General features: G+C 48.7%; 2 protein-coding genes across 8 annotated transcripts; one reads left to right on the top strand and one right to left on the bottom strand.

Annotated features, from left to right (window-relative positions):
• Window positions 1-1,791: 1,791 nt before the first annotated feature.
• Window positions 1,792-41,042, top strand: Mfsd4a (major facilitator superfamily domain containing 4A). Of its 2 annotated transcripts, none has more exons than XM_032915721.1 (10): window positions 1,792-2,193; window positions 10,040-10,238; window positions 11,155-11,406; window positions 15,162-15,327; window positions 15,721-15,836; window positions 16,739-16,912; window positions 21,808-21,955; window positions 26,038-26,108; window positions 27,660-27,780; window positions 39,820-41,042. In XM_032915721.1, exons 1-10 carry the CDS (start codon window positions 1,964-1,966, stop codon window positions 39,879-39,881), a joined length of 1,539 nt encoding a protein of 512 aa, XP_032771612.1. In that variant the 5' UTR covers window positions 1,792-1,963; the 3' UTR covers window positions 39,882-41,042. The 2 variants fall into 2 exon arrangements, with proteins under 2 accessions (XP_032771612.1, XP_032771613.1); XM_032915722.1 differs by lacking the exon at window positions 39,820-41,042 and adding an exon at window positions 29,392-31,518 and having other exon boundaries at window positions 1,913-2,193.
• Elk4 (ETS transcription factor ELK4) lies at window positions 35,968-60,676 on the bottom strand. Of its 6 annotated transcripts, XR_004389336.1 has the most exons (6): window positions 60,479-60,676; window positions 52,756-52,971; window positions 48,805-49,674; window positions 47,871-47,987; window positions 41,382-44,629; window positions 35,968-38,135 (listed from the first exon to the last, which is right to left on the bottom strand). XR_004389336.1 is itself a non-coding variant. In XM_032915723.1 (5 exons), exons 1-5 carry the CDS (start codon window positions 60,488-60,490, stop codon window positions 44,531-44,533), a joined length of 1,314 nt encoding a protein of 437 aa, XP_032771614.1. In that variant the 5' UTR covers window positions 60,491-60,676; the 3' UTR covers window positions 35,968-44,530. The 6 variants fall into 6 exon arrangements, 5 of the variants coding, with proteins under 5 accessions (XP_032771614.1, XP_032771615.1, XP_032771616.1 ...); XM_032915723.1 differs by having other exon boundaries at window positions 35,968-44,629; XM_032915724.1 differs by lacking the exon at window positions 60,479-60,676 and adding an exon at window positions 59,280-59,656 and having other exon boundaries at window positions 35,968-44,629.
• Window positions 60,677-60,948: the final 272 nt, after the last annotated feature.

The raw sequence follows: 60,948 nt of genomic DNA on the forward strand, positions 1-60,948 counted from the left end.
CGCCATTGTAGCTGATAAGCCAGCCAGTAGGGGGCACTGTGGCTGGGATGCATCCTCTAGAAAAACGTGGAAGGTTCCAGGTACTCTACCTGGAGACATAAAATCCCTGTGTCCAGATCCTATGTGTGAAGTCCGTGCACGCAGACCACGTGTCGGGGGGAGGGACTGACAGGTGCAGAACGGGAGGGTTGTTCTGTGAGGCTCTGGGGAACAGTGACCAGGAGGAACATTTCAGTTTAGTGCAAGACTCATCCTACCCACAGCTGATGCACAATGGGAGCGGGCCACTGGGAACTGACAAACAGGAGCTGCAGAGATGGCTCAGCGGTTAAGAGCACTGGTTGCTCTTGTAGAGGACACAGGTTCAATTCCCAGCACCCACATGGTGGCTCACAAATATTTGTAAGTCCAGTTCCAGGCAATCTGACACCCCCTCCTGACCCTCCACAGGTTCCAGGCATGCACAAGGTACACAGACATCCAGGCGGGCAAAGCATTCACAAAATAAATCTAAAAAAAATGTTTTAAAAAAATGAAAACAAATGGCAAAGTCTCCATCAATAAAAGTGTCAGTTAAGAAGAAACACGCTATCACATCACAGGGATAATGGGGAGGGGATAGGGGTCTGAGCCCCAGGTCACCCCTCCCATCTCTGAGCTGCCATTCCTCTAGAATTTCACAGCAGTGCCTAATGATCACAGATTTTTCAGGTCATAACTTTGTACTTTATCCTACGTACTATAAGTCCTGCCCGTACTGCCATTAAATTAGTCCATGCCATCCCCCACAGAGTAAATGAGCCAGAGGGATGCTAACTAGAGCCTTCTTCTAATGCATATTTCAGGACAGGCTGGAACAGGTACGGGGTAGCACTTTGAGGTGGTGTGCCTGCTATCTCCACTTCACGACAAGTTGCCATGGTGGTTACACAGCCACAGGGCTGTGAATTCTCAGCACTGGTACCCCTGGATACAAGTGTGATGATGTCACAGCCTCCACCCCTATTAAGACACTTGGCAAAGGAGACACTGAACGGCCTTAATTGCCCTGCTTCTAGGTTCTGGTGTGGACACCACATCCTAACTCCCTCAGGAGCAGGACCACACACCACTGTCCCAGGCCACTGGGGTCAGCATCAGGGTCTTGGAGTGTGAACAACCCCTCCACCCTACCAAGGCCTTTTCATGTGGGAAGAGAACTCTGCCTGGAGAATTATCTCAGCATTCCTCTGGGAGTCCCGGGGTTCCTGTCCTCCCTCACTGCATTGGGAAGGAGAAAAGGAGTCCTAATCGGAGCCAGGCCTTACTGCCTTGCACACCTGTGGTGGGACAGGTGTGGGAGTGATGCCCTCCCATCCCCAAGCATAGATTGGAGAAGACCTAAGTTTCTAGGACTGGGGATAGTTGCCTAGCATGCTACAGGCCTTGGGGGACAATCCCAGAACCTAAAAGCAGTAAAACGAATGTCCAAGTTTCTGGGGGGTGTTTGTTTTTCCAAATGACAATGTACTGGACCCTTTGAGGTTCCAAACGAAAGCCACAAGAAAACCATGAACAGGTAGGACTGCTCTTACTCCCGTGATGGGTAGGATGCTCGAGGTAGAGGGCGGCGGTGGCAGACCCTCAAAGTCCACCCGCAGCACCCCCAGGACCAAGTAAAGAGGATTCAGATCGCCAGGCGGAAAGGCTGCTTGGTGTAGGGCGCGCGGAGCCTGTGGCACTAGCTGGCGGGTCGCGCTCCTGGATGGGTTCCAGTCGGGGGCCCCAGGGAACGCGAAGCGAGGTGGGGCGGTCCCCGCGGCGGGACACGTGCGTCCGCGACGCCCCGGACCTCCAGGCGTCCCCGCGCTGGCCGAGGGCGGGGCAGCCGCGCGGCACTCCCCTCCTCTCTTCTCCTCCCCGCCCGGCCTCCGGTTGGCCGCCGCACTCGGCCCAGGGCTCGCTGTGAGCTGCCGGCCGAGCCATGGGCTGCGACGGTCGGGTGTCAGGGCTGCTCCGCCGCAACCTACAGCCCACGCTCACCTACTGGAGCGTCTTCTTCAGCTTCGGCCTGTGCATCGCCTTCCTGGGGCCCACGCTGCTGGACCTGCGCTGCCAGACGCACAGCTCTCTGCCCCAGATCTCCTGGGTCTTCTTCTCGCAGCAGCTCTGCCTCCTGCTGGGTAGCGCCCTCGGGGGTGTCTTCAAGAGGACGTGAGTGTCGCTCCCCGTGCGCCCCTCCACATCCCTGCAGCTGTGACCACCTGCCCAGCTGGGCTGGATCTTAGCCTAGGGGCTGCCTCCCTCCCCCACCACAAGCTCTCCCGGAAAACTCTCTCGGGACTGAAGGTGACATCTGGGCTATGTATTTGTCTCACTCACCCCCGAGAGAGCTCAGAACCCTTGCGCCCTCGCTCACCGAGCCCACCAGCCAAGGAGTGATGGGATGTACAGAGATGCGTAAGACCCTTATTGCTCTGTTCCTCTGAGATTTTGTAGCCCCAGCGCCGGAGGTGGAATTGGCACTGAGGAAAAGACAGTTGGCGGCGCCAGCTCAGGGGGCAGTTCTCAGTGACAGGGAACCCATTGGTGGCTCCACTAACAGTGGCTCCACATCAATTGACACAGCTGATCCCTTTACCTAGATAATGAGGCTCTCAGGGTGTCCTAAGGGAGACAGGACACGGCTGCGGAGTGCTGAGAGCCCTTGGGCCCCTAAAATTCACATAGCTAGGGACAGGTAGAGAAGTGTAGAGCCTCTCATTCTCATCTCTGGTACTCAGGATTCCCCCCCTGTACCCTCCACCTTGTTACTCCTCCCTGGCCTCTGCCAGGACAGAACTCTGGTCTCTCCCTGGCACTCAGAATGTCACCCTTCTGGGTGACATGCAGAGCTCCATTTTCTTGATGTAGGAACCCCTCAGGATATTTCTAGAAAGGCAGCAGCCTTCAGTCTCTGTACAACCAGCCAGGAATAGACCTAGAACTGAGACCTAGAACTGAGGAATGAACGTCTTGCACACTAGAGGCTGCTGTGTGGTCTTCCTCATTCCGCTTCCTAAAGGAACAATTATCTGGACTGCAAAACCACTATGGGGAGGTCTGTTGCAAAAACGGATGGATGGATAGTTGGATGGATGGATAGATAGATAGATAGATAGATAGATAGATAGATAGATAGATAGATAGATAAAGACCTTGCGTAGTGGCCTTTCTGGGCCAAAGGCCTCTAGGGCTCAGTTGTCCAGGTGTGCAGCTGTGGAAAGATGCAATACAGGTGTCAATATAAGATAGACCCCAGACTTAGCAATCCAGAGCCTGCTGCACCCCAGCACCTGGACAGTGACTATTTTTATTTTCCCCCACATCCTCTTGCAAATGCACAAATTCTCAGAAGCAAGTCTCCTCCTGCTTATCGGCACTTTGTGGGTTTGGGATAGAATTGAATGTACAGGAATTCTGATGATCTGATGTTCAGCTAGAAAATTCATGAAAAGGAAGAGGGGGTGTCTCTGAATGTCAGAGGGGGGCCTCTGTTGTTGTTTGGGGGTGCTGGGAATGGAACCCAGGTAAGCCTAATTGCCGGGCAAACTCCCCAAGGCTGGGCCACACTCACAGATGGTCTGTGTTGTACTCACCATCCTAGATGTTTTAGGAACATATGTAGCTCAAACAGGAACGAGAATGAGGACCATCGTTAGGGACAGGTGGGCAAGCCCACTCTTCTGAAGTGGGCAGAGATATACCCCCTAAGCTTTGTTCCTCCCTCTAGATCTCGGATCCACCAAGGCTCTGAATAGGCAACAGAGAGAGAGAGAGAGAGAGAGAGAGAGAGAGAGAGAGAGAGAGAGAGAGAGAATCCTGCAGCAGGAAACCACAACAGTGTCAACAATAGCACCACTGTGCACAAGGTCTTATATCAACCCATTTGGTTTTTACCACAGCCTGCAAAGTAATGTTGTTGTCTCCATTTTACACAGGAGGAAGTGGAGACACGGAAGGGTTAAGAGACTTAGCTAGGGTTGCTGATCCCAGCTCGCTGGAGGCTGAGTCAAAAGAATCTTGAGTTGGAGGCCAGCCTGGGCTACATAGCAAGATTCTGTCTCAAGCACCACCACCACCACCACCTCCCCCCCAAAAAGAAAAAGAAAGGCAGGAAGGAGGAGGGGGAGTCACTTTGTCTGATACTACATCGTTCCAGGGTTTGAACGTGGGCATTTGACTATAGTCCCAGATGCCTCGACAGTGGCTCGTGCCTTTTGTGTATCAGCGGCAGCTCCATAGCTAAGCTTCATCCAAGAGATGGGTATCCTGTGGATCTTCATGGGCTGAGCATTCCTGAGCTCTGGCAGTGCCTAGGAAGGCAGTGGGAGCCTCCTGGCCTCCTGTTGGGACCTTCCTGAGCTGGGTAGAACTCCTGGTGGTTCAAATTTAAATTCTGAGCTTTAGCACTCACAGCTCCAAGACAAAATGTCACCAAGAACCATTTTGTTTGATAAAGAGCAAAGCAGGGTTCTGGTGGGAACGAAGGGAAGAAGACCCCGAGTGTTAGCAAGGATATCACCCATCTGGTCAACTCTAGGACGTCTCCCCATCCCCACTCCCCAAAGTGAACAGAAGCTCTACCAGCCCTGACACCCTCTCTCTCTCGCTAGTGTAGCACAGCCTCGCCTGTCTCTGTTGAAATGCTAATGTCTTTGCAAGGAAGTGCTTTTCAGCTTAAGTGATTACCAGTCAGTGTGCCAGGCTGGCACTGGTAAAAGGGGATTGCCTTAACAAATCTCAAGGACCAGCTGTATGGAGAGGGTGTGGGAGTGACACACCGAAGTGCCTTTCTTTGCAGTTCTGCTTAAGCACTATCTACTGCTTACCCTAATTTGAGAGCTCTTGGGCCACAGGGTCCTTCTAGACACCACTGTGGGGCAGGTATTGGAGTAGGTCCTCAGGGCAACACCAGTCTTTCTTCCTGCACCTAGCAGAGACAAAGACCTTGACCTTTAAAAGCAGGCCATCTGCAGGCCCAGCAGGAGGAAGAGCAGCTACAAGAACCCAATAGAGCCTCCCTTGAAAAAATCTTGTTGAGCACAAAGAGGAAATCTAGAGAAGAGACTTGGTCGGCAGAGTGGTTAGGCTTGTGGTTTACGAAAGAGGTGATGGGTATTTAGACAAAAGGTTAGGGGTTTTGTTGTTGTTGTTGCTGCTGCTGTTGTTGTTGTTTCCTGGTTTTGTGGGACCTGTCTAACCACCCAGGGCAGTTGGGAAACCCCCTTATCGCAGGGACATCAGTAGATACATGTTTTGAGATCTTCTCCAAAGACCCCCATCCTCCCCATAGCTTCTCCCCCTAAGTGGTTGTACTAAGACATTTGGTTGTATCTATTCTTTTAAGTTGAACTCCTTCAGACCCCATGCTGAGGACTCAGCTAAGAACACCACACACATTTTTGTCCCCAGCTCAAAAAAAAAAAAAAAAAAAAAAAAAAAAGAACACCCCCACACACACACACACACACACACTGCAAATCCTTTTGTAGCAAACTGAGACTTACCCTTCCTCAAGCTCCGTGGTCCAGTTGCATCTGTCACACCTCCTGTATCTATTCTTTTGTCTGAACTTGTCCATCTTTCAGCTACAAACCCCACTCCTCAAGGAATTGAGTACTAGACAGGTTCTTATTTGCCTTGGACTCCGGAGATAAGAACACCACACGGGGGTTGGGGCCAGCCTGGACTTTGAGAATTTGTCCCCCAGCAAGTGCACTCCACAAAACATGCCTAGGGAAGTAAAAACATCTGTCCACACAAAAAGGTGTCCACGAATGTTCATGGCAGCATTGCTCATAATAAGTAAGGTATACTTTTCATAAGCAGGTGGCCAGGTAAATAAAATGGGCGTAAATAAGGATCAGACAGCCTACAGAGCCACCCATACAGTGTGTCTCATTCCCCAGCAGTAATCACAGGAAAAAAAAGAACAGGATCTGGAGTGGAAAAAAAAAAAAAAAAAAAAAAAAAAAAAAAAAAAAGAAAGATGGAAGGGTTTCTCTCTGAGGTGACAGAAATACTTTAAATTTAAGCTGGACACACACTTAAATAGTTGGATGTGATCGACAAGTATATAATGAAACCATGTATCCAGGTTTTAATTAGAACTCGTCCCATGAAAAAGATGAGGGGTTAATTGATTCAACAAAAGCCCTGGGTTCTTCGCCAAAAAAAAAAAGAAAAAAAAAAAAAAAAAAAAAAAAAGAAAGATGAATTGCACACTTAAATAGTTGGATGTGATAGTAAAGAAACCATGTATCCAGGTTTTAATTAGAACTCGTCCCATGAATCAGTTAATTGATTCAACAAAAGCTTCTTCAGTCATACGCTGATTCAGGGTTGAGGGTTCCGGACAAGCCCCCTGCTCTTGCCAAATGTCCATTCTGGAGGGCAGTGTGTGGTGGTGACATAGGATGGGGACAGAGAGGGACAGAGCTGAGTTATGGCTGCTTTAACTAGGTGTTCTGGGCAGGCCACTTTGGGGAGGTGACGTTAGGAACTGCAGAACAGGTCAGGCATGTCAGGAAGTGGGGGAGAGGTGCTCTAGGCAGACAGGCCTAACGTTGGGTGGACGGCACTTCTCACATGCCAAGCACCCAGTGAGCCGCTGAGGAAGGTGCGGCCACAGCCCGAGTCAAACAGGCAGTCCTGCCTCCCCAGCATGGGACCCTGAACAAGCCGAAACATCAGCACAGAGGCCTGAGGTGACTGGGTTAGAGGGAACATTCCTTGCCCCCATCGGCTGAGAGAAAATTGCTCACTGACCCTAGTTCCTGGAGGCATGGACTCTCTGTCCCCTTGAGGTTGATAGGGGGCCCACTGTGACTTCCTCCAATCTGCCCTCCAGCCCTTTCCATGAGAAAGGCGAGATCCTGTCATCCCTGCCATGGAGAGAGGGAGTTCCTGAGGAGAATGTGTTATCCCAGACCCAGGCAGCATGGAGTTGGGGTTCAGCAGTATTCTTCCCCATCAGGGGGCAGAGGGCAGGCATAGGCTCTCTCTGCCTGTATGGAGCCACCGCCTCTTTTCACAGTACCAGAAAGTCACAAACAGGTGCCCGAGGCAGGGACACCCCAAGGTGGTCACATGTGTACCTGGCAACCCTTGCTGAGAGGGGGTTAGCTGCCTTCTCAAGGTCACATAGGCAAAGTGGCCTAGCAGGGAGAGGACTGAGGGAGAGGACGCTGGTCCCTCCTCTCCACTCACATTTACAACTCTGAGTGGAGTCATTAATCAGTAACTTGACCATTTATCAGGCTTGCTGGCAAGTTTCTTAAGCCTTGGAGGAAAGAGATGCCTTTAACTGACCCAAATTCACATCCGAGTTCCAGTGGAGGACAGGCCAATGGCACCCTATGGTCTCTGCCCTCCTTGGCATCAGGACGCTGGTCTCAGTTGTATCCCACTCTCTTCTCACCTAGACTTCAGTTTCCTGATCTTTAAAGTGAGAAGATCTCGCTGCTGCTGCTCTAGCTGTGCCACTGTGGGACCAGGAAGGAGGTGGGCTCCTGGTCCACTCCTGGATCACTCCAGGGATCACTCTCTGAGTATGGCATCAGGAACGGAGATGGGTGGGAAGAAGCCTGGAGTTGGCACAGATCTGTGCCCTCTTCTTGCTGGCACATATCCTGGGCCCTGCATTGACTTTGACGAAGCCCAGGGCTGCAAGGAAGGAAGAGTATCGGAGAGGAGCTGCCTGGGGCTTTGAGAAGAAAGACGTGCTATCCCCAATTAGAAGCTCACAGGGTCTAGGTGGAAGTGACTTGCCACAGGTCTCACCATCAGGCAGTAGCAGAGTCGAGCATTGAGCCCAGCATGTTGACCACACACTCCACCGCATCCTTGATGTCAAACCGTATCAACACGATTCCTCTATAATGCTTAGTGACCCATTTAAAATAGGCAATGAATATGCTTTAGTACCAAAGGACTTCTAGAATGTAAATGCACAGCCCTAAAGCACCTTGAAGAGTGAACAAATGTGGGGTCAGCCTTCCAGACTCTAGCTGCAAGCCTAGACTCCAATCATACCCCAAGTCCTGGCAGGAGACACAGGGAAGGGCTTTTCCATGTCTGCTTCCTCCTAGCAGGGTTCACTTATAGGTCAAATGGCCACAAGCTTCAAGTCCACCTTACAGGATTCTCAGACGTACTAAGTCTATGGTGCCGAAGAAACACTAGTGGCTTTCACACACCCGTCCTCACCTTCCCCTACCTCCCTGTGGTTTCTTCCTGATTGACCGGTCTTAGGTCCCACCCCTCAGGATTTTGCTGCAAGCCTGAGTGCTATATTGAACCACTTCCACACAAGCCCCAGCCCCAGGGTGCACGCCAGACACACGCAAGACACACGGTCTCCCATCGAGCTCTCCCACCTCTTGCCCAATTGCTTGGTTTCTTTTGTATGTGTGATAAATGTTCTTGCTATGTAGCCCAGCCTGGTGCTGATCTCTCCATCGTCCTCCGTCTGCCTCCTAAGCGCTGGGAGAACGGGTGTGTGTGATGTGTTAGTTCCTCAGACAGCCTTTGTACTTGACTTGGTGAGGGAGGTGGTGATAGTGGGTTGGTGAAGGTACACTTAGAAGTGCCTTGTGCCATCCCTGAAGTCGGTCCTCAAGAGGTTGCCTATCTGTCTTATACTAGGAAAGGAGCTGGGGGAAGAGAGAGTGGAAAAGAGGTCTACCATTTTCACCTGGATAGGTATCCCTTGTGTACCGGGTCCAGAGGAAGAAGCAAATGAAATGTGGTACCACAAAGCAGGAAACAGAAATACAAGCAAGCACCCAAGTAGGATAGCAGGGTAGTCAGGCTGGGGACTGTCAGAGCAGGACCCAAGGGAGAGCTGCAAGCCTCCTTTGCAAGTCTGTTCCGGTGAACAGACCACCCAAATTGTAGCCACTTTCCCTCCATCCTATTGTGCCAGGCCTAAGTCTACCCCCAGGTTCCAAGAGGGAATAGACAGGGGTCATGAACAGTAATCTCCCCCAACAGATCAGCCTAGAAATGAGAAAAAATAACAAAATAACGAACTACTGCTATCAACAGAACTCTTCAGATAAAGGCTTTTAATCAGATACAAGGAGATGGGGTGGCAGTGTGCCGAGGTGATCAGAGTCAAATGCTGACAAAAGGGCAGCCTGCTACATCTCTGGGGACTGCCCCCCTTCCCTCTCAGTGTTCTGGAACCTCAGAGATCAGCTTGCCTTACCTCCCCCTTTTCATAATCTGAGGATGTTCTTCCACAACCTCCAGAACCTTCTTGCTGCCCAACTCTGCCCCCCAACACAGTACGTTAGCCTGTAGACTGGTCCTAAAACCCACAAGTCTGAGATCTTTATGGGCATTTGGTATCAGGTGGAATTCCCTGCCAACAAGACCTTGGCATCGACCTCTCATGGGGACAGCCCTCACTCAGCATGCCTGGGGAGGGCTGCTCTGATGTCTGTCTGAACTGGGAACTGCTCAGACTGGTCTTAGTAGGAATAACCCCTGACCTCTGTCCTTAAAGAGGAGTCACTAAATTAACCAAATTCTGTGCTGTGGCTTTGGTCCTGAGAGCCTGGTCTTGCCTGGCCCGTGTCAATTCCTGTGTGAAGGGCACACGTGGCTTACCTGACCCCTACTCTTACCCAGCTGAGGACTTCCAGGCTCAGGCTCATCCTGGGTCCCCAACCTTTAATTGTAGATGTATGGCACCGTTCCCTTGAGATGCTCAAAATAGCCTCGCCAAGAGGGACAGGAATATTATTGCATACAATTGCCTGGAGAGAATAAGGTTTTAAACTACCTAATGTGCCAGTTGGCCTTTGCGAGCACCAGTATGGCATTTGGTGTGCTCACGGCAGTCATGAGAAGCCATTGCTGTACTTAGGACCAGAGCCTACTCATCCACCTGCTTACAACCCACAGCTTATGAGCCGTTCCCTTTCTGCTGGTAGCAAAACAACGGCAAGGAGGATAGGCCTTCCAGGAAGGCTCTGGGCTCCTCTGCTAACTCCAGCTCTCCTCTGCCCAGCCTGGCCCAGTCATTATGGGCTCTCTTCACCTCTACCCTGGTCATCTCCCTGGTGTTTGCTGTCATCCCCCTCTGCCATGATGTGACGGTATTGGCCTCGGTCATAGCGCTGGCGGGCCTAGCCATGGGCTGCATCGACACCGTGGCCAACATGCAGTTGGTGAGGATATACCAGAAGGACTCGGCCTTCTTCCTTCAGGTGAGCTGCACAGCGGGAGGCTGGGTAGTGGGCCAAGTGCAGGGAGCTCCCCGGGCTCTCCCCAGCCTGTCCTGATCACTTACTAGCGGGGTCGTACACCATCAATAACCCAATGCCTGGCTTTAGCTTTCCTCATCTCTCCAGGGGTGACCTCTGCCTGCCTCGTCATCTCTCCCAGGAACCCCAGTGTTAACAAAAGTCCTCTAACCAGGAAAGGCAGTGGGGCTGCGGCCTTGCAGTCTGTTCTCCCATCGCTCCCCTCTTCTCCTCCTTCTTTCTAGTCACGTAATGTATGTTACCAGGTACCTCACAAAGCAAGTTAATGGAGGAGAGTTTGTTTTGGCCTGAAGTTCAGGGAAATACAGTTCATAATGATAGAGAAGGGATGGTGTCAGGAGTGGCTCAATCCTGGCCACCAACCAGGAAGTAGAGAGAGGAACGCCAGGGTTTGCCTGGCTGTTTTCTTTTCCTTTTATACTCAGTCTCAGGCCTTAGCTGAAGGGATGGTACGACCCATATTCTGGCTGGGTGTTCCCTCATTAGTTGAGTTTCTGTAGAAATGCCCTTACGGACACACCCAAAAGGGGGCTTTCTTGGTGCCCTAGGGGTTTCTTAATCCAGTCAAGATGACAAAATTGACCACCATGACAGGAGACAGCACCAGTGGGAATTGAGGTTGGGGAAATAAAAGCGGAGGGGAGGAGGATTGGCCCACGATCACTCCAGGCATCAGGGGTAGCATCAGGGGTAGGGAAAGAGGACTTTCCTTCTTCTCCTGCTTCCCGAGCCTTCCTCCTAACTCTAGGCCCAGGCAGGGGACCCCTGGATGGGACACAAGGTAAAGATGAGGAGAGGTGGTAGCCTCTGGATGCGAGTCCTGAGCCAGGCTGAGTGGTGCCCATCCCCCCCCACCCAGGTCCTTCATTTCTTCGTGGGCCTTGGTGCTCTGCTGAGCCCCCTGATCGCTGATCCCTTCCTGTCAGAGGCCAACTGCTTTCCTGCTAATAACACAGCCAATGCCACCTCCAGAAGCCATGTATCCCGGGTCCTAAGCCAACATCATGCAGCAGCCCAGCCTTGGATGAACCAGACGATCCCCAGGCCGCCCCCAAAGGATGTGACCGAGAACCACGTATCCTATGCGTTCTGGATCATGGCTCTCATCAATGTGAGTGTCACTGGGGCAGGTGGGATAGGGAGCTGGGGGAGCGGGTGGTGCGTGCCGCCCAGTCCATCTCCATAGCATGGAATCTTCAGAGCCAAGGATCATGCCGAGGTCCCCTGTGCAGGCAGCAGGGAGAAATGGCCCGTAGGAATCATCTCAAATGGGACTCTGTGTTTGCAGTTCTCAAGAAACAAAGCAGTGGCCATATTCACACAGTGAAAATCAGGGTCAGCTTCCAAGTTCTCTGAGGCCTTGTGGAAAAACAGACCTTTTGCTCCACGGCCAAGAGGCCAAGGCAGATAGCAGCTTCTTCTCTAGGATCCTTCACCACTGATGGGGGTGAGTGGGCTCAGGAGTGAACCCTGCTCCTTGGGTCCCTGCTTCCTTGGGAGGATAAGCCTAGGAGATGTGGTAGAAATGGTAGAGAGACACACCGTCCCAGTGGGGATCTGTCACACTATAAAGCACTTGCCCAAAACAACTTGGAGGAGAAAAGGTTTATTTCAGCCTACACTCTAGAATCCATCACTAACAGAAGCCAGGGCAGGAACTGAGGCCAGGGAGGAACACTGCTAACTGACTTTGTGGCTTATCCAGTTTGCTTTCTTAAACAGCCCTGGACTACCTGTTCTACCTGTGGTCTACACCCACTACCTGTGAGACTCAGGGCAGTCTCCTGGGGGCATTGTCTCAGTTAAGGTTCTCTGTCCCCAGGTGACACTGGTGTGTCAAGTTAGTAAGAAAGTAAACATGCTGGGGAGATGGCTCAGCAGTTAAGAGCACTGACTGCTCTTCCAGAGGTCCTGAGTTCAATTCCCAGCAACCACATGGTGGCTCACAACCATCTGTAATAGAGTCTGATTCTCTCTTCTGGTGCCTCTGAAGACAGCTACAGTGTGTGTGTGTGTGTGTGTGTGTGTGTGTGTGTGTGTGTGTGTGTGTGTGTGTGTGTGTCTATAAATCTTTAAAAAAGAAAAGAAACTAAATAGCACATAGACCACTGGCTCTGATCATCTTTGACCGGCTTAGATCCTCAGGCCCCCTTTGTGTACCTGGCCAAGTCAGCATTGACTCTAGGCTTCTACCTAGAAACCCCCAGGGCTCTGTAACTCAAGAGAATCCTATGTTAACCTGGGTGAAGCAGAAGGGAGTCTGGGCACCCCTTACCCACCAGGCTTGGGAGTAACAGCTCACACTATCTAATTGCCTCCTCCTGGGTCTGACCCATCATGGGCTGGAAGTGAGGCTATTGCAGGTGACCAATGGCCTGGCTGTGGGCAGAGGGTCTGTGTAGAGCTTGTTAGTTTGGCCTTGGGCCTCTCTGCAGTAGGCCTACCTGGTCCTCTAGATAGAGGCAGTTGGCTACTGCGGTGCCTCAAAGGAATACATAGAGCACTGAAAGAACCCTAAGCCCCCTTCCTAGTTGTATGCTGAAGGGTGCACACCTCCCTGAGGTCCTGATAGGGAGCGAGAGAGAGGCCAGGTCTCATCAGAGGCCCACCGCCTCCAGCCTCACAGCCCTGTTCCTAAATAGCCTTCCTTTCCCTGGGTTGGGAAGACAGTGAGGCCCTCTGCAAGATTTCACTTGCCCTTTCTTCTGACCTTTTCATGATCACGACCACCGTTTTGGATCGAGGCAGCTTTGAACCTGTGTCCTCTAAGGGGTCCTTGCCAAGGGAAGGATCCCAGCTAAACAGCCTCCATGCTAGGGTTCTGCGTACAGGAAGCTCTGCACAGGCCCAGGGTCTGTTCTCCCCACCAAGGTACAGACTGGTGAGGCTGCTTGCTACAAGATTTCTGGGACCTGCCCTATTTGTTTGTGTCTGAACACAGGCAGCCCACCACTGAAGGAATACAGCGGTGAGCGCACTCACTTCTTAGGCTCAGACACATACACACCTACCTGACATTGGCTGGCTTCCGGGGTGGCACTGGTGTCCCTGAACGGGATTCCTATAAAAGTTGGGTGTTCCTTCCAGCATGCCAACCAATCTGCGCTGAAGCCTCTCCCATCCCTGGAAAGGCCTCGTAAGTGTCCTGCTTCCAGTCCGGCTGCTTCCCTCTGGCCTTCCCTCAGGCTTTCTGCCATTGAAGCCTCTATGTGTGCTTCCTGTTACCCCAGTTACTGGAGGAAGGGCTGAGTCTTCCCCGTTAAAGCTTAGACTCCCCGAGTACAGAGACACAGCTCTCTTGCCGTACGGGGCTCCGTGTGTGGCATTATAGCTACCAAGGTCTGTTTGAACTTGACTCCGTGGTTGTAAACCGTGAGATGGGCTTACACTGCGTCCCCAGGCGGATCTTACGCTCTTGTCTTTTGAGTAGCCGAGACTCCAGGTATGTGGCACGGCGCCAGACTGTGGCCTTGACTGGCTTTGAGTGTGGGAAGGGGCTCTCTCACGGTCACCAAAAGGAGATGTCAGTGTGGGGATGGGCGGCTTTCTTAGGGGTTCCCAGGGGCCCCCTAAGAGCGGGCTGGTGTGAGCAGCTTTCTTAGGGGTCCCCAGGGGCCCCCTAAGAGCGGTGCACTGCCAGGTTGGGTATCTCCTGCCTGGCCCATTTATGGCTACCCTCGAGTACTTCCGGAACGTTCTGGTAGCTCACTGGTCTTCTGCTCTTTCCTAAGCAAAGGCGGCAGCTTACAGCCCAAGCAGGAAGGACAGCAGTTAGACTTGATACAGAGCTTCCTGGCAGTGAAGGTGGTTAGACTTGGGCAGGGATACCTGAGGGAGGCAGTGGCTGCCTCTCCAGGCAACCTCTGAAGTGGGAGGAGCCTCCTATTGGTCTAGGGAGCACTGTTGGGACTGACTGGCTCAGTGTGGAGAGCAGAGAGCTGGGCAGGGGGAGGGGGAAGAGGCACTAACCTGTGGCTGCGTTTTCTAGCTTAGTCTTTAAGCTCCTAGCAGAGCCCGGTACCCTCCAAGGATATACCATCACTTCAGCAGCTCCGAGGTAGGAACGTGCAGGCCAGAGTGAATATTCCTACCAGTGAATGTTCAGTGCCAGCTGTGGGGGGGGACCCTGCACTCTCAGGGTGTCCAGTTCACCTCCCAGGTCTCTTCCAGTTCTAACAGTGTGTTGCTGTCTAATAACGTGGAGCCCCATTTGCCCTGTCTGGAAAACACGATTAAAATCTTTTCAGTCCCTTTTTTCCCCCACCCCTTGGTAGTACTGGAGACATAATCTGGCAGGCAGTACCCACTGAGCAGCATCCCCTGCCTCCTGATTGCATTTTCAAAAATCCTATGAGGTGTATGAGTGTTGTGTCTGCATGTAAGTGTGCCGTGTGTTTGTGTGGTGACCATGTAGGCCAGAAAAGGGTGCTGGACCCCCTGGAACTAGAATTACAGACAGCTGTGAAGCACCATGTGGGTACGGGGAGCTAAGTCCAGGTCCTCTGCTAGAGTAGCAGGTACTCTTAGCTGAGCCGTCTTTCCAGACTCCCGCCCCCAATCACATTTTATAGAGCTGTGAGGGACAAAAAGAGGAGACACTGTGACAGCAGTGCTGGGCATAAGAAAGTTAGCAGCCAGTCACCCAGCACCTAGCCCCAGCAGCAGAAGACCCTTGTGAGTGCAGGCTTTGAAAGGCTTCTCTATCTCCTGTGGGGAATGGGTGTGGCCAGAGCCAGCAGTGTTCTTACCAAGCCTGACTCATAGGCTGGCACAGGCTCTACGGTGAGGTGGGCACCTTGGACTGTGAGCCTGCAGCATGGGACACATGTAGCAGGCTAGACTCTCCTGACCCTCTATTGCCCTCAGCTCCCAGTGCCCCTGGCTGTTCTATTCCTGCTGTCGAAGGAGCGGCTGCTGACCTGCTCCCAGAGGAAGCCCCTGCTCCTGTCTGCAGACGAGCTTGCACTAGAGACCCGGCCTGTTGAAAAGGAAGACACTTCCTCACTTGCCTACAAGTTTCAGCCACACCCAGGTGCGTGCTCTTGTCATCCATTCTGGCTGCCTTAGAGACCCCACACCCAGAAGGTGAACCTAGACCCCCAGGGCTAGTGCTCAGAAACAATCTTTGGCCCTGGCAGCCTCTGAGGTAAGTGATGGAGCCGGCTGGCCCAAAGAATGAAAAAGGCAGACAGCCTCCATCCTACCCACTCTTTCCTAGGTTACCTTTAGGGAGGTGGGTGTCACTTGATCTCTATGATCTTTAGTTCCGCTCAGAGTGAGCAAAGAACATGGCTGCTCCTCAAGGGTGCCTGAAACTAGAGGAGGTGAGGGCAGCCGGCAGCCCCTGCCAGGACTGTCCTGACTGGGTGAGCAGAGGGTAGGGAGCAGAGGTTGATGCTGCCCTGCCCTTCTGTGCCTCCTTCAGGGCAGGAGGACCTGTTCAGCTGCTGCCAGAGGAAGAACTTCCGGGGAGCCCCGTGCTCTTTCTTCGCCATCCACATCACAGCCGCTCTGGTCCTGTTCATGACAGACGGGATGATGGTGAGCCTTCCTCCGAAAGCAGACATGCTCTACTGAGAGGCCTCTGCCCTATGACCCAAGTCTGAGATGGCAACGAGAGAGAAGCACATGGAGGACCTCAGGACTTCCTGCAGTGCAATGAACCAATGTCCTGCCCATCTCCCACAGGGCTCACAGCCCTAGACAAAGGACTCCTCTGTCCTTGCCATCGATTTTATTTTTGTTAATTCTAGAAAGGGGTCTTCTGGCTGGTGTCTTGTTCCCAATTCTGCATGGCCCAAGCTTTTTCAGTTTTGGCTGCTCTGCTTTGTTTGGGTCAGGATGAATGTCGCCTAGGCTGGCTTTGAACTCTTCATCTTTCTCCCAAACGCACCATACCCAGCTGTGACCCACATTGTTGAAAGCTCTCGGCCCTGTGAGAGGCCACACTATGTGAACTCTGGGGCGTCTTGGCCTGTGGTACAAATGGGGCTTCCCAAGCTAATGTGATGATAAACACACTCCGTCAGGTGTCCATTCAATGGATGACCTCTATGACTGGCCGCTGAAAGAGGGACACTACTAAGAGAAGGCCCTATCACAGCAGACCTGGTTCACTTGCTCCCCTCAAGGGTGAACATGAGCCTGCCTCCTCTCTCTCCTTCATCTGTGAAATAAGAGGCTAAGCCCCTTTCCTTCCAGCCATGCCTGTCTGCTCAGGCCCTGTGGGGATCCCCATGGGGCCCGTGAACATCCCAGGTGCTACTGTGGCATCCATTCTGTACTCAGCTTGGAAGTGAGTGCACCAAGTGATCTTAGCTCCTGGGACACCTTGGGCTGAGCCACCAGTGACAGGACCAGTCGGCCTCTGCAGCCCTCCCAACTCCTGCCCCAGCTGAGGCATTGGTGTTTTGAGTGAGGCTTGCTCTCTCCCCTCTCCACAGGGCGCTTATTCAGCCTTTGTGTACAGCTATGCTGTGGAGAAGCCGCTCTCTATTGGACACAAGTCAGCTGGTTACCTCCCCAGCCTCTTCTGGGGTTTCATCACTCTGGGCCGGTTCATCTCCATCCCAGTCTCCTCAAGAATGAGGCCAGCCTCCATGGTGTTCATCAATGTGGTAAGTGGACAAGTGGCCTCCTTTCCCTTCTTAGAAACACAGAATCTGTCTATTTGAGCCTTACCACTGCCCAAGACTTTTGTTTGGTTGGGATCGTATTCTGCCAGAAAAGTAAAGAAGCAGAAATAGAGCCGTGAGATGCTGGCAAAGGAAAGATGGAGATCAAGGACGAGAAGCCTGCTGGTGTAGCCTTGGAAAGGTTCCTTCCCTGTCTGGGTCTTTGATTTTACATCCTTCAGAGCATGACCAGAAAGGACCATGGGTGATTGCTATGGAATGGAAAGTAGACCCCAGCTGACATCTGCAAGGATTAGGAGGGAGGGAGGGAGGTCTCAGCCTTGGTCCTCCTGTGTTTCTCAGAGCACCCAGCTGTTTGGAGCCTTGCGGCAGCAGAGCAGGGTGCCAGAGTCAGTGCACCTGGCCTGACTGGAGATTGCCTTTGGCGGCTCTCCAGGAGATTCTTAGACGGCCAGACTAGCGTGTAGTCAGGCGAAGGAACTGGCTTGGCTGGGAGGAGGGTCTGGGTCAAACACGGATTAAGATCTGTGTCCTGATGTTTGTCTATGCCACTGTGACAAAGGACTCCAGATACCAGAATCCCTTGGGTACATCTAATTTGACCTTCCACCAAGGTCACTTGGCTTGGATCACTTCTGTGACATAACTGTCAGTGTGTGTTTCAATACCTCGAGGGATTGAGAACTCACTTCTTTTCTGGGAGAGGCATGGTAAGAAAGCACTTCCCAAGCTGAAGAGATGGCCCGGTGGTTAGGATGACTGGCCGCCCTTCCAGAGGACCTGGGTTCGATTGCTAGCACCCATATGGTGGCTAACATCTGTCCGTAAATCCAATTCCAGCGTACCTGACAGCCTCTTTTATCCTCCTCAAGCACCATATGCATGTGGTGCTCATATATGCAGGCAAAGCACCCATTCACATGAAAGGAGGGAAAGAAAGAAAGGAAGGAAGGAAGGAAGGAAGGAAGGAAGGAAGGAAGGAAGGAAGAAAGGAAAGAAAGAAAGAAAGAGAGAGAGAGAGAGAGAGGGAGGGAGGGAGGGAGGGAGGGAGGGAGGTGGAGGGAGGGAGACTTCTTGGCTAGATGTAATGGTGGTGCACCCCTACAGTCCTAGCACTTGGGGGGTGGTGGGACACAGGATGATTGAGTTCACCGTCAGCCTGGGCTACATAGAGAGAATTTGTCCCTAAATAAATAAATAGTAAATAAGTAAATAAGATGTTCCTGGTTTTAGTCAGGGAGACGGTGCAGAATAGTGGAGAGGGAGAGGGGTTTGGGTGAGGGCGGAGCTAAGCAGAAAGACTTCCCTGGTGTTTCATGGGTAGTGTGGACAGGACAGGATTCAAGGACCATATCCATCAGTACGGAAGCTTGCTTCAGGTAATTATAAAGAGGAAAGGGTTATTCTGCCTCTCACTGTGGGGTGCTCTAGTCTCTGATCTAGTTATGGAAGGCTGGAAAGCAAAGACTGGAGTAGGGCTGGGCCTGTCATTAATGTCATAAGCCAGGAAAGAAGACACAGGGGAAGCAGCATAGTCCCTTCAACAAGTGCCCCCAGTGACCTAAGTAAGGATTCCTCACAGAGTCCTCCCACCAATGACTTAAAGCAGCTGTGACAATACCCTAAAGACCAAGCCTTTATCTGCAGGTCTTCAGAAATCCCAATGACAACAGAGAAGCACCCCCCCCCCCGCAGAGCTGAGTGTTTCATTTGCTCACGTGCAAGCACACAGGGAGGCACTTGGTGCTAGTCAAAGGCTTTCACAGCTTCACAAGTTCTGAGTGCCATTGGGCCCACCATTGGGTCAGGGTGGTTTTCAGCATCTCTTGCTAAGCGGCATCAGTGTCCAGCAGACTCCAGCAACAATACCTCCTTCACCTGTAAGCTGAGTCCTTGGGGTGGGGGGTGGGGTTTGGTGCTGCCAAGGATGTGCTATGCCACTGAGCTGTGTACCGAACCCTGGAGCCAGGCTCTGAGCACAGCCAGTGGGCAGCAGAGAAGGAAGGAACGGGATGTACAGTTAGTTGCTGGGCAGAGAAAGACAGAGAAAATTCCACGTTCAGAGCATACTGTCAGTGGTCCAAGGGACAGTGCATCTGTAGGACAGCTCCATATGCCCGTCTGGAGTTCTGGACCAACATCGTGGTTTTAATAAGCATCCCTAGTGTGGAGACATTTGAAGCTTGTGGCTATAGCGAATGGGAGAGACAGAGACCCCAGGACAGAATCCTGGCCATGCTTGGGAACTGAGTAAAGAGGAAGAAAGAATAGAGATGTACGGTCATCTTTGCCAGATAAAAAATATGTTGTATTTGGAACCATAGATATAACTGTGACTTCTGCTCTTTTAATTTATTATTATTATTATTAATATTAGTATTAGTATTAATAGTAGTAGTAGTGTGTATGTGTATGATAGACAGGGGGAGGGGGAAGGGGAGGGGGAAGAGAGAGAGAGAGAGACTTCAGGGGGTGCACATGGACCATGGTATATGTGTGGAGGCCAGAGAGCAATGTTGAAGGTTTGGCTTTTCTCTTTCCACTTCTATGTGGGTTCCAGGGGGTTGTGTATGGGTGCTTTGCCTGCATGTTTGTCTGTGTGTCTCTTACATGTCTGGTGCCCACAGAGGCCAATAGAGGGCATCAAACACCTGATGCTGGCGTTATAGAGGACCCTAAGACCTCATGTAGGTACCGGGACTTTAACCCATGTCCTCTGAAAGAGCAGCCAGTGCTCTTTAACTGGGACTTATCTCTCCAGCCCCTGCTTTTCTGGTTCTGTTTGAGATAAGATCTTACTATACATAACTCATAATTCATAGTCCTCCTGCCTCAGACACCTAAGCCCCAGGATTACAGGTGTGCACCACCGTAGCCCACTGCCTTACGTTTTTACCACACGAGGGAAGTCCTGCAAGTTGCCTCTCTATGGAGAAGGGGTTCATCTTCAGCCACTGTTTCTTGGTGACCTTCTCTAGGGCAGAAAGGGGGTGACTCTAGAATGCATCCCTTCTGGAAGATCATGAGGCAGAGCTAATGGGGTTCTTGTACTGGGGTCACTAACCCCCCTTCCAATGTGAGCAAAATCCTCCAAGGTCTGTGTGACTCCCTGAAGTTCCCTTCCTTTCAGCCTGCCCAGGCCTCATGGATTCTGGACTGGTTGTGATTTTTAGGTCTGTGTACATATTTTCCTGGAAACGGATACAGATATGTACCTGGAATGTTGTCTGTCTTGTAGCTCTGGGGATCAAACCCAGGACCTTGGGTATCCAGGGTAAGTGTTCTAACTCTGACCTACACGCACAGCACAAACCCACGAACATTTTCCCTACCGAGCTAGGACCTGGTATAGAACATGAGGTTTTTATAGAACACAGAGCATTGGCGGTGGCTCAGTGGTTGGGTGCTTGCCCAACATGCACCAAGCCTTGGGTTTGTCTGCCAGCCTTTGGGGGGAAAGCCACATGAAAATGCTAGAGTCACCTAGCATTTGTTGGAAGCTCAACAGTTTGAAGTCTCTTGCATCATTTCACCAACAGGCTTGGCGGCCCCTTGCTAACTGAACGAATGAATGGGGGATGGGGAGAAGGAGGGGGAGGGAAGGGGGATGGGAGGGGGAGGGAGAGGGAAAGAATAAGGTAGGCGTGACTACTCCTAAGTATGGTAGAGGAGAGGTTTATTGTAGATAGAAGGGAGTGCACAGCCAGAGGCAGGGACATCTGGGAGAGTCCAGAGTGCCCATGACCCTGAGTTGTGTGAGGGGACGGGGGAAGAAGAGGGGAGAGCCAGACCAAGAGGCCAGGAAAGTAAGGGGTAGACCAAAAAGACACCATGTAACTAAAATTATATAGGGAAGGGCAGCTGCGGGGAAGGGCGCCCCAGCCCCTGAGCTGGAGAAGTTTAGGGTAGAGGGTAGGGTATGCCAGCCGTACTCTGTGACAGGCAGGGACTGAGGGATGCTGGGAGAATGTGGTGGTCAGGTCCACTTTGGTATATTAAATGGGCACCTCAGCCATTTGTCCCGGGTTGGAGGCCTCACGCTAAGTACTGGTGTAAAGATAAGAATGTAGGGTTCACGGAGACAGCTACTTTAGGGCTCCACAACTGGAGACACACACCTAGGACCTAGGACCTAGGACCTGCCGCAGGGGCTGCAGATCCAAGCTTTGTGCGGCTCTGGTTTCTTCCCAGCTGCGGTGTGTGTAGGAAGCCCTCGACACTTACATAAAAACGTTCTTTTAAAGAGCTTAGAAACTAGGTTGGTTTAGCAAAAAAAAATCCGCCCGTGGAGTAGAGACCTTGCTGAGCCACAGAGATCTGAGCGGGCGATCTGAGCTAGCGCGTGGGTCACACTGTACTCCTCGGGTTTGTCCAGTGGGGTTTAAATCAAATCTAAGGGGCACCGAGCTGGTTGCCATGGTCATTGATCCTCCTGGGTGCTTGTTTTGAATTCCCAGGGAGTAGGAAACCATTGTCCACCCGTCCTGCTGCCTCATGGCTTTCTCACTCAACACTAGCACTCAGGAGGAAGAGAACGGAAGAGTGGGGTGTTAGACCACCCACCTCCACCACCAGGAGAGGGAATGTTGATGACCTGGATTCAGAGAAGACATCGGGGACCCTCAGTGCTCATTCCCCAATGTTTGCCGGGTGCTGGGGTGGGAGGTGCAAGCGCACAGGCATCTCAACTTCCTAGACTTCCTAGATCCTAAACTAGGAGCGTGACAGGTATCAGTGAGACCACATGGTGGCGCATGGGCCACACTGTTCTCCTGGAGCCAGCAGGATGCCCCTGACGGAGCGTTCCTTCCCTTTCTCCAAGACACCCAGCCTCATGGCCCCTCTAATTGCCTCTGTCTCTGCCTCTGCTGTGACAGGTGGGAGTGGTGGTGACATTCCTCCTGATGCTTATCTTCTCCTACAATGTCATCTTCCTGTTTGTGGGGACAGCAAGCCTGGGGCTGTTTCTGAGTAGCACCTTCCCCAGTATGCTTGCCTACACCGAGGACATCCTCCAGTATAAAGGTAAGTGGCAGAGGGAACTAGAACTCGATTCCTGCTGCTGGTGGACACCTCTCCTCTGACCCCAGCTGGCTGTTGTGTTCTAGGCCTGGGCTTTCATTATACCAGGAAAATCGAACACCTCCTGGCACGGGCAGGAGCAGGCATGTTTGGTCATGGATGTCCTGTCCATGGCTTGTGTGTCCTGCATGTGTCCTCACAGGCCTCAGGGAAGCCTGTGGCTTCCTCATCCATTTCCTTCTTTCTTCTCCGTGATTGCACTGTACTGTTTATGGATCTACAACTGACATCTTGGCAGTCCTGGTGTCTGGTCTGTAACTTCGAAGAAAAACAATTCGTGTGGTAAAATGACTCAAGGTATCAAGTGGCTTCGAGTTTCTGGCTTCCTGGGTCCTTTAAGTGGGTTCAACAGGTGGGTGAGATGCATCTCAAATCAGGGGATTCTCAGGAGCAGCCCTGACCGTGATGGAAGCGAAGGCAGAAACAGCATCATCAAGCCAGTGTCAGCGCCCATCCTGAGAACAGGTCTGAGTGCTACTGAGAACAGGATGGAGATCAGGGCACATGCCCAGGAGACACAGTCCCTTCCCCAGCTCATCCCGGCAGCAGGGGAAGCAACTCCCTGGGGAACAACGTACTCAGACTCTCAGTCAATTAAGTGAGGAAACAGGGCCCTCATGTCAGGCTCTTTTAAAGATTTATTATTTATTTGTTTTACGTATATGCACACCCTGTCGCTGTCTTCAGACACACCAGAAGAGGGCATCAGACCCCATTACAGATGGTTATGAGCCACCGTGTGGCTGCTGGGAATTGAACTCAGGACCTCTGGAAGAGCAGTCAGTGCTCTTAACGGCTGAGCCATCTCTCCGGCCCCCTCATGTCAGTTTTGAGAGACGAGCTGCTGGTCCAGTATGGCGAGTTCTGCTGGATGACCACTCAGTTCCATCTTCCCGTGACTTCCCACGGTTGGGGCTTAGAGCCAGCCCTTCTCATCATTTAATCGCTTGGCATATTTGACAGTGCTGGGCTGTCCAACATCCAGTCCCCTCCTCTGCTTTCATAGGTCTGGACCTGTCTCACTTCCCTTCAGTCTTCTCTCCATCTGGTGCACCGGTCCAGCATCGTGTCCCCTGCGGTTCCATACACCCCGGGCCCAGGCTCCTCCGAGTGGAGAGGTGGCCTGTTCTGATGGCATCTAAGTGTGGGGGTGTCACATGCTGCTGCAGCACAGTGGCTTCCATACCCACCAGGGAGCTCCTTTTCTCTAGAGCCTCTCAGAGCTGCAGTCTAGCCACACTCACTACCTGGAGTTCCTTGGTGACACAGAAATCACTTTGAGCCACCATGCTTTGACCACAGCCACACTTGGTCTAGACCGCCTCCATCTGCTCCCCAACTTCAACCTCATGCACTTCCAGGAAGTATCTCTGATCCCTGTGGAAAGGGTGCCCTCTCCTCTGTGCTCCACTGATGCAGGCCTGTCCCGGCTCTATGACCTGTCACACAGCTTCTGTACCTAGGGTACATCCTCTCCAACACAGTCCCAGAAAGGGACAAAGAAAGAGTGTAGGCTTCGAGGTCACCATACACACAAGCATCAGTCCTACCTCCTCCATAATTGCAGGTCTATGACCTCAAGTGACATCATTTCTTCTCATTGAACCTCAGTTTTCTTTCTTCCCTTTTTATAAAAAAAACAACAACAACAACCAAAGATGTATTTATTTTATGTATATGAGTGCACTGTCACTGTCTTCAGACACACCAGAAGAGGGCATCAGATCTCATTACAGATGCTTGTGAGCCACCATGTGGTGGCTGGGAACTGAACTCAGGACCTCTGGAAGAGCAGTCAGCGCTCTTAACCTCTGAACCATTTCTCCAGCCCCAGAGCCTCAGTTTTCTTGTCTGTCACATGGTAGCTCACACCTGTAAAAGTAACATTTGGGAGGCAGAAGCGGATACATCTTCATGAATTCTAGGCCAGCCAGGGCTACATAGTGAGACCTGATCTCAAACAAAGAAGGAAGAGGAGGAAGAAGGAAGGGGAAGGTGAAGAAGGAGGAGGGGGGCAAGGGGAGGAGAAAGAGGAGGTGGCAGCTGCTTACTTCTGTTGACCTGGGTTGTACCTCAACGGCAGAGTACTTGCCTTGCATGTGGAAGGCTCTGGCTTTGCTCCCCAGCGCCACAGAAACAACCCCAAACCAAACGCTGACCCCGTAGGAATGCTCGGCATGGGAGAGAAAGCTCTCAATTGATTGGCATTCCTGGCACCTTGCAGGCCTCCCTACCTCTAAGTTTATGGCACTATCCCTGATGTTCAGAAGGATCTTGGGTGTTTCAAAACAATGCGCAGAACAGATGGGAGCGCTTGAAATTCAGAGATGCGGGCGGGCAGTGTTCAATCTAGAAATCTGATCAGATGTGAGCTGCCCTGGACTGAGAAAAGGATGGGAAAGGAGGGCTGCTAAGGAGGAAGGATGTGCAAGGGACAAGGTGCGAGCTCAGGCAGAAGGGCGGGGATTGGCTTGAGGGAGACAGAAAGATCTGGAAGGAAGTACAGCCCTCAGCAGATGTGCAAACCTTGGCCACAGTATTACTGATAAGCTCTGATGTGTGCCAGGGAACCAAGGTGGGGCAGTAACCCTCCTGGAATGTTGCCTGGTGGAGACAGAAGGCCGTTGGCTAGTGCAGTCAGATTGTGCGGGGAACAGGGACACTTAGGGTGAGAGGAGAAGCTGTCATTCCAGGTGTGGGGACTGTGGAAGATTTTCCCAAAGGAAATCTAAACTCAGACACAGCCCATAAACTGGTGGAAGGAGAATCTTCAGCAGGCAGGTAACGGACCAATCAGAGTCAGGCCGTGACACAGGCTGTGATCACAGTTTATCCTGGCCGAAAGGTAGCTTGGGAGCCAGCCAGTGTGAAAGATGACCTTGCAAAGCACACAAAACATTTAGACTTGCCCTGAAGTACCGTCCTGGGTCAGCACTCTAGAGAAGCCATAAGATGTGACGAGGGACAAATGGCGAGGGTGCTGTAACTGGCCTTGGATTCCATGTCTGGTGCTAAGCTTAGGTTCTGAAGGTCTCAGATCCTTCTGGAAAGGCTGCCTGTGACCAGACTGAGACAAGTCCTGCATGCCAGGCTACAGAACTCTATGAGTGATTGAAGGTTTGAGAACAAGAGACATCCACACAGTAGAATAGAAACAGTACCAAAGTAGTCAAAGTCCAAGGTGACTTAGGAACGCATGGTGTCATACTGCACCCTGCTTCTCCACTGGGGTTCCTGGAACACCACTGGCAAGCTGCCGGAAGAAGGCAGAACAGAGTCCAAAACCGGTGGTCCATGGTCTGTGCTTTCCTTCGACAGACCAGAAGGGAAAACAGAAGATTCTGCGTTGAATGCTATGGTTCCCAGTCTCCTGTGTACCTGGGTGCTATGACAAACCACTGGGAGTCGGGAACTGTGGTCCCTGTTCCATGCTTCTCCTCAGGGAGAAGGCAGAGAGCCCGGGACTGGGGGACCTGGTCTGATTCAGAGTGAGAGTTAAGAAGGAGCTGGGAGAGAGAAGGTCTTCCTCTGGAGTTTAGGTGATGCTCTGTAAGACTCAGGCCTTCCCCACGGAGATCTTTAATGAATCCTCGCTTGTTCATACTGCTTTATTCGATGGTGGATGTGAATGCATATACCTTACTCAGGGTGAACCAGGGATTAAATACTTTTTTCAGAAAGAAATGCCCAAGAAATGCTCATCCACATACCTCATTAGCATGGAGATCTCCAGGTGTTTATGCGACGTGACCCAGTGCCCATGGCCCTCAGCAGAGTGTTGTGGTTACCTGGTCCAGAGCAGGTAGAGGCAGGTAAGGAACGGCTCTACTCCTGCTGTTCTCAACTCTGAGGTTCCAGAGTTGGAGCTCATTCAACCTTACCAATCTTATGCCATTCTGATAACAAGGTCCTACATGCCCTACATGCAGTGGTCGCTTACACCTTCCAGAGGCATCCCAGAATGCTCTGGGTTCTCGTAGCTCACCAGCTTGCTCTCATTCAAACTTCCCTTCTCATTTGGCCAGGTTGTGCGACCACGGTGCTGGTGACTGGGGCAGGAATCGGTGAGATGGTCCTGCAGATGCTGGTTGGCTTGGTAGGTGGGGTCCTCTGGGGGTGGTTGGGGGGTACTCGTCTAAGCAGGTGAGAAGATATAGCCATCACCTTTAAGTCCAAGCTGTCGCTTCCTGAGTTCCGGCATAGCCTGCAGGAACCCACCAGGCTGGGGCTGTTTCCTTTTCTAAGCCAGCCAGACTAAAAAACCAGGTCTCTGCATGTGGGATGTGGAGACCTTAATGACCAAATGCATGAATCCAAAGCAAACAGAGATGTCTGGGCCTGGGGCCAGGGGGCCCCCATGGGAATGCTGTTGGCTCTCAAAGCCTAGTTAGTGTGCCCTGCTGCCGGCAGTGCTCCTTATCCATCCTGCCCAGGCCCCTGTCTCCCAGTTTATAGCAACGCTACCCAGGACCCCATTCATGTTGTGCCTGCCCTGACCACTCCCTCGATTTCCTTCAAAGTGACCATGTTACATTTGTTTCCCAGGAAGTCAAACATTAAAACCAACTTTACTTTCCTTGACTACCGTAACACAGATGCCAGTCTTTTTACAGCACAGGATCCTGAGACATAAATACACTTAGCAGCTTGCCCTAGGTCAGTTGGCTTTCAGTAACAGCCAGCACTGAAGCAGAGCCTGTGTCGTGTAGTCCCCCATCCCATGCCCTCACAGCCACGGGAGCCTCCTTCCTCTGCCTTCCTGCCTGACAGAGAGGAAGGGTTACATTCTGGATCTCTGCGCATTGAAATGCCATGTCTGGGGTCTGATTGGCATGCTTGCTTTTCTTTCTTCCTTCTTTTCTTCCTTCCTTTCTTTGTGTTTTTAAAGGTTTCTCTGTGCAGCCCCCTGGCTGTTCTGTAACTCACTCAGAGATCTGCCAATCAAAGGTCTGTGAGCCACCATACTTGACGTGGTGTGATTTCTTAAGTTGGTGGCCTATAAAAGTTCTATTTGCTACTTTGACACATTCTAAATTTCATAATAAAAAGTTAAAAGAAGATACACACACACACACACACACACACACACACACACACCCCTTCACCAGAATTCCAGCTAGGCTTATGGGTATAGAAACATCTCATATGTTTGAAATGTCAATGAACTGGGCTGGAGAGATGGCTCGGTGGTTAAGAGCACTGACTGCTCTTGCAGAGGTCCTGAGTTCAATTCCCAGCAACCACATGGCAGTTCACAGTAATGGGATCCGATGCCCTCTGCAGGTGTGTTTGAAGACAGTGATAGGGGTGCATATAAATAAAATAAATAGATAGATAGATAGATAGATAGATAGAGATAGATAGATAGATAGATAAAATGAAACATCAGTGATCATACAATGTCTTCCAGGAAGGTTTAGAACACAAATCTGAAAGAAAATATGTAGTATAGACAGGTCCAATGCTGGCTTTACAGCAGGATTCATGTCTTCACCAGATTTGTAACTTTGGGGAGACCTCCTCCACATTCTTGCATCTGGTAGGATGGCCCCAACTTGACTGGGAAGCCGACCAGGGCCCAAGGCAGCCATTTTTCCCATGCACCGTCAGGTGGGATTTTAATGGTTGCTGTGTTCCTCTCTGGCAGATCTTTCAGGCCCAGGGCAGTTACAGTTTCCTCCTCTGTGGCGTGATCTTTGGCTGCCTGGCTTTTATCTTCTACATCTTGCTCCTGTTTTTCCACAGGATACATCCTGAACTCTCATCAGGTAAGAAGAAAGTTCGTGTCTACACAGAGGGGGGAAACAGAGCAGGGAGGGGAAAGAATGGGATTCTAACAGTCGGAAGCGCTGTTGTGCTCCAAATGAAATGCAAGGAAGTGTTTGTTTTCCTGCGGCTTCCCTTTCCCCTCTTCCCGGCTTCCCTGCGATTGTCCACTGGAGTCTGAAGGCAACAGCGGGTGAACGGGCTGACTCATGGCTTCTCCACTAGCAGAGCGGCACAGACAGTGAACCTGTCTTCCTGGAACCCCTTTAGAGTGAATCCTAGTGCCAAAATCTGAGCGCCTGAGAGGGTACAGCCTGCTTCCCCGGCTGGAGTTAGCCCAGTGGCCTAACTAGCCCTTTTCTTAGAGTTTGGGGTTTTGATTCTTGTCGAAATCGTGCTTTTGAAAAGGATTTTTGGGGGGAAGGGGGGCAAATAGCTCCTCCTAAGGACAGTCCCCACCCCGGAGACCTGGGCTGAGGTAGTACCAAGTCTATTTTTGTAACTGCAAGGCCCTTGCCTAATGACTACAGCCCTACAGGCAGTTGTTAGCAGAAGGTACCCAAACTGAGCCAGCGCTCTCTCTGCGAAAACAGAATAACACGAAGATTGAAGAACTGCTCACAGCGCACCCCTCTAAGTAGCCATGTTCACCTTAACACTAAGTGCAGAGCCGGATGTGGTGACACAGGCCTTTGATCCCAGTACTAGGGAGACAAAAGGCAGGTGGACCTCTGTGAGTTCCAGGTCAGCCTGGTCTACAGAGTGAGTTCCAGGCCAGACAGGGTACACAGTGAGACTCTGTCTCAACAAAAAAACGCAACACGAGGAAATCAAAAATCGACTACAGAGGTCCAGTAAGAGAGGCCACACGGCTTCCCAGAACAGCCTCTGAGATGGCAGGTGGTAGCTTCTGTCTAGCCAATCCCTCTATAGAGAGGGTCACTTCATTGTTAACACTTAACAGTCACATAGACAGTCAAGATGGCTCAGCACGTAAGGGTCATACTGATACCCCCAAGACTGAGTTCACTCCCTGAGACTCACACGGTGGAAGGCGAGAACTGACTCCTGTAAGCTGTCCTCCGACTTCCACACGAATACTGACCGTGGCACGCATGCTCCTCACCACGCACACACATAACCAATATCTCAGTGAAGACTGCCCTTGAAGAAGACGCAGAGGAGGAGGAAGAGACGACGATGATGATTGTGACTATGGAATGACTAACAGTTCCCATGTTCCTTTTTTTTTTTTTTTTTTTTTTTTCGAGCTGGGGATCGAACCCAGGGCCTTGCGCTTCCTAGGCAAGCGCTCTACCACTGAGCTAAACCCCCAACCCCCATGTTCCTTTCTTATGGAGGACAAACAGGCTTTTTCCCCCAGCCCTAGACACTAGTCTCAACTGTCCCTGTTAGCACTTCACCAGAACTTGATCTTGATCTGACTTCCCACAGTGCACACACACGTGCACGCACAGGCACACAAGTGTACCTGTCAGACTGTGGGCGCGCATGTGAGCACCAGAACAGCAGAAAAACACCAAGTTTGCTTGCCCTTGTGGAGGAAGCTGGGGCCGCCCACATCTGCTACCTGTTTATGTTTTCTTTCGTAGTTCTTACCCAAGACAAAGCCCTCGGTGTGGAGAACTCTGACTGCTACCAGAGGTGAAGAGCTCAGCTTCTGGGCAACAGGGTGACCAGACTGACACAGGAAGCCAGGGTCCTACGGGAGGCTTCTCTTGCCACCTTGTTTGTGTCTTCCGTCCCTGAGTCTTCCCTGGACAAATCCAGCACCTGCCTGACACTTTAGCTGTCTTCCTCTCTGGTTCGGATTTCTCCCTGACAACCAGATGGGAGGATGAAAGACAGCCCTCATGCCTCTCCACACGCCACCCCGAGCATGGGCTAAACTCTGCGTTTGAGATCACGTTTAGTTGAGGTTTGAGAAACATGCTAAAATCATGTCATTAATCATTGCTAGGTATAGATATATTTTAAATTAATCAAAACCCTCTGGCATGTGGAAAGGATTTATGTGCTCTTCACTTACCCAAGGTCCCAAGTCCCTCACATCCCTCCTGCAGAAATCAGTCTATTGGTGTCCTAAGACAACAAAGGAAATGTTGAATCTCACTTTGAGACCCTAGTTCAGTGTTGCACCGGGCTAACTCAGACAAGCTCTAGAAAGCCGTTTGTTAAATCTTCATTTTGAGAGCTAGTAGCCATGGCTAAGACTTAAGTTATTATTATTCTTTTTATGAGATGACATTTCTCTGTGTAGCCCCAGCTGTCCTGGAACTTACTCTGTAGACCAAGCTGCCTTGGAACTCACTCTATAGACCAGGCTACCCTCACTCACAGATATCTGTCTGCCTCTGCCTCCCAGGTGCTGGGATGAAAGGTGTGTACCACTACCACCCAGATTAAAAAATAATTTGTAACTAAACTAAGGTAATACTCAAAACATCACTTTCCAGTTTTACATGACTGATGATCCTGAGCTCAGGAGTGTCCATGGCACCAAGGTGGTGGCATTTCTGTGGCAGAATACTGCTGGGCTCCTTCCCTCAGCTCTCCTGGCAGCCCACTGGTAGTCCAAGGCACAGAAATGGGAAAAGCTGTGCTGCTGGGAACAGATGGGCTTCCCAGCATTGCCCTGCTGATGAGCAATGCTAATTGGTTCAGAAAGCACAGGGAGAATGAACTGGACATCCTATTGTTCTTTACCAAGATCCTCGAGGTACAGACGAATTTTAAAAATTTAAAAATTTTAAAAATTTGGAATTTTATACCTTTTATAGATGAAAATTTTATACTGTGTCAAGGTCTTTTTTTTCTCCACATAAATCTAGGATTGTCTAATAATTCAAGCCGCGCAGTATACATAGAGCAGTGTCAGTGTGCAGAAATCAGTGTGTGTCAGGAGTGCCCACTTCTATTCAGAACGTAGGTTAGTAATCAGAGACTACACCAGCCTGGACAGGGCTGGGTGCAAGGCTTCTGGAATCACCAACATGGCTGTCACGGAGACTTCTGAAAGGGACAGAATGTTCTGTTACAGTTTATCTGTGCGTTCTCTGGGCATATACATGTGTTCCTGTGAAAGTCAAGTGGACTATGGTCCCAAGGGCTGTAGTTCACACACTCGGCACCAGCAGAGCAGAGATGGACCAGGTATTAGCCTTCTAGCTGTGACCCTGGAAGCCCCTGTCCCCCAAGCATCTCCAGCCTTGCTTGTTTTTACCAGTATGATGGCGTTTCTAAAAGCACCCTACCTCACAGGAGTTCTGAGAGAATTAAGAATGTGTGGAGCATCTGCTACGTGCCCTACATGGGAACTGCCTTCCAAATGTTCATGTTTTTACTGTTATTACTTTCAAAGCGCCGTAAGCAGCTTAGAAGTCATCCACATTTGGTACAAACTCGAAGTCAAACAAATTTAACTTTGAAATGCCGGTGGCCTAAGCAAATCCTTTTAACTATATTTATAAATACTTATAAAAGTACCTCATGCTAGCCAAATTAAAATCTAACTGAGCAATCTAACTATGGTGACTGACCTGGGCAAAGAGAAAGTGGTTGTATTTTTCTTGTAGTTTTTCAAGAAAACATCCTTTTTATACAGATCTAGAAAGAAGAATCACTGGTTATACCTACATTGATGACGATTGATGTGTTAATACAGAAAATAAATTAAAACAAATCTGATACTTTCCTAAAAATAAAGTATTTTAAGCCTAGTAAGTGTGTCATACATCTTGAAGGGTAGTCGACCCTTTATACTTAAGACCAAATGGTCTAATGCTCTAGACATGGTCTCTCTTATAGGTTCACGTGATATGCATGCACACACTCACACACACACACACCCCATATATGATACACACATGACAACTGCATATGCATGTATGTAGTAGGTACGTATGTATGTATGTAGTATGTATATATGTATGTATGTGTGTATGTATGTATGTATGTATGTATGTATGTATGTATGAATGAATATATGTACACATTTGAGATCCAGGGCAATGCTAGAGAAGGTACCTGGGGTTTCATGTATTCTAGGCAAAACTCACCACTAAGCTGCACTTCTAGCTCTTAAGACCTTTGTCATTTCAGAGTGTCTCCCTGTTCCCAGATTCCTTCTGCAGACTTGGGAATCTAAGCCACCAGTACTCCTTGCTCCCTAAAGGAAGACACAGTTATTTGTTTGTCTTTTTGAAACAGGTTTTACATTGCCCGAGGTAGAGTAGATCTTGCTATGTAGCTCAGATCACCTAGAACCCCCGATTTTCCTATTTCCACACCCCAGGTGCTGGATTACAGGCACGCGTCACCTCAGACAGTTTATGTGCGTCTGGGGATCAAATTTAGAGTACACAGGGGAGGCAGGTGCTCTGCCCACTGTGCTATATCCTCAGTTCACAAGTTTCTTGCAGAGAATGCATTTACTCAAAAGACAAACAGCAACAACAAAAACAAACAAAACACCTACCATGCTCAAAGCAGAGGCCTGGGTGCAGTTTCAGCAGTGAATGCCAAGTCCCTGCCTCACAAGGACTGCAAGGTCAAAGCCACAGAAGCATCGGGTAAATATATAACATGTCACAGGGTGATGGAGTACTGTTAAGAAGCAGGGGTGGGCGTGGGAATGGCTAAAGATGCTCTGGCTATCTTACCAAGAGGACATTTGCCACACAGGAGCAAGCCAGGCAGGTGGATACCAGGTAGACCAGAAGGAGAGGGCCTTGAATTGGAACGTTTCGTAGAATCGGATGAGCAGCTGGCAGGCTGGCCTGGACCAACCACAAAGCAGACAGACAGTGGCAAGAAATAGGGGTGGCATGCTAGCCTGGCCCAGGTCACATAACTGGGGTACGAATGTAGGTTTTTCTGGGGGACATGAACTTATTGACAGACCATCACATGGCACGGTTCACACGTTGGAAATAGTCACTCTGGCCATTTGAAGGCGGTGGGACTGAGATCAGCTCAGATACAACTGCAGGGCTGGAGAGGTGACCATGACTTGGGCCATGTTGGAAGCAGTGTCATTGGTAATGGTGAATTCAATTGGAAGGTCTGACTGAATTTGCTGATGGATTCAGTATGAGAGAAAAGTGCTAGTCTTAAGCTGAAGGCATCTGACCCATGCTGGTGTGAGGCCATTTTGAGGCAGGCAAGCACAGGGAAGACTCCACTTGGCTACACATAAGGTACTTAACAAGCTGAGACCCTGACGACATCTAGCTGCACACCCCTCCCTAAATAAAGCAACTGGTAACCCAGAGCTCCCTAGTAACCCTTAGTAACTTACATTCTGTGCCAAACACATCCTGAAAGACCTCGGTAGCTGGAACAATGGGCACATCCAGCCCGGACTGGTTTGGGGTATATATATATATATATATATATAAAATAAGGCATTATTGTCTTAGGGAAAATCGCTATTCACCACCAAGCCTATGCATGATTAAAGGAATATATGAAGATCAGATGCATTATGGGAAAGGACCTGTGAAGCAAACTAAGGTTTATATAATTCATATATGCTATACCATATCTGTAGAGGTCAGAGAACAACTTGAGGTGTTGGTCCCTGCCATTCCATCTTGTCTAAGAAGGGTCCTTTACTGCTGCACAAACCAAGCTCACTTCTGGTGGATTCTTCTATCTTGGCCTCTCATCTCTGGGAAGAGCAACAGTTCCCAAACTATGGGTCAGGACCCTTTTAGGGGTTGCCCAAGTACATTTTAGCTATCTTCAGACACACCAGAAGAGGGCATCAGATGCCATTACAGATGGTTATGAGCTGGGTTTTGAACTCAGGACCTCTGCAAGAGCAATCAGTGCTCTTAACCACTGAACTGTCTTCCAAGCCTGAGGCCATGTCTTTTTTTTTTTTTTAATGAATGAAAACAATTTATTAACCCAGCATCCTTTGTTCTAATGCTTCTTGGTGGCAGTTGCCACCTGTCCAGCAGTCCTGTGTGGATCACTCTCTGTCCTGAGGTCCTTTTCCACCATTTTCAGCTCCTCCAGGGATTGGAGGATCCAGCAAGCCACACTCTTAGAGAGGCCATGTCTTTTTAAAAACCGTTTTGCACATCAGTTTATGATGCTTTCTTGGCTATCAAGCCAGCTGCTAGACTTGGTAGCTAGAGCTTAAAGAGAAGTTACATAACTTACAGTGTTCATAGACAAGGAATGAACTCACCTAGTTAGTGGTTGTAGGGAGATTGGGAGATTGAGCCTGGAGTTCTTCAAAACCTAGAGGTTTAGAAGAAGAACTGATGCGGTAAAAATGAGAAGCCACTCAGGAGTCAAAGTGGTTTCCCAGAAGGTACGGGAAGAACGAACATCTCAAGGAGACATCAGTGCTTGTGAGAGGTTAACAGGTTTGAACAAACACTGGGCTAGATGGGAGAGGGACTTTGGGAAATGACCAGTGTGTTCAAAACACATAGGGTCAACACATACAGGGCCAGCATCTGCCAGGACCCTCCATGGCTGCTGAAATCTTTACTTCTGTGACAGTCTTCTACTGTGACAGACCACTGTACTTCTGAGTGGCTCCCGAGAATGTCACTACACGATCCCTCCAATGGCAGGGGTATTGTGTCAAGTGTGTGATCCTGGGACTCTCAAGCATTGTCTCCTACCTAATAAAACCCAAAGAGTGAGGATGTTTGCCATTAGACACCTCTATAAAACACAGACAAAATGGTACCTGCAGTCAGTATGCTTCGCCAATGGTGCCAACAGTTGGAAAGGCCGAAATGGTGGCTTTCTCGGGCTTTTCCATTGAAGGACCTGGGGTTTTGGGTATTCTAAAATGCACCCTGAGACTGCAAGAAGCAAGAGCATAATTCTCAGGTCCTCTGAGCATAGCGTACCACTAGGTAATGTATCTGAGCAGATCCCCAGGAGAGCCCTTCACTGGCTTAATGGTGGTCAAGCACTGCCTGGAGACACTCCCAGGGCCTGTGTTCTGCGCACCAGCCATCTGGTATGCTCTGGGTACTTAATCTGGAATAAACCTGTGCTCTCTGATGCAGTCAGGCCACCCATTAGGCCCACTTCCTCCATCACGTTCCAAGCCAATTTTTAGAAGGCTTAATCTCACAGATAAATTAACTGGTCTCCAATTTCCTTCTCACAGGCTCTCCAAAGAAAGGGGGCTAGGGAGGCCAAGCATTATAGTACACATCTGTAACTGGCACGTAGGAGGCTGAGGCAGGGGGACCACAAAGGTCAAGGCTTTCATGGTCCAGACCAGCCAAAGCTACATGAGACCTTGTCTGAAAACAAAAAGGGTGCTAGGGCGGAAATGAACCAGTGCTCATCCCAAAGGCCGTGGCAGGCACATCTGATTAGAACTGTACGTTTGCAAAGTGTTAAAAAATTTTAAGATTTATTTACTTATATGAGTACTCTGTAGCTGTCTTCAGACACACCAGAAGAGGGCATTGGATCCCATTACAGATGGTTGTGAGCCACCATGTGATTGCTGGGATTTGAACTCAGGACTTCTAGAACAACAGTCAGTGATCTTAACCATTGAGCCATCTTTCCAGCCCGTGTTAAAAATTTTAAAACACACACACGCACGCACACACGCACGCACACACGCACACACACATGCTGACCACACATTTCAGGACCAGTAAGAAGGCCTAGAGAATAAAGGAGATGCCACCAAGCCTTTGACCCGAGTCTGATACCCAGGACACACGTGACATAAGACACTCATCCCCAAAAGCTGTCCCGATTGCCATGCATGCACTATGGCACACCTGTACACGTGCACATACACACCCAGACACAAAATAAAAAAACGCAGCAGTTTTTTTTTTTTCCCGGAGCTGGGGACCGAACCCAGGGCCTTGCGCTTGCTAGGCAAGTGCTCTACCACTGAGCTAAATCCCCAACCCCCGCAATGCAGTTTTAAAGATTTCCCATGATGAAGTGTTTCCAGCCCATCTGTCCTCTCAGTTCCTTTCATGCTGACAATCATTTCGCAAGCCCCTCTTCTCTACCTCTTTTGAGCTGGCTAGACATATCGAGCGGCTGAAGACCCTGTCTCAGGATACACACTGAATCCTTTCCTTACTCAGTTAGCGTGGATGAAAATATCACCAACTGCTGTGGTAGATGTGAGGAGGGGGAATAATCAATCCAAGTCATTTTGTTAAAAATATTTATTTTAAAAAAATACAATTGTTGTCCGTATCTAGTTGCACATGTATCTACTGACAGATCTCGAGAGCTCTAGACTCGGAACAAACCCGCCAGAGTGCTTTCTCAAAGCCAGCTTCCCACATACAAGCAAATCCCTCTGTCAGTTCTTACATAAAAGTTTTAAAAACTGCATTTTCTTAAAATACACATGATCTTTATAGAAGTTAACAACGCTTTTGCATACAGCTTAGAAGCAACAGAAGTAAGGACCCCTGGCGGGTTACTTGGGGCAGTCCCTTGCAATGCCTGGAAATGGCACCCAGCAAACCGAACGCCATCTTTTCTTTGAACAGAAGTGCATTAGAAAGCCCTCAAAGTGCGCATGCGTCCTTTGCCCCCTCTCCCTTTAACTTCAAGACATTCCTCACCCGAAAGGCAGAATTCAAGACTCTGCACTTGCTTCACCAGCCTTAAAGCAACACCCTTTTGTCTCCACAGTTACGTGCTACTGGGTAGCTAGCTGAGATGACCATTCTGTCCATCTGTAAGAACAACTAATGTTAATTTTAAGGACGGTTAGCAGTTGCCACGGTAATTGTTTTTTCAGAAAAGAACAGAGATCGGAGTACTTTGCAGGTCCCCTTAGTGTAAACCAAACCTACCTGAGACATACCATTCCCGACGCTCTGACAGTGAGCGACTCTTGTGGGCAGGTGCTGCTCGCACCTAACATCTCCTTATACAAAGTGGCGACACCGAGTAACCAGAGATGCCAAGGGTGATACAATAAACAAGAGGTCTCACCCAGACAGCCGCTCCCCTGAGGGGCTGAGTGAGTACCCTGACAGTCCTTTTTACCAGCCATTCCAAACTCATACACAGGAACCTGCTCCCCTCTTCCTGGGCAGACACCGGTGTATATATACACTGCAGTCACTCCAAGGCAGACTCATGCTTTTGCTAAATTATAGATTAACTGAATGAGAAACAAGCGTTTGTTCTTTGTTATTTACCTTTTAAATCATGTTCACGCCTTAGAGTGCGTCAACTGCCAGGTTTGCTGTGATTCAACCTCCTAGCACACACGTAAAATAACCCATGGTTACTTCCCACTCATCATAATTTTATTTTCATTTTTCCCCCAAGACTGGATCTTTAACCTTGGGCTGGCCCTGAACTTGCCAAGGATGAAACCCTGAACTTCTTGATCATCTCACTTCTATATTCCTAGTTTGAGGATTACAAGTTTGAGCCACACTCCTGGTTTATGGAGTAATGGGACTCAAACCTTGGGCTACCCTACCGACCAACCTAAATAAAGCTCCAGCTTAGGAGGCTTTTAAAACAGAAGTTCTGATAGGACTCATGGAAATCATTAGGTTGCTCTTAAATGCAAATGTAAGCTGACGTGGTGGCATGTGCCTGTCGGCCCAGCCATGTAGGAGGCTGATACATGGAGACACAGTTGTAACCAGCAGTTCATAAAAACAAAACCTATTTAAAAAAGAGGGGAAAGTCCAATTTGATTATTTTGGTGAATAAAGGGAATAATTCTAAGAAACTCATTTTAACCCAAGATTTAATGTTTAGAATTATCAGTTGCAAAATGAACTAAAGCTTCTTTTAAAAAAATGTTTTAAAAGGTGGTTTGTTTAATGTGTGCAGATGCGTGTGGAGGCCAGAAGAGGGCGCTAGACCCTTTAGCACTGGAACTACAGGCAGTGTTGCGCCAATTCTGTTCCTCTGGAAGACCACCAGGTGCTCCGAACCAGTGAACCTCTTAAATGTATTTTCAGGAAGGCTCTCGTGTAGCTCAGGCTGGCCTCAAACTCACTACACAGCACCTGAACTCTGATCCTCCTTCCTGCACCTTCCTGGGTTTACAGGATTACAGGCATATGTCAGCAGTCCAGAGTTTAAGTTTAGTCTTTGCGATCCATGAAGATCCAGGGAACTGCCAGGGGCAGAGGGAACAGCCTCAGCCACACCTGTAAGCAGGCCTCCGGGGCCCAAGCATCCGTGTGCGCTTCTGCATACGTGTACATTTTAGCTGATCCATTTTAGCTCAGCAGAGAGGACTGAACCGTGCTCTTCTGTCGTATGCCAGCAGTGGCAGTGGCGGTAATACTGTCCTCAAGCAAACAATGAACTGTCTCAGAAGGGACTGGGTCCCCTATGTAACAGAAATAAGCAACAAAGGAAAATAACACAAAATGTTAGCAATTGTATACTTTTCAAATTTACAGTGCAATCTACCAACTGCCAATCACTTTCTAAAATTATACATTTCTTTTTTTTTCCGGAGCTGGGGACTGAACCCAGGGCCTTGTACTTGCTAGGCAAGCGCTCTACCACTGAGCTAATCCCCAACCCCTAAATTATACATTTCTACAAAGCACAATAGTAAGAGACCTTGAGCCATTTACACCCTAGCTCAAAGAGGCTGCCTCACAGAGCCTGGAAGGAAGACTCAAAGGGTGATCCATTGCTCCCTTCTCCAAACACTAAGTTCCCAAAACTAGAAGTAAGAAATAAACCCTATTTCCCTGACCGGCAATATCCTGAAGCTGAAATCAAACAAAACAACCATTAAATGCTTCCAGTTTTTAAGAACAAAAACAGCTGGGCATGGTGGTGCACACCTTTAATCCCAGCACTCAGGAGGCAGAGGCAGGTGGATCTCTGTGAGTTCAAGGCCAGCCCGTTCCACATAGCAAGTTTCTCAGAGCTACCCAATGAGACCCTGTCTCAAAAAGTAACCAACAGAAACAAACAAACAACAAACAAACAAACGAATGAACAGTGCTAATACAGATCCCAAGAAAGTGCCAAGTGATTTAACAGCCATTTACAGCAGTCCTGGGCTTGAAGCTAGCAAAGCAAATGCTGCTACTGACAGAACCTCTGGACCAGCTGCCAGGCACCCCATTTCCCCGCATCCCCGCAGGAGGAGAAATCAGTGGGTTTACTAAGATGGGAACAAGGCAAAGATGAGACCATTCTTCCTGATCCCCTCGAGGTTTCTGCTCATGCTGCCTATATATGGTTTAAAGGGCACATTATGCCAACAAGCCAGGCCTATTACACCCTAGACACCTCCTGGGACTTCCCAGCCAACCCAGAAGCAATTTTATATGAAAGCAAACAGATTGCAGAGTTTTAGAAAAGATGTCCTATGTTTAATGTGTGAACAGAAGAGAGGAGGATAAGGTGACGGTCTTTAAGAAACTGAACTGAACAAGGTCATCATGTGACACCTGCGGCAGTGGATGGCTGTTCTTAGGTTTAGAACGAATAGATTAATAGCCATCTTTGGGGATGAATGTGCCTCTCTGAAAAAGACTCACCCGCTGTGGGTCAACATGGCAGTATATACATTAAGAGATGCACTCAGCTAATACCTCAGGACTTAATGTGCTCAATTCCAACTTCAGTATTTCAAAGACAAGTTAGCTTCATGAAACTGCCCCATGTGCAATCCACTTAACACTCAAGAAACTGCCATCTCTGGGGATTTCCTGGTTAAAGCTGTCACTTAAAGTAATGGGGGGAGGTTGCTGGGGGTGTAACCCAGTGTCGGTCACTTACTTAGCACACTCGAGGTGCCTGGTTCTGTCCCCAGCACCATAGGAGCAAGTCTAACCATGTTAGCAGGCAGCTACTCTCCCATAAGCCACTCTGCATTTCTACATTTCCCAGGGGCTAACTGCAAACAGCAGCACCTATGAAACGGCTCCTCTCTGGCGAGCTGGCTACTTGTCACATTCTGTTTCAGCCACGCAAAGCAGCGTGAAGCACTGTCAGCTTCGGATGGAGTCCTTGCTGCACACTGACGGGGACATCTGCTGTGTTTGCAGGTGAAAACATGACTCTGATAGTGACAGGTTCCAAAGAGCACGGGACGCACCATCACCCATGAGCATCCCCGCCCCAAGATGGAAATGGCACCTTCGGTAAGTGGTTCTGATATCTAAGAGAAACACTGGGGCAGTGCTGTTCTGAAAACAGCAGGCCTAGAAGACTGACGAAATGCTTGCCACAGAAGCCGGCCTCTGCGAGAGTGTCTGCCAGAAGGAACAGTACTGTGGGTTGAACACTCAGCTGCTCAAATCCATTTTAGAAACCTTCAGACAACAGAAGGCAGCGTCAACACTTGAGTCTTGCTGTTTGGGAACTCACTCTGAGCCCAGGTTTCTGCTCAGGTCTGCACTTGTCTCGACACCTATCCAAGACAAAGAATACCATGGTGGCATAACGCCCAGTTTTTGGCACAGGCAAATGACACATATGTAGTAAACAGGTGATAGTGAGAACAAGCCATCAAGTAAACTATCCCTTCAGGCTTAGCAATCCAGCCAGAGAGCGGAAGCTGGTGTATATTCTAGCATAAAGTAACTTCGTGTAATTATGAGGCTGTTTGTAAAGATAACATAAGGCCAAAGACGTTTGCAAAGACCCTAAGAATAACAATGTCACTTGTGTGTGATACAGACATGAAAAGGAACAGGCTATCAGGGTGTGCAGAAGTCTAGGAGGCACTGGGGCACAAATCCCCATGAGAAAGAATTAACAGGAAATTTGAAAAACTATGACAAGGCTCCCAGAGAATGTCAAGGCTTTTTTAGAACCACCCCCATCTCTGTCTCTGACACTCACGCACTCACACTCAAGTCTCTCTCTCTCTCTCTCTCCCCCTCTCTCTCTCTCTCTCTCTCTCACACACACACACACACACACACACACACACACACACACACACACCTGTATTTTTGGGAATCAAACAAGCTAAGCCATGTTGTCAGTGATTTAGGGAGTGTTTACTTCTAGGCGAGAGGCCACTTGCTACCCAGCACTTACTTCTTTTGCTAACGCTTCCCGTTTTGTATGTTACAGCAGAGCGTGCATGTCCCTTTAGTAAAGTGATACAGGTCAATTTTGAGAGAAATTTCTATGTTGAAAAACTTTCACTGTGCCAAATACAGCAGGTCACATTCATAATCTCAGTACTTAGGATGCCAAGGCAGGAGGACTGCCGAGAGTTTGAGGCCAGCCTAAACTACAGGTCTAGTCTCAGAAAAAACAAAAAGAAAGAAAAGAAACAACAACAACAACAAAACTTTTCCTGATCAAGGTGTGTGTTCCAAAAGATTGACTGCTCTTCTGCAATTTCACTGAGGGGCTCAATTCGACTTTCAGAATGTTAAAATTGGAGGCCACAGTAACAGAGTACTGGAACTCACACAGTGTAAGACCAGGGTGGCTCTTATAGGTGACATTATGCCATGAACACCAAGCCTCTGGTATATCTGCCAGCTTCTCCTGCCTTTTTGATTTCTAGGATGGTATATAAATACACAAAGAATCTTCCAGTTTAAGAATAAAAGGCTAGTCAGTACTCCGTATAAATTCATGGACTTACTTTCTCTACAAATTTGAAGAAACAGCCAGACCTGGTGGCCCACACTTGCAAATGCCAGCATTTGGGATTCAGTTCATAGCCCGGTTGGAGACAGAAAAATCCTATCTCAAAAACAAAAACAAACAAAAAAACATAGTGGAAAAATTATACTTATATTTTAACTGTTAAAATGTGAAGAAAAAGAAACTATTTTAACTCAATGAAGTGCTGGCCTTTTGAAGGCTTCAAGATTCTATTATATGCTTTTTTAATCAGTAGAAACTTCTACCCTTATTCAAACACACAGACTATGCCATAGGGTTGTAACAACACAATAATACTATCAGAAGTCACTAAAAGCTTACTTTAAGTTAAACTTGACATTTTAATTTTATATTTTAAAAACATCAGCATGAGTAAAAGTACAGTTTAAGTGAAAACCCACCCAGGGTGTGGCACTGCTCTGAGCTGACGCACACATCCTTCTCAGTTCTAACGTGGATTCAAACCTACAAGGGACCAATGGACGCCCAAGGGGACCGGCAGACCTTCCAACCCAGGCCTTCACAGGATCACCCTAACACCCCAACTCTCACCCCTTCAGTCACTGAGCTAAGCATAGACGGTCCAGAGCAGAAGGTGTCTCTGACCTGCTCATTTCCCCTGCTTCAGGCTACTGAGGCCCAGCCCCATCTGCCCTAGCAAGGTGACGGGTGGTGGACGCCAGAGGTGAGCTGAGGGTGCGCTCATCCCTGAATACATCTGTTGGCTAAGAATTCTATGGCTATTCGAACCAACACAAAGCTCAGACTTTGTCAGGAAGGAGGTAGTCTACAGAAAGAAATGTCTGCCTCACACACACAGCAAGGTTATATACCAACTTTAAAAAAAAGGGCACGTGCCCATGCACTAACCAAGCACGTGTTTCTGCAAATTCACTCACATCGAGAAGGCAGGTCTCTCCAACCCCACAAGGCCGCATGGTTTCTTACAAAGTTGTTGAGGTTTTTCCTTGGTTTTTTTTGATACAGGGTCCTGTGTAGTCTAAGCTAGTCTCAAACTTACTATGTAGCTGAGGCTAGCCCTGACTCTTGATCCTCCAGCTTCCATTCCCCATGTGCTGGGATCACCACACCCGGCCTGAGTTTAAATGGTGCCCTCGGACCCAAGGCAGCTCTGTGCTAAGACAGGAAATTACCAAATATTTCATCTGTGAAAACAAACCAATGGCTTTTCTCCTTTAACTCAGTAAGATAAAAATATTTTTATGGTTTCAGATTTCAAACATCTAGTTAAGTCATCTATCAATACTTACTTAGTTTACACAATATTATCCCACTAAATTACCTCAAAGTGCTGCTGAGGGTTAATTCCAAATATGCATGCAAACCTAACGGTGCACCATGGGAAGAAAGCTCGTTCCTTACAGTCCCTGCTCCCATCACTCTGAACACTGCTTTTCAATGCTACTATTGCACATCCTGGGAACAGACCTCTAAGATAACCACAAATGGACCAGTAACAGGTCTGCAGCCACCCCTCTAAAAGGCACTGTGGCCCTCCCCTCCCCTGCCAGCACACACGGCCGGACTTCCGTGTCTCTGCACTGGACAGCCATGCTATGCAGCTGAAAAGACGCCACTGGGTATCAGTGTCATTCGGAGCCCACAAGTCCCTCATGCCTTCATGCCACTCAGGTCACGTCTAGGGTTTAATGGGCAGAGGAGGAACATGTCATTTAATTTGGTTCTGGACTTTAAGAGTCAAAATTTTCAAAATTCCACTGTGAAATTAGTATCAATTCCAGATCAATGTATCTGTACAAATCTGGCTGTCTTACCACACAGTATTTCATAATATGCAAATGAAGGCCTCTACTTCTCATTACTAATTTAATAATCAAATTCCTATGCATAAGAATGGTCAGGTGCAATCTGATCTTCCACAAGTTAAGACGCTTTTGGAAAGCAGTAAGCACGTCTCTACCTCCAGCTAACCGAAGTTTCCCTTTGGAGTTCATCTTCCTGATTACAACACCTGAACGCATCATCATCTTCTGACCTTAGATTTAAAAGCAGCATGGTAAGGGGATGTAACTGGCAAGAAGAAAAGGGGCCTGGCACTCTGGGTGTCTTCTAGCTGGAAACACCCCACCTCCTGTCTCAGGGTGTTTCACTGAACCTTTTTGGTTGCTTGTGACATTCAATTTTCAAACCACAACTCTCCTCTCAGGAAAAATCACCATTTGCATGCTGTGTTGCATGGCTACAGAACCACACCGCTCAAAGCACACACCAGAGATCTGTGCTCACAGTGGGATCTCCTAGTCTCAACCAATGTTCCAAAACCCACATTAAAACTGAGCTTTCCAAGTCTTGTGTTAAAATAGCTCGGGGCCTAGGGACAGGTTCAGACAGGATCACAGGTACGGATAGCAGAGATTTGCCCAGGTAAGTGCAAACAAGACACCCTTCTGTGGAACTGTTATGTCAGCGCTCACGGCAAAACAGATCCTCAGCATGGCTGACCTCCTAAGGTTTCTCCCACTGCTCATGAGCCGCTCCCCTTAGACATTCAACAGAGCGCACTCACTACAAAATATGCTGCTGGTTTCATTTAAGTCGTATTTTTGTCTTTTTGAGACAACCTCACAATATATATAGTGCAGGCTGGCCCTCCACCCTTGGTGTTCTCCCACCTCAGCTTCCCAAGTGCTGAGACTGCAGAAGTGGGCCATCACACATAGTGGACAAGAATTCCTTTAAGTAACAGGCTCTAAGCACACTTTCTCCCCTGGATGTGGGTCCTCACATCCAGGGCTGGTGACTTTGTTCGGTGACTCTTGAGAAACACAGCTGCTGAACCTCAACTATCCAATGTTTTTTGCACAAAGCTTTAAAAAAAAAAAAAAAGAAAAAAAGGAAAAAAAAGGCAACAACAACAAAAAAAAAACACCTTTAAAAAAAAGAAGTGAGGTGGAGCTTGGACTCCAATTAAGGCATTTTTTGTACAGTCCAACTTTTGAGAGTCCTGAAAAGGCTTGTCAACAGGCAGTGGGAAAAATCACAACAGTCTATTATGAGCACTGCAGAACTACCCCTCATTTCGAACTGAGTCATGCTGATGTCTATGTCCTAGTTCCTTGGTCTCTTAGTCCACAACTGCACTCATTATGTCTTCTGCAGGTCTGGAGAAAACGGGCCCGGAGTGGAAGGTCCATCCAGGCCAGACAGAGTGAATGGTCCATGACTGTTCAGTACAGAAGGGAACTGAGAAAGAAACAAATGCAGATTAGCATCCCAGTATTAATCTCTCCTTCCACCTTCTGTCCCTCCTCGCCCCCAGGGCAGACACTTCCTCAAGACAAAGGCAGTGACTGGGTATCATGGAAGACTGTGACGTACTTCTTGTTTTGTTTACAGTACCATGTGCATAGGGTGGTAGGGTGGTACACACAGGTGCTGTGGCTACAGTGTGAGGTGAGAGCTCTGTGAAGGCAGCCTCTCCTCCAGCCTCTGTGTGGTTGCCGGCCTTCAAGCAGACTGCCAGACAAATGCTTCACCCACTGTGCTGTCTGGAAGGCCCAAAATATTGTCATAGCAAAAACAAACAAAAATGTCTTTGTCCTCTAAGAGGCTATCTGCAATTGGTAGCCACTGACAAAGGGAAAATCAGTTTCTCCATGAACTGTCCCTGTGAACATAAACTATACTCCAGGGCTGACCCCGTATCTAGGAGTGGCTGGCCAACAGAGACAGACTCCATGTTGTTTGTCATTGTTACTGCTATGCTTTCATTCCGTTATTCTATCTTACTTTATTTTTAGTTTGTTTTGATTTTTGCTTCTTCATTTTGTGTTGTTTTAAGGAGACAGATAGAGACGCACACATATATTAGAGAGGGGGAACTTGAAGTTGGACGGGCAGAAAGTGAGGCAGATCTGGGAGGATTTGGGGGAAGAGAAAGAATATGATCAAACTATATTGTATTAAACTTTTTAAATAAATTTTTTCAAAAAATATGTATTTGTGCTAACAGTGTAAATACTAACTTTTTCCAGTCTACCTCAAAGGAGTGGAGATGCCTTCCTTCATGATGCCCTGGCATAGACCCTTAGGTTTAACCTCAGAGGTTTAAAAAATTTCACAGAAGACAAACTCACAGGGGTGTTGGTCAGTTACAAAGTGAACTGTGAACCCTCAACAGTAAATCCAGAGAAGCCCAAGTGCTCCCAGGGCCCTCCTCCTAGACAACAGCTGCCCCTGCTCCCTGAGAGCACCTGCAAAGGAGCCAGCTCCGGGCTACAGTTCTAAGGACATCATTAGGAATGGCTCAAAGTCTCAGAGCACTCTAACACTCCGTCTCTTCTAGGGAGAATTACTTCCCACATAGGAAAAAGGAAAAATATAATATGGAACTTTCCTAAGAGCTTGGTGGGGAGACAATACGAAGTTCACTTCCTAAACTCTGGCGCAGCAGGAAAAGGCTGATGAGGGTCAATTATGAGGTAACTGATAACAACAGTCTCAGAACTTCCCTCTTTAAAAAAAAAAAAAAAAGGTAGGAGGTGGAGAGACGGCTCAGCAGTTAGGAGCACTATCAGCTCTTCCAGAGGTCCTGAGTTTAAGTCCCAGCATCCACATAGTGACTCGCAACCATCTGTAATGGGATCTGATGCCCTCTTCTGGCATGCAGGTATACAAGCAGACAGAGCACTAATACTTAAAAATAAATCTTTTTTTTAAAAAAAGAATTAAAAGAGGGAACCTACAAATAATTAAATGGAAATCTACTACTTTATAAGCTAATTAAAGATGATTTTTTAAAGAGTTTGAATGAAGACACCTTGCATCCTGGGTGGACAATGCTGTTCCTAGAAGTCATGAACAATTAAACAAATTCTAGTGCCAAGCGTGGGATATGTCCTTAAGAACTGTTACTCAAGGAGTTCTCAGAGGCCCTCAAACAATGCAGGCTATTGCTACTGCTCCTGGTTGCCCACCAGTTGCTCAGAACTATTCCTAAAGATACCACGTACTTTGGTTGCAGGTCAGAGAAACCAAGCTGGAACTGACCTGGGAACTTCCTCCCTGCTAGCTAGCTTTCATAATGCTGGAACATGGTGTGCAGGCCACTAGAAGAGACAAGCCATCGGTAGCTCTACCTGGCAACGGGTCTCACATGCTGAAGGACTGACTTGCCAGGCACATGCCCACGGGTGCTAATGTCCCATGAATGTTACGGGAGTAACCAACCACTTTTTTTATTTAAGATCTAAAGCCTGATCCATGGAAGGGAATCCATGCCTAGAACTGTAAACTTGATCAAAAGCCCACAGCTCGGAGGTCACTGGCCTTAAGGGGACCTATGATTGTTTTGCTAAGTAGACATACTATCCAACAGCCTTCCAAACACTTACCTTTACACTCAGTGATGAATCCAGCTCTTGACCCTTATAAGACAAGCTTTATTTTTTAAATTAAGTGTCTATGTGTGTAGGTTTGTATGTGTGAGTGCAGGTCCCCAAAAAGGATGATGGGAACTGAACTCTGGTCCCCTGCAAGAGCAGTACGCACTCTTAACCACTGAGCCACTTCTCCAGCTCCAGAGAATTATTTGCAGTGAATAATGGTTAGTATTGAGACTCACGACTGGTCCAAGAGCAGTGGACAAGTGTTGGTGGCGTACACAGCTATTAATGGGACATCTGTATCACACATACCCCAGGGCTCAGGGAATGCTGTGGAAGAGGGAGCACAAAGAATTTAAGGGCCAGAGGATGGGGAACAGTGCTGTGAAATTCTGTCTTCTCAAAGTGATGTGTTCAATTCATACACTCACAGGAGCTGTGGTTACGCACACAAGATCAAGGAAATCAAGCAAGTCAACATGGCAGCATGGGTACGGGAGAAACCCATGAGGCCCCGTCCTAGCTGAGGAGCTAGGATAGTTAACAGCTGTTGACTGGGGAGGATCCAGTTTTCTTCAGTGTAGACCCACACTCACTCATGCACAGGCAAGTAACCCTAACACCGCCACAAAAATAAGGCATGAAAGTAGGAGGGGGAAGTATTGTAAGGGGTAGAGCCGAAGGGTTCTGAAGACAAGAAGAGGGAGATAAACGAGGGGAACAGGTTGTGAAGGTACGTAACTCTAATCCATGTATCCTCATCATGGCCGTGTGTGCACGCATTGTGCATGTACACAGACTTACAGTGGTTTAACATACATAGCACAAAAAAAGCTGTATACAATCAACAGACACTGCGCCTTGAACGTCAGTGTTTTCCTGGGTTAGTGATGCAGAATGAAAATCTCTTGCTAAGCTGGGCAGCAACTGAGAGTGGCAGGCCCCAGTCACCCACTGCACCAAAAGGAAAATTAACCAGTACCTCACAATGGACTGAGAAACACTCGTCAAATGGGAGGTGTGCGACAAGGACGCTGGGCAGTGGGCTATGACCTCTGCCCATCCCCACAGTTAACAGGAGGCACACTGGGGTAGTTTACCTGGAAGAGCGTATTAGCACCTTGCAGTCTGGCTGGGCTCAGAGGAGCAAACGGGCTGAGAGTGCTCCAAAAGTGGATGCTGGAGAGCAAGGGGCTCGGCGTCAGCAGGATGGGTGTCTGCAACAACAAGAAGGCCACTCAAGGACGTGCCAGCATTGTGCTCCCTCCTTCCAAAGAGACAAACAGAATCTATATACTACTTCCTCCTCCCCAACTGTCTCTGTGGCTGAAATTTTATCATAAGGAAAAGCTCAGAAATCATTTATAACCTAGGAAAGCTAAGGGTCACAATAATCACTTTATAACCCAACTTTTATAGTGTCTTTCCAAACTAGAAAGCAAACTACATGCAGGTAAATAGCGTACCAGCTGAGTACCTAAACTGTCTGACCATCTGGGGTGGTCTTATTCAAGAGCTCTCCAAAGTGAGCAAGTTAAAACCTAACGTAACTAGATACACTGACTACAAAGGCCACACCATCCCTCCTCTCAAGGTTCTCAGTCCCCTCTGTTTTCCCCTGATGGTAACAGATTTAAGGCAAGAGGTAGAACACTGCAAATCAATGAGTTCTGCTTTACTTAGGAAGGCTCTCATGGAGCCCAGACTAGGTCTGCCTGCCTCGCCTCCTCAGTGCTGGGATTTCTCATGTGCAGACCCCATGCCGGGTTTACACAGTGCTGGGGTGGAACCCAGGGGCTCTATACCATCTGAGTTATATTATCCACCTAAGAACAAGGATTTCTAGAAGATGAAACATCAAATCTCTTTTGTTTTAAAGATTCCAATTAAGGTAAGGAAATGAGTTTCCCAGGTTTACATATAATCTTTCTAAGACAAACCTAATTAACAGAAATTCAATCTTGCAGGTATAAATTCTAGATACAGCTTAAAGGGTGATGAATGCAGTCACACTTAGGAGAAAGAGCAAGCTACCTGTGAGAAGAGTGCTGGTGTAAGCGACGCTGTTGGGAGAGACGGGCTTAAGATCCCCAAGGGGCTGGGGTCACTGCCTGTGACCACAAGGGCGGGCGTCAGTTCTAACCCTTTTGGCTTCTTGGATCTTGATGAGTTATTTGTTTTGTCCTTTTCTGGCAAAGCTGAATCCTCGTTTTTAGGCTCCAGTGACAAGTTCTCTGGAAGTTCCATGGGCTGAGAAGCCACTGATTCAATGTCTGTGTCAATGTCTGGGTTAGAACTCAGCGGTGGAGACGGTGTCCTGGGAGGCTCCTGTAGAGGAAGGGGTATGGAAGGAACTGGAGGAGTGGGGTTAAAGGTGGTAGCCAGGATAGATACAGAGGCTGAGGCTTCCAGGGAAGGTAGTGTGGGAGAGACCAGAGTCTCCAAAGCTTGGATAGTTTCTTCAGAAGACGGAGAAACACTAGGGCTCGTTGAAAAGGCAACAGTGACAGGCTCCATGGGCGGCTTTTTGGCAGGTGTTGTCACGAATTTGATCACGGACGGGGTTGGCTCCTGAGCTTTCTTCTCTGCTAGTTTTTCTGCTGGATTCTCTATCTTTATTGACTTGAAAAGCTTCTTATTGGAGGTGTTCAGAGAGTTGAGAGTAAAGGAAGAATACAAACCAGAGTGTATGTAGTCGTTGCGACTGGATGTCTTGGCTCCGGGCTGAGGTGGCCTCTCCTTCCCTCCACACTCAGCATCTTTGGAACTGCTGGCTTCAATGGAATTTAAAGTTTCACAGTCTCCCTCAATCCTGCCTACCGTCAGTGGATCCATTTTCAAAATCTCTGGATAGGAGACAAACTTGTACACAAACTTCTGACCATTCACTTTTTTAATGATGTTCTGTAGGTAGAGAAGATAAGCATCCTTACACCTTCACACAAATTACCTCTCACAGTTCATGAAAAAGGGACCTATTTCCCTCAAACAGACCAAAGTGCTCTATTTGAGAACTAGGCATAGCTTTTAAACAACCTCAAAGCATCTACAGTCATTAACCCAGACCAAACACAGTCCTTGTTCAGAGAACTAAAAGCGGTTCAAAGCCTCATTAGTAACTGGACTAAGATATCACATAAAAGCAGAGACAGTAACTGTTTATGCTCTCAACCAAATACTGGTATTACAAACTGCAATCTCAAGATGGTCCCAGTGGCAGAAGCTATAAGCATTCCAAGGAAGCTAAAGGGTCTCAGAGCATGGCAGCTGTGAGGTTCCTACTTCCTTCAACTGATTCTGGCCTTGGGAAAGCTGGCAAGAGCAACTTCTGCACATTGCAGTAAACAGACAGCTTAGATTCTTATTCTTTCTTTTTTTTTTTTTTTTTTTTTTTTTTTTTTTCTTTTTCGAGCTGGGGACCGAACCAGGGCCCTGCGCTTGCTAGGGCAAGTGCTCTACCACTGAGCTAAATCCCCAACCCCTAGATTCTTATTCTAAGTCTATACTTTGACGATGTTTATTTTTCTCCAGTGCCCAAGTAAATATTCAAAGTCATAAAACAGTAAAAGATATAATTTTGGGTTGAGGAGATGACTTGACAGATAAGGGTATTATCTACAGAAGCCTGAAGGATCATGCTTGAGCCCCAGAACATGAAGAGCTGGATGCTGTAGTACAGCCATGTACTCCCGGCACTCCTACAGAGACGGGAGGCGGAGGCAGGAGAACCGCCAGGACACTTGCAGGCCAGCTACCCCAGAATAGGCAGCTCAGCAGCAGAACCGAGATCCTGCTTCAACAAGTACAATGGAAAGTGAGAACACACCTCAAAAGCTCTCCTCTGGAGGACTGGAGAGGCAGCTTAACAGATATGCCCCCTGGCTGCTACAGGTAGGTGGTGGCACACCTTAAACCCTGCTATTTGGGAGGTAGAGGCAGGTGGATCTCTAAGTTCGAGAACAGCTAAGTCTACACAGAGAGATCCAGGACAGCCAGGACCCTGCCTCTGAATGAGTGAGTGAATGAATGAGTGCGTTAATAAGGTGATGGCTGCTCTACCAGAGGACGTGGTTTGATTCTCAGCACCATGTGATAGCTCACAACCATCAACGACCTCGGTTCTCAGGGATCCAACATCCTCTCCTGGCCTCCTTGGGTAATAGGCGCACAAGTGTCGCACAGACACACAGACAGGCAAAACACTAATACATATAAACATGTAAAAGCTCACATGCCAGGCCTAAGTGTGGACTCTCTCTCTCCTTCACACACACATAACACAAATTTTAAAATTTTAAGTATAATTTAAACTAAGAAATCAACTCTAGTGTGGCAGTGGTGGTACATGCCTCTAGTCCTTGGACTCGGGAGGCAAGCAGGTTTTTTTTTTTTTGGTTCTTTTTTTCAGAGCTGGGGACCGAACTCAGGGCCTTGCGCTTCCTAGGCAAGTGCTCTACCACTGAGCTAAATCCCCAACCCAGGCAAGCAGGTTTTGAGGCTAGCCTGGTCTATGGAGCTAGTTCCAGGGTAGCTAGGGCTACATAACAGAACCCTGTCTCACAAAACAAAAGGGGAGGGGAGGGGGAGGAAGAAGGGGAGAAGGAGGAAATAATCAATTCAACTTTAGATAGCTTCTCTTGCTGATCTAGAACCCATGGCAATCCTCTTATGCTGAGTTGCAGGTGAGCCGCCATACCTGGGCAGACAAGAGCTATTCTTTAAGGTATAATTTGTGTTCCCTACACTAAACTACACAGATAACTCAATCTACAAGACTCTGTGATGAAATTTTTTGTGTGTACAGGTGTATGTGGGTCTCCCATGTGGGCTCTTACCTATGTGTGCAGGTATGCACGTGTGCGTGGCCGGTCAGAAGCAACAACTGTTGCCATCCTCAGTCAGCATTGCCTATTTATATAGACTGGCGAGAAGCCCCAGGGATTCTCCTATCTCTCCTGCCCAGCACTCGGATACAGGCCCACTGTTTCTGGTTTTTTTTAACATGGTTGCTAGGCAGCAGACTTGTCTGGTCATCATGCTTGTACCACGAGCAGTACCAACTGAGCCCTCTCGCCAGCTCCTATTGTCTAGCTTCACATGGGTAAGTCATCAACCTCTGGTCGCCCCCTGTATCCCCTCAGTGTTAGGATGACAGGCTTGTGCCACAACACCCAGTTTATGCTGTGCTAAGAGACTGAGCCCAGGGCTTCATGCACGCCGGCAAGCAGCCTACCAACCGAATTGCATCCCTAGCCCCAAGTGACAATCTTTAAAGTAAATTATGGCAAATATGTGTATTCTCAAGCATCTCCAATTTCCTTTTTTGTATTCCAATCTTTTTTTTTTTTTTTTTTTTTTTTTTTTTGGTTCTTTTTTTCGAGCTGGGGACCGAACCCAGGGCCTTGGCGCCTTTAGGTAAGCGCTCTACCACTGAGCTAAATCCCCAGCCCCTTTGTATTCCAATCTTATACTCTTCCCTTTAAGGAACTTCTAATGGGCTGGAGAAATTGCTCAGTGGTTAAGAGCATGAACCTTAGCTCAGGTCCCAGCACCCATGTCCGGTGGCTAACAACTCCAGTTTTAAGGGAGGGGTAATGGCCTCTTCTGGTACCTGAAGGCACTGCATGCATGATACTCAGAAGTCCATGCAGGTAAAAACAGCAAACATGTAAAATAAAAATGAGAACATCCAGCAAGGTCATTCAGCAGGTGAAGGTGTTTGCCACCAAACCTGACAACCTGAGTTCGATCCCTGGAATCCAAACAGTGAAAGGAGAGACCCAACTCTCACGAGCTGTGCTCTGACGTCCACATGTGCATGTGTACGAATGAAGACAGTATTGAAACACTTAAGGGGTCTGCAGAAACACAACCAGAGCCACTGAGGCTGTTAAATAAACCGGGCTAAACAAGTCATGTTAGTACTCAACACCTCAAGAGAAACGAAGACTGACTCCTGTTTTGAGGCTCTCGGCAGGCATTTACCTTTACGTAGTAGTATCTCAGGGCTCGGCTGAGTTTGTCGTAATTCATGTTAGGCTTGTTCTTGCGGATCCCCCACAGGCGAGCCACCTCCTCCGCCTGCAGAAGCTTGAACTCCCCATTGTTAGAGGTCCAGCAGATCACGTGCTCATTCTGAGGCTCCTGCAGGAGCTGAAGAAGGAACTGCCACAGAGTGATGGCACTGTCCATAGCAATGGGCTGAAAGAGGAGAGGGGACAGTCACTTAATGCTGGCAGGTGCTCCAGGTGTCCTGCACAGCACCCTGCCAGTCACGTACTACCCCCCATCAGTACCCTGCCAGTCACGTACTACCCCCCATCAGTACCCCTGCCAGTCAAGTACCACCCCACCATCAGTACCCCTGCCAGTCAAGTACCACCCCACCATCAGTACCCCTGCCAGTCAAGTACCACCCCACCATCAGTACCCCTGCCAGTCACTACTACCCCACCATCAGTACCCCTGCCAGTCACTACTACCCCACCATCAGTACCCCTGCCAGTCACATACTACCCCCCCATCAGTACCCCTGCCAGTCACGTACTACCCCCCCATCATTACACATACAGAACAGGAGATCACTAAAGGGCTGGGTAGTTTGTCAAAGACACAGCAAATGCTAACACTGAGACTTAAGCCTAGGCCATCTGAATCCAGAGTGCACACTCTCACATTTGCTATGCTACTAAGGTTTTGTCTTGACAATGCCTCTATGTGGCCTCAAACTCACAGTTTTCCTACCTCGGCCAGCCCCAAGTACTGGGATTACAACTGTGTACCACTATGATCAGTTCCCTTAAGGAATCTTTCTTATTTTTAAGATTTTATTTTCATTTGGAATTTTGTCTCTGAATGTGCATTTGTGAATATGAAAGTGGTGGCCACAGGGTCACAAGAGGGTGTCATACCCCCCAAGTGCTGGACATGAGTGTTTGGAATCAAACTCAGGTCCCAAGAGCAGCACACACTCTTAACTGCTGAGCCATTTCTCCAGTTCCCAGCTCCACAAGTCTGAAGCATGTTGGGTTTGGCTCAGCAGTGAGACACCTGTGCATGTCTGAGGCCTTGGGTTCTATCTCCAGCATGACAGGGGGGAAAATGTTACCTTAAACAGCAGGCAGCGTTTAAAGTAAAGCTAGCTCCATAAATGATAGGGTGAGCTAAAGACAGGAAGTCAGCGGAGGGTCAGTTCTTAACTTTTACCTTAACACCTTATTACATCGCATTCTCTTAGAAGACCACCAGTTCAAAGTACACATAAATGAGCCCATTGTGTTTCTGACAAGACTTGCATCTTGGGGTGGCCAGGAGGCTGACTGACGTGGAAGGAACAATTTGTTCCTAGTCCAACTGGTATTTCTCCTCCAAATAGTTAAGCAGCATAGCAGGGTAGTTTACATACAAATTGGCAGCACTGAAAATTCAACAAAATGTTCCCCAACTCAATCTGCAGTTCTGTTACCGGTTCAGTCTGCAGAGTTTCTTCTTTTATTTAATTACTGATCAGAACAAGAACAGGAGAAAAAAACCTTCAATATTGGGGTCTTCCTGTTCGGGCCAGAGTTTCCCAATTCCAGCAAGCCTGCCTCTAGAGCTGGCTAATCCTGAGCTGTAGGACTGTCCAGAGCACTGGGGAGTCCCTGGCTTCCACCCACTAGGCATTAGTACCCTTGCTGCTCGGCAGTCAAATCATCCCAGCTGACAACCACTCTCCCAGGCGGCGGGCAACAAGGTAGTGCTGTCTCAGAGACATTTTCCTCACAGAACTTCATGAAAAGAACTCACACATGGCAGCTCTGACCAAATCAACATGTTTGTTTATATGTGACAAAGTGACTGAACAACTTACATAAAAAGCAAAATCAGGGCCAGGTGGCAGTGGTGCATGTCTTTGATCTCAGCATTTGGGGGACAGAAGTAGGCAGATGTGTCCGCGAGTTCAAGACCAGCCTGGTCTACAAAGTGAGATTTCACCAGGACTATTACACAGAAAAACCCTACCTTGAACCCAAGAGTAATTAATTAATTAAAGTCAGAAACACCTCCTTTCTCTTGGAATGAAATCCCAGTGGGTCAGAAGATTTGAAGGGAAGTCAGTTCTACTAAAGACATGCACACTAGACTATATCAAAATTTTAAATTTTGTTGTGACTATCAGCAAGTCAGAAGACAATCCCCCTCAAATGTTCTAACCCCCAAAACCTCTCAAAAGTCGAGTGTCAGAGAAGGTACTTGCACCCCGAGTAGGTAAATAGCTCTTACAGCACCAAAAAAAAAAAAAAAAGGCAGGTACAGGTGTCTCTCCAGAGAAAAGCTAGAATAGCCAATAAGCACACAGAAAGGTCTCCCCATCGCTCATAGTAGGGAACAGAACTTGAAAACAAGCAGAAACACTGCGGGACTATTTTAAGCAGAAAGAGCAACAATAAGCTGACACAGACAGAAACTGAAACTCACACTTTACTGGTAGAAATTTCAAATGCAATTCCTCCCCAGCCACTTTACCATGTGGCCAGGTACACGCCTAGACAGAAACATCTGTCCATAAAAGAACTGTACGGTGGCACATGCCTTTAATTTCAGGACTAGGAGGCAGAGGCAGGTCTATGAGCTCAATGCCAGCCTGGGCAACATAGCAAGTTCCAAGCCAGCCAGAATTACATTGTAAAACTCTGTTTCAAAACAAAAAACCAAACCAGAAATATTCATAGCAAAATTATTCATAAACCTGAGTGAACCAATTCAACTGTCCATCCAACTTATGAATGGAATAATAGACTATAGTATCTTCATATACTGGAATATTGTCCAGCCACTAAAAGGAATCACGATGGGTAGAAAGACGGCTCACATATTAAAGCATTTTCGAACAAGCATAAGGACCTAGTTCGAATGCCCAGGATCTACATAGAGCAGGAAAGAATACCTGTAACACCAGAGCCCCAAAGAGATGTGAAGTGAACAGGGGAACCCAGCAGCTCAGGGGCAGATGGCTGGAGCAGACGGAGACCCTGTCTTGTAGAAGGTGAGGACTAACACCTGAGGGCTATCCTGGTGCATCATGCTGAACACACACACTCACACACACACACACACTCTCTCTCTCTCTCTCTCTCTCTCTCACACACACACACACACACACACACACACACACACACACACACACACACACCCTCCTCTTTAAAAAAGGATGCAACACCAATGAGACTTGACAACATGGCAAAAGTAAAAGCTTGAGTCACAGCCCAAAGGCATGGCTCCAGTGACAGGAAATGCTCAGATCCGACCATGTACAGACTTTTGAGTGGGCTGACGTAGAGGCATGGAACAGGAGTAGAGAGAAAACTGGAGAAGCAAAGCAATGACCACAAGGTTTCTTTTAGGGTGGCTGTAAATATTCTCAAGATTGTAGTGACTCCATTCTGTATGCATTACAACACACTCAACTGTATGTTCTCGGCAGGTGATGTGAGTTACTCTCAATGAAGATAACTAAAACAAACAAACATGACGTAACAGAGTTACACAATTCAGGCATGAGAAGACTGAGCCTAACAATCTATGACTCAGAGGACAGATCAGTGAGCACCGGCTAGGAAACTGTTTGGGTTTCTAGAATTTCTCTCAAGCATGAAAATACCCTCCAGTCATCTTTAGTTACTACTTTTGACACTGTCTGTGCAGACGCTGTGATCCAAAAGCAGAGACGGTAAAATAAAAGAGATGCCTCCCACAGGCAGAGCTGATGGTGAAACGGACAGGCACACCAGGCCCCTTCAGTCATCATCCACTCCTCTACTCAGAAGAGAAACCTCTTCTCTGCCCAGCAAGAGCCCTGCCAACGTAACACCAGAGACCAAATGACAGCAATCCACAAAGAGCTCCCCTTGTCCTAAGCAACCAGCTCACTAGCCATCTTCCACACGGCCTTGCTAAAACAGTGTTTATCATCTCCAGTAAGTGTGAGTGTGAGTGTGAGAGTGTGTGTGTGTGTGTGTGTGTGTGTGTGTTTGTGTGTGTCTGTGTATGTGTGTCTGTGTGTGTCAGGGGAGGCAGGGGAGGTGCAGTCCGTCATTGTTCTGAGTTTACCAAACAGACTTTTTTTTCCTGATGATGTCTATTCGTATGACAAGTTACTTTTTTATTAGTTTTCCAACTTTGGCAATTATACCCTAGTGCAGCCTGCTAAGACAGCTCCAAGAAATAGGAGCCTAAGGGAAGAACACACTTCAGACAACACCTTCTCATCAGGGATGTCTGCGAGGGCCTCAGCTGGGAGAGCCCGCCTTTACTTCCAGTACTCAGGAGGCAGAGACAAGTAGATCTCTGTGAGTTCAAGCCAGCATGTTCCAGAGCATCCATCTGTTACAATAAACTCGTATGTCTCAGCAGAGGAAGCAGAAAAATCAGGAGATCAAGGCTGCCCTAATTCCTATGAAACCATGCCTCAAAAAAACAAAAACACACCACCAAATACTAGTTGTGCTAAGCATCAAATCCGTCACATAGTAAACATGGGCTCTACAACTGAAATACAACCCTCAACCCATGATTCAATTTCTGTGTCAGGTTATTCTTTCAAAGAACTCCTACGTACACCATTGGAAACTCTTCATTTTAGCTCCTACAAGTGAACCTCAATGATTTCCTCAACCATGACAGAGAACATGGTAGCACACACCTTTATCCCAGCACTGAGGCAAAGGCCGTTCCATCTGAGTCCTCAGCCAGCCCACTCTATATAGTGAGTTCCAAGCCAGCTAGGGCTACATGAGTTATTCAAGACTCCCCCTCCCCGCCCCCAAAGTACAGGAGACAAGTAGAAGTGAAACAGTCCCAGGACATGCCTGTAATCCAGGCTCTCCTGAGGATGAAGCAGGGAGGACTGTGGGTATGAAGCCCCGGCTACTTATCAACAGAGAGGAGCAGACAGACATCATATAGGTACAAAAGCCAAGATACTGTCTAAGTACTAACAATTACAGCCTCTAAAGGCTTTTTTAGAAGCATAATGAAGGCAGACTTAAATGGACCCAAATGATGATCTCTGATCGTTCACAGATTAATAAATGCTGGAAATGGGGTTGGGGGTTTAGCTCAGTGGTAGAGCACTTGCCTAACAACACAAGGCCCCGTGTTCGGTCCTCAGCTCCGAAAATAAATAAATAAATAAATAAATAAATAAATAAATGAATGAATGAATGAATGAATGAATGCTGGAAAGGCTAAGCTACACAGAAAGAGAGGGCTTTAGGAGCCGGAGAACAGCTCAGTGGTAGAGTGCTTGTCTTGTCTAGCATGCTTGAGAACACAGGTTAGAGGGCTAGCACTGCACCTAGACAAAGAAAACTGCTTGCTACCTTTCTTGAAGTAAAGAGGGAAAAGGGGAGACTGGAGTGCAGAAGAGCTGATGAACACCTGCTGACATAACCTGTTTTGATCCCTAGCACAAGGAGGATAAGGACAGGGCAACGGTAAGAGTCACAAGGATTATTAAATGTATACTTTTTTTCCCTTTTTTTGCTGGTGACTTAAATATATAACGGTATCCCAAAACTTAAGACGGTATTTCCCAAAAAATATTATGAACTCCACGTAAGCAGTTTCCATTTTCAAATAAAACCAAGGATCAAAGAACAAAGAGTTCCTACAAGGAGAAGTTGAATCATACTGTTTTAACAAAAACACCACTCCTAGCCGGAAATACAGACGCTCCACGTTCTGTGCATGGGGGGGAAGAGAGGGAGAAGAGCTCTGACCCTAGAACGACACACCGTTCTTGTCGGCCCTAGAACGGCAGCCGTTCTGCTAAAAGAATCTTACTTAAATGACCTAACCTTCAAATTGCAACGGCTTGAGGAAAAGCCAACTGTGTCTTCTGAGTTCACCCAACAATTTCCCCCTATTTCTTGCCGATGCCCGTTTAAGATTCCTCCCCCAAAGACGTTTCCAATGCTTTTCCTCGGAAAAGCTTGCCACAGCTGTACAGTAAGCGAGGACAACTGTTGAAAAGTAGAGAAAGAAAAACCTGTGGCCGGATGGACAGCGGGCTTGGGGAAGGGAAGAATGCGGCGTGAGGCCGCGCGCCCGGAGATCAAAGTGCGGGGAGACGCAAACCTCCGGCCCGTGGGCGAGTCAAGAAAGCACTTTCACTTTCCAACTTCCTGCCACTAAGACAAGTTAAAACTGTTCCCCTCCGCCCCACCCAGACAACAAAAACTGCTGCCACCTTCCACCTAAGGGGCTTCGCACAACCCACCGTGGTGCGGGAAGGGCGGAGGGGCCGCTCCGGCGAGCACCTGAGCTCCGCGGAGCTGCTCCCAAGGAGAGCGCGCCAATAGGCCCCGCCCACCCACCACCAGGTCCCGCCCTCCCACTACCAAGCTCCGCCCCTCCCGCCGCCCGGTGCACTTCCTGCCGCGCCCGCAACCTCCGCCTGGCCCGCGTTGAACCAGGCTAAGAGGCGGTGGTGCGCGACCCCGACGGGGCGTGGGTGTGCCGCTCACCAGGCAGGACACAGGAATCCTTCTCGACCTTAAACGCGGTGCTAGACTCTGTCGCCGACTGCTCCTCACGCTAGGAACTCAAAGACGGCGCGGCAAACAGCGGCGACCCCCGCGCCGGGGCCCGAGAAGGCGGCGGCGGCCGAGCCGAGCCAGCCGCGTGCCTGCAGCCGCCCGCATCTCCCGCTGCCGCAGGTCTCGAGCCCCGCCCTCCGCCCTCGCACACGCGGCCCGGACGGCGATGTGGCTAGTTAAGCTGCCACTCGCCGTGCGTGCGCTCGACGTTCTTCACTACGGCCGCCGTCTTCCGTCGTTCCGCGGCCTCCGCCACTCTCAATACCCCCCGGCACTGCCGGGCCCCTTCCTCGACGCCGAAGCCTCGCGTCACTTCCGGGGGAGGGGCCAGGCACCGAAGCCAGTGTTTTGTTTCTGGCCTGGTTATCCTGTATGTACCCTATTAGACTGTCCGGTGCACTAGCTCCCAGGGCTCCTGTTCTACCGGACATTCGTGCTTCCCCGCTGGCCCAAAGTACGGCTTAGAGCTCCCGGGGTAGCAGCCTGGGGCGAGGACTGTGGCGGCGAGCTGATGTGTGAGGGCAACGCCCTCTGGTTTACACAGCGAGCTACCACCACCTCTTGATCAGTATCATTGACAAATGGCCTCTCTAAAATAAGAAAAGCCTTCCGGTTTACCAATTTAGCTAGTTCCAGAACTTTAAGTGACTTTTTGTTTGTTTGTTTGGTTTTCGTTTGGTTTTGAGACAGTATTTCAACACGTAGCTCTAGCTAATCTGAATTTACAAGAGATCCTTCTAATTCAAGCCTCCCCTCCCAAGTGATGAGTTTACAGGCTTTTAACACCAAACCCAGTTTCATATACATATATATAGATATATATGTATATATGTGTGTATATATGTATATATACACACATGTATATGTGTATATATACATATATATGTTAAAAATCTGTGATTTTTATTTCTATTTGAGAATTTAATACATGCATACAATATATTTTAATCATATTCGCCCTCCCTCAACTCCTCCCAGATCCCCCTATGCGCCCTCTCAACTCCATGGCCTCTTTTTCGTTGTTTCTTAACCCACTGAGGCCAGTTAATGTTTCCCACACATGCATGCCTGTAAGACCATCCACTAGAGCGTGGTCAGGGACCCATCTCTAAAGAAAACCGACTCACCCTAGCAGCCATCAAAGGCCAATAGTTCTTCAGCTAGGGGTGGGGCTTCTAGGCTCCATTCACACTGGAATGTTGACTGCTTGCTCTTGTACAGATCTTTAACAGGCAACCATGGCTGCTGTGAATTCATGAGTGCAGTGGTCATGTCCAGGAGAGTCCAGTCGTCCCAGATCTCTACCTCTTAACAATCCTTCCTCCACCACCTCCTCCACCTCAGTGTTCCCTGAGCCTGTGTGGAGGTGACATGATATAGATGTCGCATCTACTATGGCTGAGCACTCCACACACATCACTTCTTTGCACTTTGACCAGGTGTGACTCTGTATTATCTGGTGTCCAAGACAAAAAGAAGCTTCCCTAGAGAGGACTGAGAGTTGCACTAACCTATTAGTTTAGTGATAAGTACTTACACGGCAGTCTGACACTATGTCCAGTTAACAAAACAGTGGCAGTAGGTTCACCTGTAAGTC

The sequence above is a fragment of the Rattus rattus genome, chromosome 10 (assembly GCF_011064425.1).
Source record: "Rattus rattus isolate New Zealand chromosome 10, Rrattus_CSIRO_v1, whole genome shotgun sequence".
Taxonomy (NCBI): domain Eukaryota; kingdom Metazoa; phylum Chordata; class Mammalia; order Rodentia; family Muridae; genus Rattus; species Rattus rattus.

Excerpts from the sequence above, each read along its gene's own strand:
- Mfsd4a (XM_032915721.1), top strand. The coding sequence starts at position 1,964 with ATGGGCTGCGACGGTCGGGTGTCAGGGCTGCTCCGCCGCAACCTACAG. Across the intron at positions 21,956-26,037 it reads GGACATCCTCCAGTATAAAG|GTTGTGCGACCACGGTGCTG; the intron begins GTAAGTGGCAGA and ends TCATTTGGCCAG. Across the intron at positions 27,781-39,819 it reads ACATCCTGAACTCTCATCAG|GTGAAAACATGACTCTGATA; the intron begins GTAAGAAGAAAG and ends CTGTGTTTGCAG.
- Elk4 (XM_032915723.1), bottom strand. Across the intron at positions 47,988-48,804 it reads CACCAGCACTCTTCTCACAG|ACACCCATCCTGCTGACGCC; the intron begins GTAGCTTGCTCT and ends TTGTTGTTGCAG. Across the intron at positions 44,630-47,870 it reads GTGCTAATACGCTCTTCCAG|TTCCCTTCTGTACTGAACAG; the intron begins GTAAACTACCCC and ends TTTCTTTCTCAG.